The 72,089-nt window shown below is 39.3% G+C and overlaps 1 long non-coding RNA gene across 1 annotated transcript; it reads right to left on the bottom strand.

Annotated features, from left to right (window-relative positions):
* Nucleotides 1–47,132: 47,132 nt before the first annotated feature.
* LOC117805178 lies at nucleotides 47,133–63,121 on the bottom strand. The gene is made up of 2 exons (XR_004629358.1): nucleotides 62,325–63,121; nucleotides 47,133–47,495 (listed from the first exon to the last, which is right to left on the bottom strand). It is a non-coding gene; the product is annotated as an uncharacterized LOC117805178 (long non-coding RNA).
* Between the last annotated feature and the right edge of the window lie 8,968 nt (nucleotides 63,122–72,089).

The following is a 72,089-nucleotide window of genomic DNA, read 5'->3' as shown; positions in this document are numbered from 1 at the left end:
CCGTCTCTGTACGAGATCGACGGATATAAACCTCCTCATTTAGGACGACCCTGTGGGATGTTTAGGACAGAATCTCTTTCAGTACGGTCGGCTGCTCTGGACTTGTTAGAGGTTAACACATTAAGAGAAAAACAAGAGCCTTTCTGCTGGCAAAGTTATGTTTTCTCAAATTTATAAGGCTTTATGATTGCTTCAGTGCTGTGCATCATGAAACTTAAACAGGGAGTGTATTTCAAAATGAAATGTTTGTGTGGACAGATATGCAAACCTTTTCTCAAGCTGCTGGGTGAGTTTTTCTTTATTTGCATTGCCGCATAGATAAATCACTTGACACCTTTATAGTTTGTGCTACAGACTACAGAGAATTGCTTTTCCTGGCGGGCGACAGTACCTTTGTGTACATAACCCTGTGTTAGCCGATTTATCATCAGGCAGTAATTTAAGTAATTAGGACGGGTATTAATCTTTTTCCTTTAAAGAGATTCAGGGAAATCTGTGCTGTTTAACAGTAGTTTAAAAGTGGTGCAGCAAAATATGCAGGGCTTATCTTTAAAAAAATCATATAATGAGGAACTTCTACTCGGCGTTGACCTTGGGGACCCCTCTTCACAGGGCAGTATGTTTATCTCTTTGCTGACCTTGTCCCGTGCATTTGTAAGAAGTATGTTGTAACAAAACAAATTCTCCTTCTGTCTTTTGACCTTTAAACCTATCACTCACTTGAGACTTTTCCAAGAAAAAAAATTGCATAAAGGTGCCTACAGTCTGCCGTCTGCCAAATAGCTTTGTCTGACACAGACCTGGTGATGGTGGTAACAGATATCAAAAGTGTAAAAATCTAAAGATGTAACAGTAACTCCTGGGAACCTTGAATATCGGTATATCTGCATAGGATGCACTTTTTATATCGATAAAATGAAAAGTGAATAGTGATCCTTTTTTTAGACTGCAGAGGACGCTGTCTACTCTTCAATATCAGTAAGTCTCTAGCTGAATAAAGGCTTACAGGCATGGTGGCAACTGATGAAAAATTGACACCTGAGGACACGTTGGGGGAACTGATTGCAGGGGGAACTTTCAGATGCCTGTAGAGAATAAAGTGCTGCCTCTACAGGCAGATATAACGAGACCATTTCACAAAATGTGTCAATTCACACTGCGGCTGAATATCCTGGCCGATACCAGAGTTCTTTGGTCTCTTCTCGAACAGAGAGTTGACTACCTTTTTGACCTCATGTATCCTGGTCACAGAAGGGGCAATTTCATGAATCATATAATATATTGAGTTAAGTGAATAGTTACATCACTACAGAATTTATGGACTGGAAGGTCAGGGGTTCGTTTCCCAGCCCTGTTGTCCACATGCCGAAGTGTCCGTGGGCAAGACATTTTATCATGAACTGTCTCCTGTCGCTGTGTTATAGGTGTGTGAATGGGATTAGTCTATACTAATGGGCTCTTTGCTAGCAGCCCTTGCCATGAGTGTATGAATGGGGTGTGAATGGGTGAATGTGACATGTATGTAAAAGCACTTTGAGTGCTCAGAAGACTAGAGGAAGCGCTGTATAAACACAGTCCATTTACCACTTATGATTTTCTTATGTAGGTCATATAGAAGCATCAGTATTGATATTATCAGCTAGTTTTATAACCAGGAGTTTAAGCTGTGGTTATGCCATTAATAGAACAAAAAATTAAATTCACACAGCTACAAGCTTTATTTACACTCACAGATTCTTGAGTAAATATCTTGAGTAAATATTTTGTTTTGTAACTGAAGCAGGATAACACATCAGCCAAAGTGTTGTATCAAATGTGCCTTTTTTCCAAGCCCATATTCTGGAGGCAATTCCTCGAAACAACAGTCCCGCTCTCCTCTGAGGCGTGCCCCAGATGAAACAAAGCATACACCTCAATAGGTCTCTGTGGGACTGGCGGCTATCTGACTGGCTGTTGGAAGATTGACAAGTGAGCATTATTTTTCACAGGAAAGTGGCAGGCAGTCCCTTATGTGATATGGAGGCATATGAAGGGCTGCTCTCTATCTTCCTCTCCGTGTGTCTTTCTTTTTTTAACACCTCTGCTAGTCAAGAAGGCCTCTGAGCATTTAAATGATCAGAATTCTGCAACATGGCTGTCTGCCCCCGCACTGTCAAATTTGGACGGATATGTTTCAGCAAGTGAGAGAGGTAGACACGGGCAGTACACATACACTACACAGGCCGGTACGCACACACGTACACACATACGCATTTGCCCACAAGTCCAGCGTCGCTTCTCCAGACAGGCAAACGCCTCTCGGCATCTCTGGCAGTTGAGCGGGGGAAGAAAAGTGGAAAAATGTGCTTCTCAGTGGAGATGCAGTCAGTCATACAGCTGTCCAAAACCAGCAGCTATCTGTTCAGTTCGACACCAGAGGGCAAAAGGCCAGAGTCTTTTTATTCGACTTTCACTCATTCGTCAACTGTATATCTGGACTGGAAACCCTTTTATCAGCCAGTGTTTTACAGGGAGCAACTGTGTTTAAAATTAAATCTCTCTCCATAATTCTATTTAACAAGTCCCACTTATACATTCATGCATGCTTAAAACCCACTCCACGTAGCTCTGCCTCTTTAAGAACATATGCAACCATAACTAAAATTAGACGGTCAATTCTATCTTAAAACACAAATGTCAAAACACTGGAGCCGTATGACACAAAACAACACAAATATGTACATGGATCAGCAGCATTTGGATATGGCTGAGCACAGATGTCACTGTCAACACAGTCTGATTAAGGCTGATAAGAAAATAAATAAGCCACAGGCAGCCATTGTTATTGACAACACCATAGAGTGCCTCTAGTGAGCCAGAGCGTGCCAATTTTCTTTGAGAAAAAAAAAATCTCAATTTAGTGAGCGAGGCCAGATCTGTCTACATGTCTACATGTCTACTGGCTCTATGAAGGGAATAAGGCTTTCTCCTGAGCTCTTATCACCTATTTGAATTAAACATGTTTATGCTGCTATGTTATTTGTTGCTGAGGAAAAAGAGAGATGATCAGTCTGGCTTAAGAGCATAAGAGACATTTCAAATTCAACACTTGTTAAAGCTCCTCTGAGGATTTCGTTAGCAGGTTATAACAGACCAAAAAACTGGTACATGTCTATGACCGAAAAGCAAACAAGGTCATCAGCATAGAAGGATTATTTCGAAAACTGTTATTTTTAATGCCTCAAAACACTGCCATGGGGTAGGTGTCAAACAGATTTATTAACTATAAGCTGCCAAAACAGCTTTTTACATTTCCACAACATAGATTTTAGTTTTTGTTTTAAGAAAGCAGAGGAGAAGAACACTACTTACAATTAGAGGTATTAAGGCTCACCACTCCAAATTGGTAACCAATTTTACTACACAGGATCCTAGTACACCGGTCCGCTGGTTTCAAAATTGTGATCTGGTTGACAGGGGTTTCGCTGTTTTTACTGCAAACTGTGCTCAGCGTCTTCAATCTTACAAGACTCGGACATTGACCTTTTAACTTTCTTTAATGAACATTGGGGAAATAAAAACTTTGTTTGAAGTGCTAGAAGGGCATTGAAAAGTTCATGAAGGTAGATGTACAGAACAGCCAAGATTTCTATCTTAGTCAAAATATCTTATTTCTCCACCGAACTACCTTTCATAGTGAGACACCTGGGCAAGAGAGGGCGTCCTTTGCCAGCACAGCAGCACGGTGCACACGTTCTCTGCACTGGGAAACAAAATCAGACACATTAAGTTTAGGAGAGGCACAAATTGCTCCTTCAACACTTTCAAGGGGCCATGCATGTTGTGGCCGAACACAAGCTGAGCTGGGCTGAACCCCAAAGACTCCTCTCTGGCACCTCAAATGTTAAACAGGACAAAACGTACACCATCATCCCAGTCCTTACCCGTCTCATGACAGAACTTGCTGAGCATGGACTTAAGTGTCTGATGCCACCGCTCAAGTGCAACTTGCGACTGTGGGTGATATGCACTAGACACAGAGTGAGAGATACCCAAAGACTGCAATGTCTGCTTAAAAGTTCTGGACAGGAAGTTAGTACCTTAATCTGATTGGACCACTTTGGGGAGACCAAAAGTGGGGAAAAACTTCAGCAAAGTCTTACTAACTGCTGGCGCAGTAATCTTGTGCAAAGAATTAGCTGTGTGAGTTTATTTTTTATTATTTCAGTTTGTACAGCAAGTCCAGTCTTTTGTCTTATGGGAAAGTAATAAACTCAAGGACAAATTATTTTAATAGTCGCATTGTATTTTATTTGCTCTTGGTTGTATTTTGAAAATAACTAGGGATTAAATCAGCAATTTGCTTCAAATACCCGAATTGTGTAAACGTGTATCAAATAATGTATTTCAATAAACCAATCCAGAATTCGACTGATTGTCTTAAAAAAGCCGTGATTCATTCCGCTAATTACACATGTACAGGATTAAATTAGCAAGGACATAGGGGGTACGTCTTTATCAATAAGGGGCGCCAACACCAACAGCAGCTTCAAGTTCAGCTTTGATTTCTTAAAGCTGCAGTAGCAGGTGTCTGCTTTCCACATCTACCCATTATAAGTGACAGGACTACTCAGGGAACGCAGCAAGTAGCCCTTCATTTTTAAGTGAATGTAATCAAACTTGGCAAAATAAACATATTCTGGGTGGCACACTTGTTTCACGAGTTACTAAATTCATTTGCAGGGCAGATAAGTCCTGTTTTCTCAAGTCAGACAGAGACAGAGAGAATGACACTTGGGGAGCAGAGAACAGTCTGTGCCTGCCAGCCTGCTATTATACACATCAGTCTGAACAGAAATGCCTTGTGAAAAGTAGATCCGCTCACCGAGCACTGGGCTGCTGCCAGCACTGATCGATCTGGAAATGTTATCGTTAGGGTGATTTATCTGGAGGCGGCTATTTGTGTCTGCATTTTTAAATTATTGGACTAAAACCCTAATGAAATCTTGCTCATCTTTCTTATCTCTCCTGGCTGAATTGGATTCTGGCAAATGTAACACTAACCCAAGATAAGGGAGTTCATTTCAGTTCATTAGAAAGTATTTTTAATTTGTATCTTACGCATATTAATCATAATTTGCATGATATCTAAAACACCGAGTTGGACTTATGCTGCAAATCTGATGCCAGGGAGCAGTGTCAGGCTTACATTTTTTTCTCCAAATGCAAGCCAGGTCTTGAGCTGACCCTGTCAGCTGTACGGGGTGTTAATAAATCGCCCCAGCGATATCTGTCCACATCTAGACGCTAAGCTTCTGCTGGTCAGCAGAACATGTGTCTGCTTAGGTGGTGGGATGTCAGCACCTGCATTTCTCACCACTTGCAAACAGACTGAAAAAATTGACATATTGGTCACAAATAGTCTCATCTGCCGGGGAAATCCAATATCCCTGGGTATCTCTGGGAATTATCCGTTTCATCTGTGTGCACCAGATTCTGAGGAGACCTCCGAGTCTTGCAGCAGGATATGTAAGCATTACGATGGCGGTGATACACAACATTGACATTCTGAAAACGGTCTGTTCTTTGGATTTTCACAGGGGTGAAATTGAACAAATCAAATATACTGTATCTAGACAGTGATCTAAATCCTCAGAGCCCTTTTCAAACTATTTGGATATGTGATGCATCACTAACCTCCTGCAGAAGTGCCTCCACATGTCATGCTGTTGACTCTGACCCTGCTGAATCTGTCTGAAGGGATAGGTTGAGTTTCATTTGCCGGAAAAGTTCAGTTCTGTGGGTGAATAGCATTTTCTTCTGAAGTGTGGAAGTCGAAATCACACTGTGTTAATGTACAGTGTATTTGTAAGACTTGCATAAACAAGGAGTACATTTTCTCACATAAGCCTAATGCACCCAAGTGTTAAGTTTCAGATCCATGGTAATGATTGTTGGCAGGGTTGAGGGCAGAGAGCAGCTGTAGGCTCCCGAAGTGTGTCCAAACAGCATAAAAAAGTATGTGTGTGGGAAATATATGCAAACAATGAAGGATCCTTTCACTGCTGGCTGGAGAAAACGTCCTTCACAGAGCATAATTCACAGATAGCCCACAAAGGAAGCAAGGTCTGACATGACTAATCTCCTAATTCTCTTACAAATAGATAATGTGTTGCACATAGAGGGAGACGAAGGAGAGAGTACAAAGGCACTCCAGTAGCTTTAGTGTTGCAAAGATGAGAACTATAATTGTCTTTTTTTTTTTCTGTAGTGAAAGGCTTAATGCCATCCAAGGCCAAATTGTTCTTTGCAAGATGCAGCAAAACATCTTTGGACAAGGTTACCCCAAGAATAGAAGCGTCCACAGATGGAACTCCACAGAGAGAAGCAGCCGCCACAATCAGACGGCTAAATTTGGGGAAAATAGGAAGACCTCAATCCATAAAAAGTTTTTTTAAAGACTTCCTGCACTGTATACTACCTTGTTAGTAGAAGATCAAAGACTTGGTGCTAATTAATTTTGTGTTCAGGGGTGCACTTCACCTGGATAAAAGGCTTGATTAATAAGAATTATCCTTGTTTTGTGTGGTGGAGGGTTGAAGGTACATTCAAAACATATCGTGCATGTTTACTTGTGGAAAATAACCATGCATGTTTTCTGGGTTGAGAGTAAAAAAATAACTACTAATCGGCTTGATTAATTGGGCCGCTGGTTAATTGGTCTTTCTTTAATATATACTCAATATGTCACAATCCAGAAGAGTGTCTGGTGGTGTATGTATATGCCCAGTAACAAGTGTGCCCTCTTATTCTAAAATAACCTCACAAAGCATCAGTATTCGCCAGCCTATGTTAACGGTTAGCGGTGTAGAGAAGACGTAGTGTAGAGACACACAGCAGACAGGGAAAAGGATCTGTGCACCTTCACACATATTTGCGCAGAAATGTGGAAGTGTTTATAATTTATTTAGAGTGTAACCACTACAAAGCAATCATTCCTTTTTTAGTTTAGCTCTTTACTTTATTGCTGCTTCCTTTCTTTACATTATCTCTGGGTCTCGATGGGCCACCCCTGGTCACTTTCTTTGTTTTATTCCCTTGCAGGCTTCAGTGATGTTTTCACACACAAAAAATATGGATACTGTGTGGTTTTAAAGTATGTATGTGTGTGTGTGTGTGTGTGTGTGTGTGTGTGTGTGTGTGTGTGTGTGTGTGTGTGTGTGTGTGTGTGTGTCTGCCTCTAATGATAGTCAAATGCAAACACGTTCATAAAGTTTTACAGCACTGTGCAAATTCCTCTTGATTTAGTCTAATTGTGGATAGATATGAAGTATTTATTTTGTAGCTAGAGGGAATTTTACAATGTTCAGATCGGTATTTGTCAATAAAACTTTTCAATGATACTGCAAATTAAATTTTGCAAACTAACAGATGAGTGGCAAAACATGCATATCTAAAAGTATTCTAGTTGTCTTGCAGCTACTAGAATTTTCTCTTTTCAACTGTAACAACGTTTCCTAGTAAAACTTGCTTAGAGTAGTATGTAGTATGGAGTTGGGACACAGCAGACGTCTTGTCTTGCGTTGCTGATGCTTTTATTCTGAAGGATTCCAAGCCTGAGAAAAGACACGTTAGGGAGTATGATGTTATGGAAAGGACGTGTGGAAGCTGAAAGACATACTGATGATTATAGGGGGGCTCTCATGTAAAGAGGATTTCTCTAATCATCAGCCCACCCTGTTACACAAGGAGCTACTGTATGTACACTGTCAACAAGCTATCAGACAGAAAAAAACAACACTAAAGACTGCACAGGCTGTGCAGCAGGTGATTTTTCCACACGTCATTAGGCCATATGGAAAATGTCTCTATACAAAATATGCTGTAAGGAGACGCACATTCATCACCCTGACTGTATTATCTTCTGAGTCATGTGCTCATATGCTGTAAGACTCCACTGCACAGAAGCAGCAGGGAGAAAAAACATCTTCATTTTACAGCTGTGCGTCTCCCCCTGCTAGGTCTGCATACAGCATCAATCCATTCACAGTAGGAAAACATTACACAGTCAACACACGAAGAAACAAACATGCTTGATATACAAATCAGAGATTTCAAACAGCCGCTAATAGAGCTCTCTCTCCCTCCTTTCTCTCCGTGTCTCTCTCCTGGTATGCGATATGTCACAGTCTTATTTCCATGTCCTGGCGCCACTTATACTCAAGGCAAACGCAGGGCGGTATGTGTTGATGATTGTCAGCAGTGGCCATTTATCATCTGTCAAGCCTCTGTCCTCTGAGGAGGTAAATACAGCCAGTGAATTATGGTTGTTTTAGTCTGCAGGCGGAATCCCACATGACAGCCAGCAGAAGGCCGTGACAAAATCGTTTATGAGGAAATAGTTTATCATGGCCATAGTAAACATTGTCCATCACACACCAGAAGAGCAACGGATCTACAACTTTGACGGGGTGAAACTTCAATTGGAGACATGTGGGAGCCAAAGTGGCGGCATGAAAGATGTGATTCAACGTGATGGCAAAAAAAATCCACAACATAATCATGATTTTTTTTGTCGCGACTCATTTGCTCAATGTTGGATCCAACCGTGTGTGAATACTGTTGTATGCGTCTTGAAAATAGTGACGGTGTACGGCAGGGTTTATAATTCAAATCAAACTCAAAGCTGTGTTTTCCTCGTCAAAGGGAACACTGTTTGTGCAGCTTCAGTGTGCCTGAAGTTTCCACTTTACACGGATCACAGATTTGAGAGACTTTTGTTGTTTTGGATTTTCTTTGTTTCTGCTTTCGGTTTCCTTGAATTTTGAAGTGAATTCTTGAAGTGGTCTAAAAGGTATCCAAAGCCTTGAAACAAAGACAAAAAGTAACATTTAAAGGGCCTTTATTTTGTGAAATGACATGTTTCTGAAAGTCATAGTACTTAAAGAAATAACTGTTCTGTACCAGTAACATGTTTTCTAACACACAAGCAATATAATGTCATAGTTGGTCAAATGGAAATTCAAGCAGGAAGAATTTCCTTATTAATTCATCATTCATATCACTCGGCACTTTTATTGCCCCCTGTCTGTATCCTCCTGCTTTTTGCATCACCTGATCATTCACCAACCAGGCTTACCAATCATCTTGCTGCTGACAAACTTTAAGTCTCTTCTCCTCTCTGCTCCTTCAGTTTGTTGTTTCAGTGTGGTTCTTTGCAACCCTGTTCCATCCCAGTCACCTCCAAACTTAACATCAGTGTCAGGGTTTAATTCTTCAGATGTCCAACCCCTCAACTCACCCTGCAACCTTCCTTCAACAACACCACCACCACCACCACCACCACCACCAGTAACTAGGCTCCATTGGTAGGTTTAATCCCTTCCTGCTGAGATGTCTCAGTTGGGCCTAGTCGCCAAAGACATTATATTTTTGGCCTTTTGCCTTTATTTGAGAGGACAGCTGAAGAGAGACAGGAAATGTGGGGAGTAGAGAGCAGGGGAAGACATGCATGAAATGATCGTCCGGCCAGGAATGGAACCGGCGACCCCTGCTATGAGGACTGTAGCCTCTGTATGTGGGGTGCTTAAACCGCTAGGCCACCAGCGCCCTTTGACACCCTTTTCTGAATCTTGTAAAGTAGGTTATTGTTAACTTGGTGTCAAAGTTGCGATAAGCATGACTTAAGTCCTTTTGCAAGTCCTTCTTTGTGAAGCACATGAAAGACTACAAAAAATAGTAGTGTGTGCACCAGTGAGTGGCCTGAAAGCACTGAAATGAATGCGTTTGTTGAATGAATGTCCATATTTCAGCTGAAGAGTGCTGCGCAGTCTGCAGAGAGATACAAACCCCAGATGAACAACTCTTTCAACTCTTATAGTAAAGTGTGTGGGTCTATAGTCATGAGTTCCTTCTTCAGATGATAAGGCTGAGTCAAATTGGCTCAAAGTGTTCAACAGTTAGGTCTAGAAAGCACTATTGTGGGATGCATTTTTATCAAATGGAACAGCGGACATAGTAGTATGTCTTGTTGGGTAGTTGTTTATCTCTAACTACTGGTTACATTGGAAATACAGAGAAATTGGTCATTGTTCCCAAAGGCATTTATCAGTCAGATGATAGCGAATGGGTTCAAAAATTGGTGAACCAGAGCTCTGGACAATGATCCCTTTTGTTTCGAGTAGAACTATAAGTCACAATCCATGTGGAAAGTCTTTGAGCGGTTCAGCCAGATGGACGGCATTCAAAAACAGGGGACCATTGGGGCAGCAGGGTCAGTTCCACACCACATCCAGCAAAGTGAGCCAATCATTAACAGATCTGACCCCTCTTTTCCCGACTGTGAGGGAACGTTCTGGCTGCTGCCTCATGTCTCCAAGAGCCCTCAGGCAATCACAGCAAACGGCCCCCAACATATGGAGGGATGTATGCCACTAAAGAGTTTTAAAGGGACTAAAAGGAGATCAAAATGCAATGAGATGTGGGTAATGATAACACACTTGCCGTCCAGGACACAGCTTTAGGAGTTTGTAGAAGTCAAACTAGATAATCTGCTTAATCCAAATAAGAGCTGACATTGAACTCCTCAACTACTGCCAGCAACATCTGTATGCTGGCAGGTGCTTGTCATGCTAAGACACAATCTAGTCCTGTCTGACATCCAGTCAGCCCACAGTGAAATTTGCTCATCACTCACCATGGAGTATGGAAACTTTGAAAAAGTGTTTTAAATGACAAGACCTTGATAGGTTTGTCCTGATTTCCTGTTCGGCACAATTTCCAAATATCTGGGCACGTTTCCAGCAGCTTTAAAATAATAACTCTCTCCTGTAGTCACTTCCTGCACTCATCCCGTCATGTGGGCCTTGGAAGTCGAACACGACTCACAATGCCATTTCATTGATAGAAGCGTGAAAGTCGCCCGTTTGCTTTCCGACAGCCTTCTAAATAACGAAAATTGGTGCACACACTGTCAAAGACTCAAAATGATATTTCAGATGAAGGGATCATTAGTGACGATGGAAGTTAATCAGGAAGTGACCCATAAATGTCCAGGTATTGGGGGGAGTGTCTGCTTTGGCTAACGGCAAATGGTGTGTTCAGGCATTTGAGCCACTTTATATTCCATTTGGAGAACGCGGGCACTCATGCATTAAAGGATATCTTGTTACTGTTGCTATTGAAGTGTCTCCACTGAAGACTGCAACTCTCTAAGTTGAAAATTAAACATAATTTCACAATCTATTTCACTCAATTTAAGACATCTTCATAATTGTTTGGTCAGATGTATTATTTATGATAAATGGAATATCTAGAGAGATAATGTTTTATGTCTTAAGTCATGGTTTAAAAAAACAAACAATATAATCTCACATGAAGGGTCACTTTGTACGCATATTACCCTGAGTTTTTTTTTTTTTTATGGACCTCAATGTTAAGTAAGTGCTCAGTAATGATACCATAAACACAGTTAGAGTCTTAAGTTTGTAAGTAAAAACTTGTTTTGGGGGGGATTGCAACTCTTATTCTCTCAACTACAAACAAAAGTGCTTGTGCTGCGGTGCCATTAAAGTTGCTTGTAATAGAAGTGCATCTGCACATATAAGAAGTAATGCAAAAGCAGATGCAGCAATACTTTGACTTTGTATTGAAATGGGAAATACATGTCTGCAAAAGAGGATGCTTTGCATTTTGGCCTTTTTTTCTTGTTGAAAGATAACAAGCTATTTGAAACATTATTAAATCTCTTACTTTAAGTATTACAATGTTACAATGTCATTTAGCAGACGCTTTTATCCAAAGCGACGTACATACAAGAACAAGAACAACACAAGCAAAGATCTAGACAAGAGGATACAAGATCAGTAAGAGTAACAAAGTGCTTCAAGTCCATTTGGATGCAGGTACTGCCAAGCAGTGTAAAGGCAATGCACAAAAGTAAATAAGGATTTATTTATTTTTTGTAAAATAAGGAACAACTTGATGTAAATGATGTAAAACTTATGTAATAGTCTTTAATCTGCAAAATTGCCCACACCCTGGATAAAGAAAAACAGATATTATCTATTGTAAACGCATATGGGGTGTCTTTTTTCTGCACGCTAGGACTCTACACCTTCCAGAGACAGCTCTCTCAGAGGAGAAGCTGGTCTGCAGTCCTGGACGTTTTGCAGGCTCCATTAGGAAAGCTGTCTGCTGCTTTTGAAGGTAAAGAGGAAACTCCACCTGCTGAGACTTTACTTCACCACCTATATTAGCACCGTCTCCAGTTTTCTTCCTCCCCTGGCGATCAAAGTGGGAAAATAAACAAAAAACTCAAACATCCACGTCTGCTTGTGCCCGGCTACACTTATAGGTTTATTACCGTGCCTTGTTTCAGGAAAACAGAGCCATAGAAGTCAGTCCAATATCAGCTTGTATCCCCCTAAGCTTTTATCAAACACAGTAGATGTTGTAAGTTGTTGATTTCTGATGCAACAGGTTTTTTTTGTAATATAAATTAAAGACTTTTCAAAGATGAATGAAAGAGATAGCAGAATAAATTTGGTATGATGTTTTAAATTCAACTCGATCTGTTCTAAAAAAGATAATCTGCTGTTGATAAAGCTCCGCAATCACTGACTTCATAAATGTAGTCATTTTCTTGTTACAACTGTTTTTCCCCTCATGAGACAGGAGGACTTAGTGAATTAAATTTCATTTACTTTCTTGTTTGTTTTCTTTGCTGCTGGCAGGTCACTTGGGGAATAGATTGTGAGCTAGTTATCACCATTATATGAGGTGTTTTAACCCTCAGGTCTGCTTCTCTCATGAGAAGGCTTATTGTTAAGCCTTTGTTAATGGGCTTTTTAGCTGTATATTTCAATTGTTTATTTGCACACTTGTTCTGTGTAATGTACACAGCTAAGAGGGCAGAGAGTAGAGGATAAATGCAGTAGAAACCCATTGCTGTCTTTAAGTGTTGTTTCTTTCTCTTCTTTCTACATTTTTCTAATCTTAAATCTAATCTAATCTTAAAGCTCATGTGACAAACTCTTGGTGTGTGTCTATTTCGGCACCCCCTGTGGACATAGTGGTAACTCGTTTTGACTTGCTTATTGTGTCTAGCATGTTTAAGTAGTGTTTCCTGACAAGAAAAAAAAATGTATTGTTTTTTTCAACAGTAAAAAGTATCTTTCTTCAAGATAAATGCTGTAGAAGTTGTAAAATAAGGCTGTTGCCTCATTGACACCTACCCCACAGCAAACATTTCAGACATTCAAAATTACGTACAGAAAAGTCAGTCTTGTCCCTGATATACAAAATCCCCTCTGTTTCAGGGGAACAAACTAAAAAACTCCTCACAGGAGCTTTAATCTCTTTATCTGACACCTACCCTCTGTCAGCATTTGCAGTCTTTAAAAAGAGTTATAAAGAAATACTTCATTGTCTCACCATTGATCTTGTATAGTTTTGTAAGTCATATAGAGGCTTCAGGGTTAATTTAAGTCTGTTGAATGAGCAGCAAAAAACTCCTCTTTCCTTTAAAGGAAACATTTCCCCAACCAAACACATGGAGATTGAAATGTAGTGTATTTTTATAGACAATCTTGTAAAATACTATAACAAAATAAAAACAAAACTAAAAGGGTAAGGTTCATATTTGTGAGTTCGGAAGAAGTAAAAAAGAAGAACAAAAAGTGGAAGTCTTAAAATAATTGTGCTGTTTCAGTTCTTTCTTACCTTCAATTGTAATTCCAATGTTGTGCAGAGGTCAAGCTAAACTTCTACCACCAACAACAACTTTATGTAGTTTTTATGACTCAGAACTGTAGCTCGACACTGGCTCACTTTGCACCTGGCTCTTCTTTTCACACTCCCTAAGGTGCTGCAACTTTTGAAGATGTGTGGCTGCTTTTGCAGACTTTCTTCTTCGACTGTGCATTCCTCTTTTATATATCTGCATTGAAACTGTAAACAAGCAATTTACAGTGAATGTACCACATAACACTTGAAGTATGAACTCACCTGAAAGAAACAGATTGTGTTATTTTCAAGCAAAGTGGGATGCGTAGTCTTGTGGTAATTACTTATTTAGAAAGAGCCTCCCCTCAAATCAGCTTAAAGATATAGGTTTTCCTATGAACATTGGTTTGTTACGGTCTCTTCCAGTGATGTAATGACACAAATGGAAAAAGCAGATAAACAACTTGCCATCTCGGCTCAGTATGATTTTCATAACACAAAAGGTGCTGTTTGGTTTGAGCTGTTGGGTTTGTCGACCACTAATCAGGACAGTTAGAGAGGAATCCCTCATGATTTCAGTTTATTTTTGGGCTTTCATTTGATGATATGAATTTGGAGTTAGCGTGTGGATGCTCATCATGCAATCAAAGGTTTTTCATCAGACTCCTCTCTGTAAACATTGGCATCTCTGAGCAAACCGCATAGTGATTAAGAGGAGTCCGCAGTTTTTCACTAAGACTTTTAACTTCTGCCAAAAGTTTGAGAATGATCAAAAGAGGCATGTTGTTTTCTTTCTCTATCGCGAAAGAAAGTCTTCAGTCTATGTCTGAAATTAGCCTGTAACCCCCAATGATCAACTCTTTACTTGCTTTGTAATCTTTGGTTAATTATGCTGTAGCCCTGGAGTGACAACTCCAAAATCTCACTGATTTTGCAGCTCCTTTGTCTGCTTAAAAAGGTCGTGGTATGGGATTGTAAGGTCTTTGGTTTTTTTTTTTATTTCTTGGCTACAAACCAACCTTGATGTTATTTCACAGAGCGGGGATGCTATATCTAAGGCCCTGGCACGTCCTCCAAATAAAGACTGAGCTGAATGATAATTCATATCAGAGTGCAGGTCAGAAAACTTCAGAGATCACTGAACATGACCACGGAACTGCACTTTCATTTACGGGTAGATAAAATACTGTCCCTCCTCATTCCTCCCACAGAAATCAACGACTAATGTAACCCCTGACCTGATGTCGTTGGCCTTATTCCTCCAGCAGACATTCATCAAGATTAATGTGGAGGTTCACTGTAATCTGTTTTGTTTAGATGAGTGGGCTCAATTGAATTACAGGAGCCACAAAGAGATAGAGAAGAAGTTGGCTTTTTAACATCTTCATATAATTCTATAGTGCTTTTGATTAAAAAAACAATGTCAGCTGGGAAGAGGAGGAATCAAAGTGAAAACATTCATGTCTTAATGTGGTCACAGAATGATAATGCTGCAAATTCAGGTTGAATTGTTCTATTCAATTCCTTTGTTGCCAGCTCACTAAAAAATACATATTGAATACAAAATGCTAAATATGTCAATGATTAGTGGGTTACGTGAGTGGGCATAACATTGTTTTTTTCAGAGTGCAGTTGCTGAGGAGTGAGGCATCTTGCATCCTTATTCTCTCTGCTAAGAGTTTGCAGTTTAACTGCAAAGAGACATGGAAACAAAGCACAGTCAATTTAACATTGTGTCCTAATCAAGTCCAGAAGCATGTCATTCTGCACAATGAAAATGACATACTAGTCAATTTCCTTTCTTGATTACCAACCAATCAAAATCAAGAGGAGGTGGGACTTCTGATTTCAACTTTTACAACAATTGCAGACATCCATATGGACGAGAAACTAACTACACTTTTTTTAAAAGGTGTAATTTCAAGATCCAGAGCTTCTGTAAAACCAACATCTAGATCTCTTTCAACTGTTATTAAATTCTCTTTGTAAAATGCCATTGAATGATAGCAAATATGAAGCATACAGAGCAATTTAAAACAGACAAAATGGTCTACTGGGGGAAGCTGTGGGACAACTTTGGCAACCCAGTAAAAGTAAGCACCAGATAGAAGTACTCAAAAAATAGGCATTTAAAGAGACAGGCCCCAATTAGTTAATTAATTATCTGATAAGTTGATTAGTCATTTCAATGACAAAGACAATTTGAATATCAAAACAATCGTTAGTTGCAGCCCAGCATTACATTTGGATCATTACTGCACCTTAAGAATGTAGAAAAATGTGTTTGCATCAGCTGCTTCAGCTTGAGCATGGATTATTTTCTATGAGGAAGTGCTTTAAGTGTAAAACATAAGGTTATGATGTAACTTTTCATAAATAGTGTGCATGCTTTGGCTGCATCCTCCTGGAAAGGATGATCTTACCTGCAAGATTATTTGCCCTTGCCAAGAACACTGAATTTTCTGAGTATGAAAACCGAAGACATCACTCTTAAGAGCGCAGGCATTTACAGGATAAGATAAATGTCATGATCCTTGACTAATGGCCGCTAACCTGGAATGATGAGTGTCTTCATCAGTCAAGGCCTTGTTGATGAAAGCTTAAGGCTCTGCTAAGAATCTGTCCCATCCCATCTGTCTGGGCTATCGAACCCACAGGACTGGGGCCCCTGCCAGCGCTGCTCCAGGGAGGTCTGTGAACAAATGGGTGCAGAAAAGCCGGGCAGGATTTATGGTGGGGAATGTCAGGAGCCTGGTCAACTGTAAAAGGAAGGGGGAAAAAAAGGGAGACAGATTTTTTCCCCCATTTAAGAAGAGAGGCTGCTGCTGAAGTTGTCCTGTCAGCAGAAGGAGGTGAAAGCGCTGGCAAGCTGCCGTCGTTCATGGCAGAAAAATGTTCCCACAAAGTGATCAATAGATGTTTGATAAGAGGAACACGCCCTCACATGTGGGGTGTCTTTCAAGCTGTGAACTGGATGCTCGTTTGTGTCATTGAGGGCACTCACAGTGACCCTTGAGTATTGATGACAAAGGAATTATATGCATTTAGAGAAGAAGAACCTTTAAACAATGAAGATCAGGAAATATTTGAATTCCCTCTCAAGTATAGCTCTTACTCTGACTGACAGGGTCTGATATCAACACGTCCTGTCAAAGTGAGTCCATGCTTGCTTATATTACATGACAGATATTCCGTTGTTTTTTTCCTGTTTGCTTCTCACTTGTTTAAAGGTATATAATTGTATTTCTTTTTCAGCTATTTTCAACTTGCACTAGTTGTCTTTCCAGCAAGCTTTTAAATTCAGGGACAAAAAACATAATAAATTCATCCTCCTCTTGACTCCCAGTTTCTAACCTCATAATGAAGTGATCTGAGAGTGCAGGGATGCTATCATATGGAGAAACTGCTTTAATCCAGTGCTTGACTGTTGTCTGACAGGAGAGGGTACAGACTAATGCAGACAGATGCAGAGGCGGAAAAACACCAAAACAAACATGGTGAGCACTCCAGAAGAACTTGCATCAGTACACTACACATATAATCCAGAATCTGACCTTGAACAGAAAGACGAAACTGCTGACACTGCTGTCAAGTTGACAGCAGACAAGTTGGGCTGCTGAGGAAGTTCAGACTATTGTATTTTTTTCCCCAGTTGACCAGTCATAACAGCAGACATTAGGCCTATTTCTATTTAGCTGTGATGAAGCAGGAGACGTTTATAGTAATATCTACACAGAAGTTATTATTTTGGTTATCACAGAAACTTTTCAACCAAATGTATTTACACTTCTGCAGTGACTGTTTGTCGTCAGCTGTTGAGTATAACTTAACGCGATCATCCATGTTTCTCATTTTAGTGTAGGCAGCTAGCTTCTTGCTCCAAAACAGGTCACAGGATACAGGATTAACCATTGCCTGTAATTACGCCTTCTTTCTCATTAGGTGACTACTTAATTTTTTGTAATTTCTTCTAAGTATAAAACTTCAATGTGGCTAATCCACAACTTCATTCACATAAATTAAGGTCTTCTTACATTATTTCTTGTAAATGTATGACTTTTCTCTCTTACGACTCTATTCTCAAAAATCTTAATTGTTTTTTTATCCCCAAACGTGGCCCTTATCCTCTTTTGTAGCTTATCACTTGTCCATGATCACAATTTAAAGTCTGCATCGTTCAACATACTGTTCAAACAAAAGTATTTCAGAATAAAGACATCCTATTTAAGGCCATAATTCTTTATTTTGTTGTATAAGGATCAAATAATTGTTTCTGATACCAGTCCCAGAGCCGGTTTTTCATAATTGCATTGCAATAGTAAAATTATTCACTACACTACTATTAGAACGAATTAGTAGGCTCAGTGTAAAGCGAGTTAAAAGGCCAGTGCTTTTATGAAACCCATATTTTACTGTGTTTCAGTCATGTTACCCATGTATTTGTAGCTTTTTGTAATCAGGACATAATACTTTCATCTTTTCACGGCAGAACAAATGCAGGGACCAGACATGAGTACACTCCTGTCGTACATGAATAGCACATGTTATAAGGTACCGTAAGCCTCTGCCGTGAACCGTTTCAGATATATAAGTCTCTGTGGAGTATTTAAATCCAGCAGAGATGACTGATGACTGTAGCTGCCACAGAAGCTGGAGCGACATGTCCTTCTTTGTTAAACCAAGTGTTGCAGGCCTTCTACAAGAGCAAAGATTTAGTAAACAAGTGCAGTGAAGCAGTGAAGATAAATTGTTCCTATCACACAAATTCATTTATCTCTTCAGCCACTCATTCATTCAATTATATATCTACAAAAAGGGGTCATTCAACGATTCGAAGCAGACAGTTGTTTTTTTTTACATTGATGATGCTCACCAAGAATGTGCCCTCAATTTCACTCATCATCTTATGAGCATGGAAGGAAGACAAAGTATTTTCAAATATGCCAAGGCTGTATTGTACCATCTGCAGGGAAATCTCTTGGAAAAAAGCAGTTATATACACAGGGATCTTTAGTTTCCTCTAGGCAAAATATAAAAATCACATGTCCATTCACAGAATTCAGATTTTCTCTTAAGTGGCTGCAGTTTAAACAGCCCTCCTACACATGTAGTCTAAGTCAAATAAACATATCACAACTCCATTTGGCCTCAGTCGGCTGCTTTCTCCAAATGATTACTAAACTCCCTCCAGTTAGGTCTGACTGAACTTAAACACTCCTCCAAATGCCTCTCAGAGCTCAATATTGTGACTGATGTCCCCGAGACACTTATTTAAATTCATTCAGGACTCATTTATATAACTCTCTGGATAAAACTGGCGACACAGCAGCAGGTTTTTCCCACCAAATCTTGGAAAGCTGAAGTTTTGGAGCTCTATTTGCACAGCCACAGAGAGATTGAATTAGTCCTCCTGGTCAAACATGTCCAGTGCTTGTTAGCCAATCAATTAATTCTGTAACAAATGGAAATGTCAGAAAAAACAAACAATGAAGATTGCTTCAGAGTGATCTATTAGAATGTGTTTCAAAAATACTTTCTAATGTCTAATGTTTCTAATGAGACAGGATGGGGATTTAACCAGGGCTGGGCATACAATACATTATATGTGTTATTTATTCTTTTTTTTTAACTAAATTTTAACATTGGTTTCTTTATTAAAACTTTACACAGCATCGTAACATTTTTTGGAGATAGAGTTGTAAATTTAAGTGATCTTTTTGTTACTTGAAAAAGCAATGTATATGTTTTCTTTATCAAAGTAACACTGCTAATATCTTAAGAGCCTTTTAAAAAATATATAAATTTTAGATATACTTAGGATTTTAATATTAAGACCAAAATCAAATAAATACATAAAAGAAGGGATGCTGAAGATAAATAACAATGTAATAGGGATGGGTACCTTTCACATTTGAACCGATACGGTACCGATACCCGGTACCTGGGAATCGGTACCGGTACTCAACGGTACCAATTTTTGGTACTTTTGTGTGTTTATGTGGTAATAAATGTTAATTTGTTTAATAATAAAATCTAAAAAAATTTAAATGTAACATATTTATTTCATTTAACATGAAATGAGCAGAAACGGTATTGTATAGGTCATTAGATACATTAGCTGAAACTTTGCTCTTCTGGGAGTTTATCAATGAACACACGTGAACGCCTGCGGACTGGAAAAAGTCAGTTCTCCGTCTCTTTATAATAACAGGACACACAACTTACTTGTTGGGCATTCACGCACACAGAAACAGTTATAAACAGCGCAGGTATTCGGAGCAAGAGAGTTCTCCACTTAATCCTCCTGCAGCTCTGTCTCGCGGTGAATGCACGCGTCCGGCTGTGTTTGGGACGCTAACACGCAGAGTGCAGAGATCAGAGAGCAGAGAGCAGAGAGCAGAGAGCAGAGACGTCCACTCAATCAGTCTCAAACTTTATTACAGGGCAAAAGTATGGAAAATCGCCTACTCTTCCACTCCCTCACAGTCACAAGGATGCGTTCAGGTATCGAAACATGGTACCGTTTGGTTTTACGTTAATCGGTACTCGGTAGTACCAACATAATTCGGTCGGTACCTATAAAAGTACCGAATTCGGTTCCCATCCCTAAATGTAAATGATACTTTCTTTTATAGTTTGTTTCTCTTTTTTGTTATGCTTGATTGTTTTGGATCCAGCACCCATTGGGGGTTATGTGTTTCTGAAGCCACAGGATTGAGGTTGCAAAAACATTAAGGATCAAAATTAAAAAGAAAAAAAATATATTATGTAACAATTTTGATACCTTTTTGGTTGATTTGTTTTAAACTGTCAATTTTGAAACTGTTGGTCTCATGGAAGTATTAATTGATGGGATACTTTTTTAAGTTCAAAGAGTCCTCAAAGTTAGTCAATAAAGTACGTCAAATGCAATAACCTCACCTAGGCAGGAAATAATTACAACATGGGATGATGCTCCCCTTGAGACTTGAAAAGACATGCACCCATTTATCTAAATGGTATGATATTTACACCAGATATTCTTAACACACAGTTCCTATAAAAAAAAGAAGAAAACAAAAAGGAAACTCTGATATTATATAAGTTCAAACATTTTGGGTCATTGTATTTAAGCTGTAATTCAAACAAAAATGATCCTGAGTCTTGTCTTTGAACAGATACATCAGGTGAGACGTTGTAGAGTCAGAACACTGTAACTGAAACATAAAGCATTGCATTTCCCAATGAGATCCCTTGTAAGTTATAGTTTGACAGAAAACTATTCCTCAGACAGTATCCTTATGAATACAAAATGATCTTTTCCTTATTGCCGTTTTAACTTTGCAGAATGAGAAGGTGTAATCCTCAAAAAAAATTAAGCTTAGTACTATTTCAGGGGATTATACTTATTTTAACACAGGATTTAAATTTTGCCTACAGAGGATTATTGCACCACATTTGTGTGATACTCTTTGATCCACCTTTTTCCTTCCTGTTAATAAAGCCAATTTTCTTTGACTGCATCATCTGGTTTATCTGTTTAATGTAATAAGGTCATCACATAGTTTCACAGAGTCCTTTTTATGTGATAACCATGCATGTTAGCTGCATTTAAGGCCACCTTGGTAGACTACTAGACCTGGAGTCTTAAAGGAAAACCTGACTGCTGTTTCTACGATCAGTACCAGCAAATCTGAATATCAGACAGACTCCAGCTTTACAGCTTCCAGGCTCGATTGGAACACTTAAAATAGATAATGGTCTGTGGTGAAATGGGCCAGGAAGTTCTGCAGGTTTTGTTTGGTCTAACAGAGCAATGTCTGTTTGCATGGAAATGTCTTACAGATGTTTGGTTTATTGTTCACATCTGTATGATGTGATATCAGGCATCTTGTGTACTGATGTTGAAGATGTTTCAGTCCACCACCTCCCATGCAACATATGCTCCCTAACTAGCCTGGGATCAGATTGCAGCAGTTTGAGCCCATGTGTCTTGTCTGCTTTCCATAAACTGTAGCAGATACGAAATGAAGACATGCCTCCAAAGAATAAAACATGACATAAAAAAGTCTATATTGAAAACTTTTCACAGTTGACAATTTTGACTAATAATGTCTCAAGATGTACTTACATATCCAATATACATGTACAATAAATACAGTTATTACGGTTTTCCTATTCATTCATCTCCTTTTCTTTTCTATTCTCAAATCATTTCTCACTTACTGATGTTTTCAGAACACTTTTTCTCTCTGCAGGTCACTGTTGACCTGTACCATACACAGTATAAAACATAGATGTAGACTATGTGACATCACCTATTGGTTCATAAAGAGGTGTTTTGTCGCCCAATCTAACTGTTGTTCACCAAGATCCAGGCAATGAGGTGGAGCTCAGTAAGAATTTTTAAATCCTTACTACAAAGTGTCCACGTCAGTCATTTTATCCTTACCCTTAATTATGCGTAACCTGTACCCAATATCCCTAAGACACAGTAGTGATGAAAACATGCATTTAACTCATGTAAAATACTGATTGCTGTATTTCCACTGGCATCCGGCTCTCTGCTAGTGCTGCTTATGGGGAATGATTGATCAGTGCATTGATTCCCAAAGTTTTTGGTTTAATGCAGTAAAGTTGGTACATACGTATTGTAGTATTAGAAAAGGTCTAGCCCCACTATATAAGACATTAATTCTTTTGTTCTCAATTTGTGAATAAAAACACTTTTTCAAAAATGAAACTATCAAATTCAAATCCAAATTAAGTCCTGGCATTTGAAACTCAAACAGAACTTCCTTTAAATAAACCAAAAAAATCCTTAACAATAACTTTCTTTATCCGCTGACAATGTTTCATCACAATGACAATAAATCTACAATAATGATGATCTTGGAAAGATTTGTCAAGTCTATTTTATTTAGATTTTCATAAAGTGGAACACATATTCTGTATTAAAATGTACCTGTCCTTAAAGAAACATGACAAGTCCCATTCCCTCCGATTTAACAGCTCAGTACAAGTATATATACCGGGCACAGAAGTGGAGTAAAACCACTTCATTACTCTGTACCTGACTGAATGTGACGCCATTACACAGTCCAGCACTCTGCATCAGGTACACTTCATAAAAAATTCAAAACACTTTCCCCGGCGGTTGTAGCCTGAGGCTCTCAAGGTTTGTCTTTGTAACAATTTGATAATACTGGTCACACTGCATTGTGTGTCCTTGAGCTGCAACAAGGGCAAGAGATTTGTTTCCCAAGTCTGTACAGGCGCAAAGCAGAAAAAAAAATTATCCTGTTAGCAGAAAGTCACTGCGATTGTTGGGAAAAACAAGGTTGACAATTCTCAGAGTGCATTATTAAATATTACCTTTGAAAGACGTGATAGAGCAATGGAGCGGGACATTTGTCAAAGCAGAGGGTAGAAAGTATATGAAGGTAACAACAGGCACATTTAATACAATTGTCTGCCATCCAGGGAGCAGGAGAAGTGATTCATATCACCATTACACAATGCAATGAAATGTTATTGGCTGTATGGAATTCTAATACACATGCATAATATTTAACAGTCTCTGCATTGTGGCCTACTTATTGTGTTTGTGTGTACATAATAATACCTCAGTTAACCCTTTCACTCTTGGCTACCAGACCTGCTATCATGGTAACTGATGACTACCTGAATCCTCAGGTAAGCAGCTTAGAGAGAGGCTTGTGTGTGTGTGTGTGTGTGTGTGTGTGTGTGTGTGTGTGTGTGTGTGTGTGTGTGTGTGTGTGTGTGTGTGTGTGTGTGTGTGTGTTTGTTTTCTGTAATCTACTTATACATCAGAAATTGGATAAATCTTACACAACAAATCCAAAATGCATAGTGAACGTTGGTGATATGTCAAAACAAGACTGTTCATGTATCTATTCAGGTTAGGAAAGTGGAACATTTGCCTCTTCCATATTCACCCTTCCACGCATTTTTATCATGTTGCTCATCTTTGCTCCGTAGGTTTTTCCCTTTGTTGTATTTTCTTTATTGAACAATGTCTAATTTTACACAGGACTTAACCCCTATATTTATACGTAGCATATTTATTATCCTTGTATTTAACAGAATGACAGAGACAAAACAACAATTATGATGAGGTTCAGGGTTAGTTTAACAACAGTTTAACAACTTTTAATTATTGAGGAAGACAACCAGAAGTTCTAACTTAAAACTTTATTTTAAGCTGTCACATTCAATGGAATATCTAATCTACATATCCACAAGCTCAAAAAGGTGCTATTTACTTCCCTTAGGCAGCAGATATGCTCAGAACACAGTGTGATTTACTCTTTGCTTCCAAGCTAAAACTGGATTGAAATTGTGAAATGTATGCGATGTCCTTCTCTGCATGCTTTTTGAGATGTATTATCTTTCATCCCTGAGTGAAGCCTACAATATGTTAGTCAAGCCAAACCCTCTGGCTGCACATTTTGATGTAAACCCAGATAACGCTATCCAGTCAGGAAACTTTTAGGTCAGAGAAACACTTGCTGTTAGCTAAACGTACATGTACGCAAACTTCGAAAGCATGATCACTGCCACGCGTCCCTAGCATTGGTTTGGTGTGTCGACTATGCATGTCCTCAAAGTGTTGTCACTCTCAGCCAGTCACCTTATAATAGACTACCTAACTTTACAATGTCAAGTTCCTCCAGAACTAGAAGAAATTAAATGTAACATTTGGGGAAAAAGGCTGACTGCAGTAGAATGTAGTTTCCATTCATATCCTATCTCTACTACTGCTGGGATAATATACTGGACCAACTCTTGTCACTCTTATGAATGTGTGATTTATACACACCTTGACTATTTTTCTTTAGTTAATGTTTGTAACAATCATAATTACTATTACCTTTTTTGTCATTACTGCCATTATTATTATGCCTTCTTGTGAGTTGAGGACAGTAGCAGCCTCCTGTTGGGGAGGAACTGAGGGTAGGAACAGGTGTTGGGATAGATTGGGAGGATGAGTGGGAAACTCCAGAGGCTTCCAAAAACAGGAAGGGCAGCTTTTTTTCTTGTTTTGAGAAAACCATACCGTGATTGTTATTGCTTAAGTTGAAAATGGAATAACATAGATGGGGAAAAAGGAAGAATGTAAATCAACAAGTTCACAAACTGGAGAAACAGAAAAAAATAGCACAAATCTCTGATTAAATCCCCAAACAGATAATTGAATTATGCGGCTCAGAGTATTAAAAGAGAACAGTTACTGAATGTAACATCACTGTGCTTAACAATTAAAGCAATCCCATTTAGACATAGTAGTTGTCAAAATGAACAGCGCTGTTTTGCACCCCTCTCTCGTTATTTTCAACAACAAAAACATTTAGATGGAAACATTACACCACCTGAAATTTTCTACCAAGAGAAAATGTCACTAACTAAAATATTTACTTGTTTGTGAATGTTGAAACTGAAATGTTAACTGACAGTGAGTTACAGTTGTTATTATGTAGTTTTCTTTACAATTAATGAACAATCACCACTCAATTCAGGACATATAAAGATGAAAATGTATAATATATAAAGTAATACTGTAATAACCTCACCTGGAAAAAGTTTCCCGACTGTATGCCAACTTAGTTTCTCTCCAAAGCAACTTCTCTAAAGTCAGTTCTAAACTGTGTGAAGTTCCAGTTAACTGTAGGTGTAATCTACTGTACTTTATCTAACTATATCTATTTATCTGCCCAGAGTGCAGAGCCAAAAAAAATCAATGTGGCTGAGAGCAGTTGTGAGGGGTTGATCACCTTACGTCGACCGGAGCCTTGTTCTCAATCAATGAGTTTGATGTTGCTTCAGTTGCTGGGAACGATTGATTGGTGGGAGACGTAATTGGTCTCATTTGACACTGTACCCAGTTAGATTTAGAGAGCAGGACTGGGGGAAGTAGAGTGCAGGAGGAGGAGTGGATCGTGTTTGCACTTGTCCCAGAGAAAAGAACACAATCTTCCACTTAAGAAAAAGACAGATTTTAGAAACTTAGCCTGATAGCTGTAAATCAATGTTCCTCTTTCTGTTTTTCAAGTTTAAATTGACTGCAAGAATTATTTTCTAAAGTATCAACATGTTTATATATAGTTATCTGGATGATTCAATAAATAATGATGGAAAATGTAACTTACTTTTTTTTCTAATATAAATGCAGTCCAAAGAGCCATGTGATGTATTTAGGAACAGTCATACATATCAGACACTATGTTACCCTTTAATTTAGGTAATGCTATTACAGTAAAGCACAAAATATAGTTACCTTTTTATTATCTAAATACAAATGTTTTGGCTTGAATTAAAAGAAAGTGGATTTTTCAAATGGTGAATACAGTTTTTAGAATGAATAGACTTTTAAAGTTTAATTTCAGCAGTGTCAATCATGTTTTATATGCTTGAATATACACAGAACCTGTGGAACAAGGAACAAGTTAGAGTATACGGAGAGGGTTTTCTGTGTTGCTCAATAGTCTTTTTGAATCTGTTCTTTGTTTCAATCACTTCTACCGAAGGCTCAGTGGTTTTATTAGCAGAGGTCAGGGAGTTAAATATTGGATTCTAAGAGGACAGAGTAATTATGATAGTGACTAATGATGGACTAATGCGAATATGGATCTTTTTCACACAATTGTATCTGACTTCAAAAGAGCTCATGACTTTGCCTTTTATTTTTTTTTATTCAAACACACCAAAAAGAGGGGAGAGTCAAGGTGGATTACACACGGAAAAGTTGAGATGTAATTAACCTCTGAGAGAGACATTAGCTTAACTTTCTGAAATTATAAACATTGCAGTTTATTCAATGTTAAACAACCAGGTTTAGAGGACAACTAAACACATACTGTCAGTGGGAAAGATACATGGACATTCATATATATGAGTTAAAGCTTAACCATTTTTATAAGGGAGTTTTGGTAAATTATATCACCGTCTTAAGTAAGTTTGTGGTTGATTAATTGTGTCATGGTGTTAACTGTTTGGTGTTTACACTAGTTTCCTTGTTGCTAAGCAGATTTTGTTGCACCTTGAATTGGTCTTTGCAGGAGTTTTGGGGAAATGTCTCTTAATTTTTGTGCTTTGAGTGCAAATTCTACAATGGCTTGCTAATTTTCTTTCTAATTCCCTCTGTCCTCAGGCAAAGAAAGCTTGTACGTGCATAGCCATCTCTCTCTCTCTTACTCCCTCAGTGTCTCTCTCTCTCTTCCAAAAACTCTGCCTGTCCTCTCTCTCTCTGTGCACATAACCAGCTAATTAAACAAAGCACACAACTTGATTAAACGAGTAAATTGTGCTAGTCTGTGTTTGCGATAATTAGGATAACCCAGAGCTTCCTTAAGAACATTAACTGTGATAGATGTTTCATACTCCAAGAATGGCTGTGCTTCAATGGCACTAGAGGATAAAAGCCCCCATTGTGACAAAAACAGAGACCAAGAAGGAGTCTGTAAAATAACTTGGACATAGACGGCCCGCTGAAGCCATTTGGCTTAGTTCAGATTTTTAACTTTCAAAAGGTATAGAAGTATTAGCAACAAAAGTAAGAATAAAAGCGAGTATAGATGTTATATGTTGATAATGCAGTCAAATTTATATCATTATTAACATATTTTAACAATGTATAAATGATAGTGAAGGAAGGTGGCACTAGTTAAGCTATTTAAACTGTCATACTGTTTGTATGCAATATGTTCAAACTAAAAATCTTAAAGTTTAAAATGTCAGATATATTAAGTAGTGGGGAAAAGATTAATTAGTTTATTCTTTACTGTAAAAGCTAATGTTAAAGTAAAGTCAAACAGATATCAATCAAGCTAAGGCATTTAAATAGTTTTTGATAACTTAAGTTCTGTAAACGTACTTTGCAGGAATGCAAGTCAAGACACCGAGGCCTGGATTTCTTCTTCACATTTTTTAAAACATATTTGAACCTCTTTCAGTTTTACTTTTATGAGTGAAGTTTCAAGAGTTAGATGGAGCACCTTTGTCACTAAAACCTTGAACGGAAACCTGCCTCAAGGATAATGGATGAACAGATTGAATGAAAATCTCATTATAAGAAGCTTCTTTTTGCATTTTTTAAAATCAGTTAAACAGTCAAGGACTTTTCCATCAACTTTACTAACTTTATTTAACCATTCATTTTTTTTACTTGCAATTAAAAGGTACAGGGTGAAGTGATTTGTGGCATTCCGCAAAAAAGACTCGGTAAAAATGGAACAAAACATTAGTGTATAATCACCTGAATCTAAAATCACTTTGTATTTTAGTTTAGAAAAAGCCTTTTATATCAACATAGGAGTGGGTCCTTCCACTAGAGGAGAACAGAATGGAGAAACTAGTAACAAACAGGATTTTGTATTTAGTGAGAAGCTGTGTGGAATACAGAGGCTGGAAGACGATGAAGAAGAAAAGATTGGTTGTTGTGTGCAAAATAAATCATAAAGGTAAAACTTGACAGATGTAGGATCATACTTATCATACATCACAGGAGATAATTGTCCTTAAAGGCCACCGTCCTTTCATTAACAGGAGGGGTGAGCAGGGGAGTGTTTTGAAACTGACTGTAGAATCTTATTGAAATATATTGCAAAATATTCCCATTTCTATGCTCTGTAACAATGAGGGACGATATGTTCTGTGGACACCGGTCATTATTAAGAAAACAATCTATCTCTGTTAAGATCTGTCTGATTTGAATGACGGAATATGAAAAAAAAAAATCTGAATGGCATGGCTTAAGGCAGAAACACAACCAGACATGATTTACATTTTTGACTATTTATTTACTTCTTAACTTATTTATTCAGTGTTTACTTTTGCATCTATTTTTGGCCTTACAGAGACTACTCCTGTGTCTTTAGAAGTAATATTAATCATTGCAATATTTATTTAATACACCAGTGCTTTTTGACTTCATTGGAACAGACAAAAGCATGTAGTTTCTTGCAGCTAGCAGAAGAAGTACTTAATATGAAGAGGAATACACACATTTATGTGAATAAAACATTAATATTGCGTGAAATAAAGAAATTAGTTCTATAAGGCTGCAAAATAAAACTTCAAAATCCCACATAGTGATTTCAGACTACTTTTTCCTACTGTTTTTCAAATCAATTTGTTGTTAGCTAACCCTTGCTCAACATGAAGAAGAGAAACCCCTGGCCACTTATATATATTTTTTTGCCCTCAATTTTCAGCTTAGCATGAAACTGCAAAAGGATGAGCAGGCAAGATAGAGAACAGAAGAGGAGGACGAAGGAAGCTGTCAGGGAGTTGGAGAGGGGTGGGGGTGCAGGATAGGGGGGACAGGCAAGACCTGATTAAAGACCGTCTTTGTTATGTAATTAGCTGGAAGAGAAGAAGAGGAAGGCCCCGCCGCTGCTGATGCCACTACTGCCGCTGCCGCTGCTGCAGGGATGGAGAGCAGCTGGCCTGAGGTAGTCTAATTGCCTGCTCGGATTCTTTCCAGGCCTCATCCTTTCGGAGCTCACACACCCGTAATGGCACAGATGTTTACTGCTGGGTACCACGGCGATGTCTGCACGGTAACCGTCGTCTATATTTCTACTGTTATGATCCAGTGACACCTCTCTCCTCCTCTCCTGGGACCCCCCATATATGCATAATGTCTGAACGGGCTCAGCTGCTACGGCAAGAAAAAGTGTCTATTTATAGGGCTGACAAGGAGTGCGTGTTCATCCTTGAATAAGTGTGTTCTCATTTGAAATTGATAAATTATTCATCCGCTATCATTCCGCCATTTCTGGAGACTCTTAAACTCGTGACTCAGTTTTTGATTTTAATTTTGACCTGAAGTGTTATTGAGTCTTGATCTTGTTTGAAGCTGCTCTGTAGACTGAGGAGCGTTATTGATGTTCTCATGTTGGGAAAAGGTGTTCACTGTTTTCACTGAGCAGGGGACAAACCTGGGCAGCCTCTATCTTTATTGAAGGATATTAAACTACATTACCTCAGGACTTCTAAATATTTTCAATGCTGCATTTCACAGCCTATTTTTTTCCTGTCTGAGCAAAAAATAAGCTGGTGAGAAATTGTTGGAGGCTTGTATTGTTTGCAATTATTTGACAGTGGGTGAAAATCTTAAAAGCTGAATTTGCATACTCCTACTTGCATATTGCATGGTTTGCATGTAATAACTAATTTAAATTATTATAGTTTAAACTGCAGATTAAGAAAGTATTTCCTCTTATACTAATGAACAAACAATCCCAAACTGTGCAGAAAAAAAGATAGTGATTAAGCAGAGATTAACTTTCATTTCAGCTCTTCCAAAACTCTGCACCTGCATTCTGTGTGCATCATTCCTTAAGAGCTTTGGCCTTTTACATTCAGATTTCAGTTCCATAAAAGGAACAAATGAGCTCTACTTTTTTTGCATAAAGGAGGGTAACAAAAGTAAAAATATAAAAAACTAAAGTTACTTCAAGGATCCTTTTAATATATTAGCAACCCTGCCTCTGCCTTCTCCATCCTGCAGGCCACCTGCACCGAAGTGTGAGTGTGTGCGGCTGTGTCTTTGTGCATCTGTGAGTGCGATAAGAGAAAGCAAGAAGACGAAGAGAGGGAGCAGGGGCCTCCACATCCATCTCCTCTGTGTGCGATGCAGCTCGCCAAGCCGGAGGTGTGCAGGTGTTGTTTTTTTGAGCAAAGGACCCTAATGCGGTAATCATTTGCAGTCCCTCGTCAAAATTATTCTTCCCAATCTGAGCGGTGTCAGTGCTTATTTCAATATTTTGCTGGCTAGCATTCCACTTACTCCAGAGTGTGCACACACAGAGAAGCACGCACACACACAGCACAGCACACCTGCTCAACAGAAAGCAGCCAAACACCTGCATCTTGTCGTCTCCCCAGGTCTGCCCACTCTTCCCTGATGGCCGGAGCACCTCCTCTTCTTCCCCTCTTTTCTCATTTCTATCTGACTCACAGCTTGTGGGACTCAGACACATTTTGATGACCAAAATCCACCTCCAACCCACACACACACAGGCACACGTACAGTATACACACATACACACACATCGCTCATTCTTTGTAGCTTTTGCTGATATTAAAAAGAAGAAAGCAGCTGGGTCTATGCAGAATAATGAGGTCAAAGCCATTCTAATAAGTCTGGGGGATGAGCCCAACGCCAGCATGGCAAGAGGAATGAGAAATGAGGAGGAAAAAGAATAAAAGGAAAGCAGCTCTCCAGGACAAATAAAGCCGTGGCTGGAAGCGTCATGGCTGGATGGCTGGTGAGACTCTCCAGGTCTGGCACTGAAACTTCATCTGTAGCTCTGATTGAACTGGAAGTGCAGGAATCCTCGCATTTAATGGAATTTCAATTTTGACTGAGACAGAAACCAGGAATAATTGCACATGTGTAAAGCTAATGCAGAGTTGTATGGAACGAAAAAAAAAAAACAGCTTTTGAATCTAATAAGTGAAAAAATGTCATGCATTAATTTCGTAAAATGCAATCCGTAAATCGTCTCAATCTTTTTCCATAAACATCCCATTCCACCTGCCACACTATATTCAACTAAAACATTCTGGGTGCTACAATATTTCCTCTTCTTCACAGCAGGCTTGCCGAGATAGTCCCAGCTGATCTGGATATTTTCATGTCTACTGACTGCTCTGATTCTGATGTAAGAATGGCTTATTTGTTACTTCGTAAGTAAATGGATGTGTGTTGACTTTCTGCACATGGTTCGTTTCCTGGCAAACAATTAATTAGCACATTATTTACAGCAAATTATTTATTTTACGCCATTTCAGTCATTAGTTTTGCATAATTGTGCCATCAAATTAAGACTGCTGCACCTAACTCCAAATCTTAACATTAACACACACATCTGGATTATTGCATGCTGTCTTTGTGTTAAATACAGTAAACTTTTGCACTCTCCCTGGGTAGCATCCCCCACCTTTCTGTACTGACTGTACAGCTGTTGTCATTAACACTTAAAAATGAAGAATATTTTCTGTGATACATACATTTCCTCTCATTCTACTCCTATTTAAGTTTGAAATCTCACTTGGTAATGAATCTAGAAATTCATTCAGAATCAGGTTTATCTTTTTAACAGATGACATTGCCCTGCACACGATTGCAGAGCACTAATTGTGGTTTTCAGCTTCTTCAGCCTGTTGCCATCAGGAAGGAGATTACACAGTCTCCGGACCAGAACCAGCAGACTGAGGGACAGTTTTATCCACCAAGCAGTCAGGATGCTGAACTCTATCCCTGTTTTGACCCCTCTTCCACAGACTTAACCCGGTCATTGCCCCCCACTCTGAGGTCTGTCATCCTCAGGACTGAACACGCACACACTCACTTTGATCTTAAACTGCACTAGAGAAACGTTTTTACACTGTTTTAAACTGTATTTTATTATTTTTATTAGCTTAGTCTTTTTATTTTAGCTTATCTTTTTCTAGCTTTTTCCTATGTTTATCTGTTGTTGTTGTTGCTAGGGTCTGAGAGAGAAGCGTAATATCAAATCCTCTGTATGTCTGGTGCATACTGCAGGTTTTGACAATAAAGAAGACTTTGAACTTTGAACTTTTTTAGTATTCATCTTGTTTTTATACAGATGAATGTTATAATGAATAATAAACAGAGAGATGTATTATTTAATTGTTTGTACGTGAAAAAAAAATTAAAGAAAAAATATTTTGCTAATAATCAGTCAAGTAAAATGATGGTTATTGTGGAGTGTGAAGAATCAACGGTTCAGGGTCAGCTGTACAACAACAGTCCTTGAGGAGTTCATTGCTCGTCAGTTTAAAAGCCACTCAGCCATCTTTGTGAGGCTCATAGATGTATAGCATAGTCTAGAAGCATCCACCCACTGTTGTCAACATGCCTCGGCTGAAATACCAGTCAACTGTCGGAGATTGAGCCAACAGCCCTCCACTTGTTAGACAGCCCTGCTACCTATAGGCCAACCTACCAGCCAAAAAGTTGTCCCCTCATAAGGTTGATTCCCTGTGAATGGAGGGCGTAATTTACCCTGTGCAGTGTCTGAGAGGTGGGTAGGGGCTGTCAAATCCATCCCTGCCATGATAAATAGCCATTTACTGTGGGATGGCAGCAGGATAGGGCAGATACACACGCTGAGACGCTCACAGTGTCTTCCTGGAAGTGTTTTCTCAGACAGCCTGCGTGGTGAAACCCAGCCTCAGACACACATGTCTCCTCTGCACACTTGGCAATTGCCATAGAGCCTGACAGACTCTCCTGGTCTTGGCAGGCGTGTCTGTAAATCACAATACCACAGTGACATCTGCAGAACTTTAGGCTGTATACAGTGTCAATTATACAGAGCATCCAAAGAAGTTTGCTCTGTTGTTGTTGAAACATCATACATATGTGGAAATGAACCTGCTTTAGGTGTTGCAGAGGATTTTACATGTGTTTACGAGTTGAGAGGCACAGACAGGTGAGGCAGCACTTTTGAACACATGAGGAGGATTGGAGAAGTAAATTAGCTTATGAGACAGAGGGAGGAAGAGAAATGGAGAGAAAGAGGAGCAGTCGGAAAACTGGCACTAAAAGCTATCGTCTTAGATTAAAGTTTACGCAGTTAAAATTCTGACCTCAATGTATGTTAACTTTTGTTAATTCAATTTGCAACATTTTTTAATTTGTAGAGGTTAAAGTCCACAACAAAATATCAGTTTTTATTCAATTAAAGTCAGAACCTGCTCTGGTTAAAGCAACGAGTCATTCTTAAAAATAAGCCACTCACAGCTGCTTATGAGATGTATAAGGTGCATTGAATAAATACCTGAGGCCATCACACTACAGCTGCAAGAAGGAAATGTTGGTTCCATCTGCACTTTTTAATTTGAGTAATGTGCTGTACTTAATTATGCATGGGTCAAACACCATGTATGCCTTTGTTAATTAGCTAAATCTCATAGCGCTGCATGGGGATCTCACTACATAAGTGCACAACCTCCTGTTCTTTTTGCAAACAATCCAAGAAATGTATTTCAAACTGATTTTACAGCTACTGTTAGGAACTTAAACTTAGTATGGACCTTACACACATACACAAATTCATAGGCATACACACTGACTGCATACCCCTCTTTATAAGCACTGCAGCATGTTCTGCCCCCCCTCCAATAGTTTCTTTATTCTTTATAAGTCCAATCGTTTGATTGTATTCTTCAGCAGCTTATGACATAAAGACACCCAAAGACTTGGTCGAGCTACCTTGTTTTGGAATATTTGGCTCAATGTTATGTTATCGCAACAGTTGATCCATATGTGGATGAGATTTGTTAATAATGTAGCATTTCACAACAATCCAAAACTAAGGCAGTGCAGAATGACAGAGGCAGAAACCAGCTGCACATAGCTTTTAACAAGCTATATGAGAAGTTTCATATTTAAGGAGACGTCACACTTGGATCATTGCATTAAAGAAGAAGGACTTCTCTCTGATCACCTGCAGAGCACGTCATGCACTGCAGATGATCAGACGTAAGGGGGAGAGAACAATGGGAGATTGTCTAGTTCACTGACCGGGGATGTGGATCTTATATGAAAAAGAAAAAGAGATGTAAAGTGGTCAGAGAGTATACTGGGTAGCCAGCCCAGGTTGTGCGTATGTACGGGAAACACTGAATTTAACCTTCTCTCTGATTGTCCAGTTTGCTTGTTGTGGGTAAGAGGCATCAGTTTTAATTTAAGTTTGTTTCAGAATGATACACTATGGTTGGATTTAAGTGTAATAGACCTCAAGCAGCAATCATTAGTTCACTTTATTTGTTCAAAGATAATAAAACCATGAGACTCAACAAAACTTTGGGGGTATGATTCATGCATCTAGACTAAATATCCTATTTACAATACTTACATCTAATACTAAAATAACTCCCTGAACATCACACTTTCTAATATTAAGAAACAACACACTATTGTAATTTTCACATTAAGTTGGTATATCCCCTTGTAGTGGATTTTTTCAGTCTTGGTCTCGAGACCCTTTTTTAAGGTATCGTTCTCGTCTCGGACTCGAAAGCATTTTTACTCGGCCTTGTCTCGGTCCCGGACTGGGCGAACTCAGTATTTTATATCAAGACCAGTCGAGACCACCACTGATGCACTCTGTGTCCCTGTCATTACTCTGATAAGAAAGAACCCCTCCCCCAAACAGAACAGTTTTATTTTGTTAACTCTCGGAATTATTTTTTATTGATCTATATGGTCTTGGTCCTGTCTCGGTCTTGCCCTGCCTTGGTCTTGTTCTTGACTCGGTCTCAATCCCTAAATGTCTCAGACATGTCTTGGTCTCAGTGAATGTGGTCTTGAATACAACACTAGATTCCACCCCCTCCCCTGAGAGTGCTAACTTAAGCCTGCCAGCCATATTGGCTACACCTGCTTTGATATAGTATGTTTCTGCTAAATGAACTCACTTATACAACATGAATGTACTGTCCTGTATTCATTCAAAGTAAAACAGATACAGATAAATATGAACCTAGTGCGTCAGTAAAGCCAAACATGAATGACAAATTCCTGCACATATAATGGAGTCTTCAGCTAATTTGAAACAGAATCTGTGTGCTTTAGTTGTTGCTTGAAACTTGAATAAAAATATCAAAAGCTTCATTCATAAAGTCAATGAATATTACATTTTTGTTCCAACATAATCATTATGTTAAATCAGACCACAGTAGGCTGGATGTAATAAAGAAACCATGTGGTGCTGCTTATGACCAGTACAAATATCTCCCTTTAGGTTCCACAGACATGAAATTGTCAGTGTTCCCTGCTCATATGAAATAATTCACCTCGGGATGTAGAAACTTATCAAATGGAATATCAAAACACATGTGCTTCGGATTGCTGGGCCTGTTTCCTGGTACCTATCTTTAACTGGTGTCCCCTGTGGTCCTGTTTTTTAATGGCGAATATGCCTACCAAATGTCTGCCGAGTCTCCTGAGGAGAGAGCAAAACATTCAGCAGACAAATAGACAGGGAGACACACAGCACTGCACAGTGTAAAACTCACTCTCGTGTTAGACACCTTTTTAAGACAGCTGCTTTATGCACTATTGGAGCACATACTGGAGAGACAGAATTTTTGGGAAGATGTGTGGGGAGAAATGTTTGCTGAATCTGTCTGTGTGGATAAGTACTTTTTCACTCTGCTTTATTACTTGTATACTGCGGACTTAACGACCTACACTGCTTATCTCTAAATGGGATTTATATAAAACCCCAAAATGAACGTATTGACACAGTGATCGAGGCGTTTTTAATTAGATAAAATTGAGTTCATAATTTGACATGTTTGATATTTTTAATGTAATATACAGATAAATATCAAAAGAGGAAAAGTGCTTCCTACTCCTATACGTCTAAACTTTTGTACATAAAATAAGAGTCTGTCAATTTAACTCTGAAGAACATGATGTGCTAATTGAGGCTTTTATGAAGCTGTGCCTCTCTGTAAGTTAAAGTGTGTCTACCCGTGCACTTTTCAGTTTCCAAAGTTGTGTTATACAATTTCATTTCATCACTGTCGGGCAGAAACCTTGAATCTCCAAAACTACTACTTTCCAGAAAGTAAAAAAATCTATATTTTTTCAGATAACATAACACTCCATTAAATCCAACCACATACTTTTTCTTAATACTTTCATCTATTATATATTTTAGGAAGCCTATGGACAGCTATAAAGTAATAGCATTGATGAATGAAAAAAAATGGATACAAGGTTTCTGACTGACAGGGACAGTTTTTGAATTTCACCAAGCTCAATTGTTTTCAATCTGCTTTTTTGTAGAAAAGTGTTAGTGTATGAAATTGTCAAATTTTAGGTTTTAATGTTTTAATGTGACAAACAAAAAGAGGAACTGACACACTCTTCAATGTAGTTCTGCTTGGACGAGAACTCAAGTGATAAATTAATTTCAAAAAAGAGAGAGCTCATGTGTCAATAATTGTATCCATAAATGGACTGATTGTTCATGCTCCTGTAGAACACCAATACTGACATATTCAACACACACACACAAACACACACACACACACACACACACACACACACACACACACACACACACACACACACACACACACACACACACACACACACACACACACACACACACACACACACTCCTGCACCAGATGGATGGGCTGTACGTGTCAAACTCTGCTCTCCTCTTGAACAAAGCATTTTAAGGAGGGGGGGGGGTCAGAAGTCCAGCACACGGCGGGATGTAAAACTGGAACTAGCAGCAAACATATGGGAAAGTGTAATGTCAAATGGCAGCTCTGGATATACAGCCACTCTATGGCTGGAGCTCCCGTATAAAGTTTACCATGAATTTCCATTCCCCTCTCTGTCCATGAGGGACATGAGGAGATTCATGGACACTTCATTGGGCTGTTAGTCTGTCTCACTAAATGCCCTTTAGAATGGTGGACATTTGAGTGTAAATCAAGTGGATATTTATGGCACTCCTTAAAAGAGGAAATACGTTTTCTCATCGGAGGGAATGTCGGTTATCTTCCAGCCTGGTGCAGACGGAGAGCCTGGTCGTAATATATCCAACTGCTGCACGGCAAAGGAGGTGGGAGAGGGATTTTCCACAGCTGCACACATTATTTTGCAGACATCCTCGAATTGCAAAACAGTCTTCCAGGAATCCTTCCACATCGCAATCAATCTAAATTGTAATTTCAGCCACGCAGAACAAAAATGCCGAAGTCCAATGGCGAGTTTGGACGGAGGGGAGTGTAAAATCCAATGCTCACTTGTGACACATTTGAGTTTGATATTCACAACTCCATCCTGGTCAGCTCCAGGCCACCTGTTATGTCAATGACGGATGCCAGTGTAAGCACCCGGCTAGTAACTGAAGTGTACAGTCTACGACTGCTACTCAGATTGTAAATGGTTGTGAGTGTGTGTTTGTCATGGTTCCTTATCGTCACCTGCTGTGCGCCCAAGAGGGAGACACACACATGCAATTGTTCTCCCTTACACACTCACCCACACATATTCAGAGCCAGTTTAGTTCTTCACCAACTACTCATTTATGACTACTTGTTTCCCTGATTTTAAGAGATTTTAAACTCAAAACTGGTGCATCTTTTTCATGAAATGAAGCTAAAAAAACAAGAAAAATAAGTTTCAATAACTGTTTCGCATACACACCCACTCTGACTCCTACAAACACATTCATACACACTTATCTTTTATTCTTCCTTGTTATCCATGGACAGACTGACCATCTTACTTGCTTACTAATCACATTACACCTTCCATCTCTGCGATAACTTTCTATCAAACAAAGAGTATTTAATCTTTTTGTGCACCTGTCTGCTGTCTGCACAAGGGACTATCGTTTTGGGGGTGTTAAGTCTGAAATACTTCCAGAGAGTGCAGCATGATTTTTCATCTTCTGCATGCAGGTTCTGGCACACAGAGCCCTGAGTCATTGCATTGCACTTTATTCATTGGCCACCATTTGAGTTCCTTTTTAATGTCAGCAAAATTGTGCTGAGCAGGAACTATGGGAAATCTTTCTTAATAGCTGCTGATACTGAAGCTGCTGTTGCTACCGCCTCACTTATTGTGGAAGGATGAATACACACATTCACCAACATAAGAAAATGTGAGTACTTGGAGCATTCACTATATAAAACAAGATGGATGACAGGCAGCTCCCCAAAAGTAAGACCTAAAGATTTTTAAGAATTTGGGAAAATTTAGTTTTTACAAGGTATTTGGTTCTGAAAAGAGGAAATGTGACGTTTTAAGATTGACAGCCCAGTTGACAAATGCAGATCCTGCATCCTGAAGGATCTTTGCTGAGAAGTCAAATGAGTGTTTAAATTAGCAGAAGGAGGCGTGACGTCAGAACTGCGTCTCCACCAGCAAGGTCGTTTCTGTCCATGTCTCAGCTCCAGAATCTGTCCCCAGCACATCATGCCAGTGCTATTTGGCATCGCATTTTGCCTTCACTTTTTTTTTTCAATGAGAAGAGATAGAGGGGTGTCTTTGTCGTTATGCACAGTCAATGATTCAGAGGCACACCGGGAACCACAAGAGAGACCTACAGGTTTATTGAGGAACCTGATTACTAGTTCTGCTTGCATTTGCTTCTCCAACATTCTGTCAAAACAGACAGAGATTCTCACCAGACATGCTGTGTGCTTCCTCTTTGGATGAGAAAGTGTTTGATGATAGTATTAACCAGACAGCTGAGTGAGGCTGGCGCTGAAAAATCCACATAATTTGACTTCAAGTGCAGTCAAAGTTTACCTCATAATGCTCTCTAACTCAGAAACATCATCATATAGGAAACAAGGCTGCTAAATTTATTTTTAACCTCACCCTGTATTTCAGAGACAAACCAGCCAAGCTTTGAATCATGTTGTTTTTCTGCAGACCCTGAATGAGATATTGATTTTCAAGAGGGCTCCTTTCATTACAGCATTCCTGCGACATTAAATCTAGACAATAGTATGTTTTGAAAATCACAAAAGCACTGTAAAAAGCACACACTCGAGAGTCCTTGGCTGTAGGGAGGATGATTTTACTTCTGCTTCAGTCAGATACTTTCAGTTAAGCAGAAACAGTCTGATGGAGAGTGTTTAGAGGCCTTTTATTGCTTAAAGATATTTTGCATACGTCCTGGTTCCACCTCTTCAAGTTCTGCATTCACCTTACTGACCCCACACTACCTCATAGCTATGTCAAGGTTCAGTGGCACTCAGCGACAGAGATGGACTGAGCTGTTAATCTCCCTCACCGATCTCTTCAGACACACTCACTCTGTCACCAGTACCCTGCAGCAGCAGCAGCAGCGGCAGCCGCCTCTTCCCCCCCCTATCCCTCGTGAACACTGACGGGTGAGAGGACTGGATGAGTCTTATATCTGGCTATCTCTGCAGATCAGTCACCTGGAGGGTATGCTACTGTATCTGAGGTTGGCAAGGTCACTTTTAGCATTGTTCAGTATGAAAACTTATTGTATTGTGAGCTTGACAAAGAGCCCGACTACTCCTCCCAGAGACTTTGTAACATTTATCTATTCATAATTAATTCAATGATGCAAATACTGCAGATTTGGAGATGTAGGGGTGTTAAAAAATAGCTCAGTGAAACTTGGAGTGAAGCCAAAAGTAAATATTCAGTAACACAACCTTACTTGGAAATTATTTACTTTAATTTTACTTCATTTAACTTGTATACAAAAGTAGAGGAATGGGGGGGAATCCAATCCAAAACCTTAACACATTAAAAAAACATCCAAAGTGAAGTAAAATTAAGTTAAATAAAAATAAATTTATTGAAATTAAAAGTTGAGGTTAATCTTAAAACTGTTTATGAGGGAATAAATACTTCCTTTGATTTCAGAGAGTGAGATCTCTTTAAACATACATCAGACATCCATTAAGACACAGAGATGGAGTGATGAAGGAGAAGGAATAACAGCTGAACACTGATTGGATTCACTACCTTTTTCAGTCCATTAATGATGCACTTTCATTTAGCTGCCAGAAAAACTTTGTCTGTGACCTTCTCGGGCGACCTCGTCCAATATATCGAGCAGCGTTTGAGGAGAGAGGGCAAGAACACCTCTTCAAGGGAAATTAATATTCACTGAGGATGCTGTCCACCGCTGCACTAATCTGCATGAGATCTGACTTCCTTTCATTAATCAAGACGAGTATGCCCCGGTGCATCAGCGTTGTTTACCTTCCCAGTTTGTTGTTTTCCCAGCCTGTTGACTCGAGGCAAACAGCATAAATCACACAACAATACATGACTTAACTACACCAGCCACAACGGCTGCTGAGGTGTCATGTGATGTTCTTTAGGTGTTAGGGAGGAGGCACAATGGCTGGGGCTGTGACGAATACATTTTCAGTACATAATTATATATCAATTTATTTTGATTGGGTTTAACAGTGACTGATTAGGAACCACTATGATCCACAAAATTACCTGTAATTACAGAGACTTTATGCAATAGATGAAAGTGCAGTTGTACATTTTTCCCCCTGTAGTCATATGGACCAAAACAGAGAATAAATATGAAAAATAATCAAATATATTTAGTGCGTTCCAATATGCATGCTAATACCAAAGTTGTCAGGCTATATGGAAGTTCATCTATAAGTCTTTATGTATAGTATCAGAAAGGTTAGAAGAAATGTTGCACAGGTCCTAAGACAGGTTCCAGGTCCAGATGTGATTTTGAGCCAATCATTCCCGCTCCCTCTCCCCACATTTCCCTTATCTTTCAATCTATCCTATCAAAATAAAAGACAGAAAAGCCAGATAAAAATATTTAAAAACTGATAAATAAATGTACTTGCTGATGTGTTTGTTAATTTGTTTATCTACTAGCATGTTTAAGAGCATTTCAGTTTACACATCAATAGAAATGTAATGTGGTTTGCAATTGAAAACACTTTTGTGCGCAGTCCTTCAGCCACTTTACTTTTTTTGTGCATTTCATTATTTTAGTTTAAGTAAGCAGATGTGGGAATGATGGAATGCATGACCTCATACAACACACCACATTTGTTTTCTAGTAATTTAATTTAAATGTAAATTATCATTGTAACAAACATCTGCTATATTATTTTGAACATTTCAGTTCTTTCAGGGTTAAATAATTTTATTGGGATAGTCAATATTATTTTCTGGTGGAGGATTGGTGAAGGTGTTCTGTTTTTTAACCTATTTATTCATTCAGTTTGTTTGAACTATGATGTTAATAATTCTCAAGTAAATATTATGTGTTGAACTGTTGCAGAGGTGTAACATTGTAGGTTCTTCAGAGACTTGTTCTGTTCTTTTAGGAAAAAATGAAACCTCAAAATTAATATTGAAAACAATAGGTACTGTTTTTTTTTCAGCACATTTTTAAAGCTCATCTTTGGCTTTGCCTTGACACTCATTTGTGACTTTTAAATCATACGCACACACACACACACACACACACACACACACACACACACACACACACACACACACACACACACACACACACACACACACACACACACACACACACACACACACACACACACACACACACACAGAAAAACAAAATAAGTACTCCTTTTTTTAAGGAATATATATCATCTTTGGTTTACAAAGCCTTCAGTAATGTCTAATACAGAACACACAATTTGACAGTATTAGTGATACAAGTAATATACACATATATGTGTCAGGGTGACATATTTCAGCTCTGCAGAGTCAAACCTGACCTGCCCTTTAAAAGCTTGAGTGGTTTCCATGTAATTTGTTTTAAGAAATATGAATTTCTTCTTTATCAGTGGGATGTGTGGGGTCAATGAAATCCACTTGAAACATGTTCATCACAGATGCAGTGTTATTCTCATAATCGCACTGGTGCCAAGGTACAAGGTTTCCATGTGACAGAGGGAGACAGTGTCATTTGTCACTTAGCACACTTAGCAGAGTGAAGCAGTTTTTCTTCCCTCTCTGATGTAAACCTGCTCCGCACTTCACTTCGTTTTGTAGCGAGCGAGGTCAACTGCTCTAAATTGCCAGATTGAGATGGTAGAATAAGAAACTGTGAGAGTGTATCAGCAGAGAGAACGTGACCCCTGCAATAAGCCCTCCTACACACAGTTCCACTCTGAAAAATGTAAGAAGAATAATAAAGAAAAATTACAGATGAGAGACAAATCTACAGTGACGCTTTTTGACATTTTCACAGCACTAGCATAATTAATTTTATATGAAGCTCTGGAGTAATGTTCTGAAGGTCACATGTTTCAGAGTGTGATTTATGTCAAATTTCAATAAGATCAGACTTTTTCATGTAATATTTATTGTCATTTAAATATATTTTCTAGGCAAGCTTTTTATATTGAAAGTGCCATCTGAAACTTTTTCACTTTTTTTTTCACAAGTCTTATTTTCTCATGTTTGGTTAGTAGGTGGGTATTCCTACTGCTTTTAATAATAAACTGATTATTAAAGTTATTTTCTGTGGAGTGGCAAAATGAACACAGTTTAGTATTTTTGCATGAGTTCAGAGAGTCAAATGGCCAGTAATGAACCACTTTAGATGAAGATGTCTGTGGTTACAAAGCCATGTGACACGTGAACTTTTATAGAGGTTCCCAGGACTGGTTCCATTTTATGCGAAAAGTGTGTCCCTGAGACTGAGAATATACAGCACATTATAGTCGCCTTATTAATCCATTACATCACTCAGGCCCTGTGGGAAGTCCGCTTTGAGGTTAATAATTTCAGAAATATGGGCAAAACAGACTCGGATGGAAGGATCACTGAAACACAATACGGAAAGGAAAGAAATCGTCTTAGGTTGAGTTTCACCTCTAATAAACTAATAAATTAAAGGCCCCCTCGTTTTATTACTTCAGAAATGGAATTAAAGTATAAATTCCTCCCTTTTACCTTTTGATATGTTCTCTCATTAAGAAGGGGCTGAAATTGCACCTCCTGCTGCTCGGTGCTCTCCGAGCAATTGTTCTTTTACAGTGTTGTGCTTTCAAGGCAAGAGTGTAATCAAAATCCTGAGCATTGCAATTAGATACAATGGCTTTCCCTATCCCTGTGTGGGCATCTGCCGAACAGAGCGCAGAGGGGAAAAAAAGGCGGAGTGAATATATTGTGTCTGCATTGAAGGAGGCTGAGTTAATCTGCTATGTATTGTGAGAGCACAGCACTGGCTGTGAGTCGCCTTTGTTTTGTGAACTGGCTATAAAGTTTGATGAGTAATTTGAAGTAATGCTCCAACATGATTATAATGCTGGATTTCTAGCCCTCAAAGATGGAGAGGGAGAGAGAGAAAGGAGTGGGGGAAAAGTGTTTTGATTGACGTGTGAAGTCAATGAATGTGAGATAGAGACAAAACAATAACATCAGCCTCGATTTGAAAGATCATATCTAGGCTGTGGAAAATATCTCACATGGTTCAAATCTATGCCCAGATTCACTGACAGACACTCATTGCATTATCTTACACAGCAATGTACAGTGCATTAGGTGTCCTTTTTAGCTTGTGTGTTTACTGAATTTTCAGCTTTCATTACATTGTGCATGAGGGTGGGCTCAAGCTTCACCCTCTGCAATAAGAAACCTTTTATCATCATGTAACCAGACTCTGAAAATCATGGACAGAAAAGAAGAAAGGCATCACTGCCACATACTAAAATACCTTCCTTAGTTTAATACATTTATGTAATCTCGAAGTCAACTCTCACCAAACAGTTTGCCAACTGAGTTAAAATTAACTTACACAGCAAAAAGTGAATGCTGGCTTAAAGCAAACTAAAGCTATATTCATTTTAGTTTTGTGCATTTATTACATTTTTTGTTATTATATTGGTGCACATAATTTGTGTATTGAGTATTGTGAAATATGCTTTAATTGTTGTCTTAATATGTGTGGTTACATGTGCACTTATGATATTGGATGCTGTACATTTTAATTATACAGTGTATGTAAAAGCCCAACTGGGGACGACAGCAAAATTACTAAAGCTGTAAAGTCTCTGTGTAATACGTCATTTTTATGCTTTGTATTGTAACTATGTTAAATTGCATTGTGCCTATCCAGAAAAATTAATTAAATTAAAATCATTTCAACTGAAAAAACACAAACAAAATACCATAAAATCAAGCGGAAAAAATACACACAAACAAAATGTGTCATGAACAATTTGTCAAATTATTCTGCTGTCAAAAGTCCTGCCTTAGTAGTCTTTTCCTTTTTTCTGCTCTAACCTGTGACCCCTCCTTATTTCCTGTGGTGGGGGTCTGTTATGAGATGAAGTATTTTTGGGGATGCGACAAGTTCAAGTTCAACCTTTTCTTTCCCTTTGTCTCACCAGGCATAATCAAACACACGTGTGCACATTTTGGAGGGTGAAAGAGGGCCAAGGTGAGGGTCCGGTTTCGATAAAGTAGACCCCACTTACAGGAAAATATTCAGCAGTCAAGGAAAATATTTGAAACAGAAATAATTAACCCAGGGAGCAGATGGGAAACTGAGGCAGTGTGTGAGCAAAACAACCTGAGGTTTGGTCTGCCACTGCTGGGTCATGAACGATCTTTTAAGGCACGGTGGTGCGCAGTTATGGCTAGCAATATAGATAACAGCATGGCTTTTTGGATATTATTTGAAATGCTTAAATGCATTTTTAAAGCAATGATGCCTTTTATTAATTTAAAGAGAACACTTAAACTTAAAAATGTTCAGCTATAAACACAAAATGTTAACATTAGCACATGCAAAGGAGGTTATTAATTTGGATAATTAATAATGTATTCATTTAAAAATATTTAATTTCAGGAGTTGTACAACCGTTAGGGAAATCAGGTGCTTTCATTAATATGCATGTTCAGTGTTCCAAACTCTAACAATAGGTGTGTATGCTGTGTAGTTTGTGTCAGTACTTCTTCCTAACTTTCTGCGTTTACACAAATGTGGCTGCACATTGAGTTAAAAAAGACTTAATGTGCACACTGCTGCTTCTGATGCGTGAAGTCATGCAGAGCAAAGCTAACTGAGTCTATGTTATGTTACCAATTATTGTCAGAGGAGGACTGATGTAGTAAATAAATGGTGCTATAAAGTCAGGAAGTCACTAATGAACCAATAATGAACATTCAAATTAACACAAGTAGTGCACACAGGAGACTGGCTTTGCACAAATTCAGATCAAATTGCTCTGGCTGGCCTGGCTGATACCCTGGAAACAATTTAAAATCAATTCAGCAGTATTTAAGCTAATGCCTAAGCTTTCACGCTGGTCTCTCTTTCTCTTTAATCTATATTTTTTACAGTTTGATGTGATCCTTTCCTGCAGCAAAAAGCTTGAGGATAAAAGAAACCCACAAAAGAGGCTGTTTCAGATTCTAGGGACTTATAAGGTGCCTGTTAAAAAATTCTTATTTGTTTCAACAACAGGAGATGGTGACAGAAAATATTTTTGATTGAATGCTGGAAAGGGAGCTCAGCAGTGAATGAATGTGCTGCACGTTCTCGTCATTTCTCACATTCTCACACCGGGAATTCAGCATCTGGAATTGGCAGTGGGGAGGCTAACACCTTGGCGAGGGCTCTCTCTGTCAGCTTATTACACAGCGAGTAAATTTTGTGGTTTTTCCTCATATTGCAACAGCGGGCCCCAAATGCTCAGTGAGATACACCATGGTAACAGAGACACAGAGCAATGCCTTTTGGTCTATTTTTCTAGTCTTATACAAGAAGCATGCTTTCAGCTTATTTTGCTCCAATATTCAAGGCCCCGGCATATTATGTGTCAGACCCTGGGAGTGCATTTTATCTTGGAGAAAAACGCCTCTTTGAATCTCACTTTAGAAGATGTATCTTTTTCTCTGCAGCTTTCTTGTTTCTTGGGCTGCCACACATTTCAGTTTCAACAAATGCTTGCCAAATTTAAAATGCACAGATCAAGCATCTCCATCATGTACAGAGGTAAAACTCTGCTCACACCTGTAGAGTGATTGGCTTTTTATGGGCATGATTTAATGAAGGCAGACACTGAGTTGAATGATTTGAATTTGTTTTCCACAAAAAGAATGACTGTGTTGTGTTTCATTGAGCAGCAAAACCCTAAAAAAAAATTAAAAATGTATTTGGACTCATTTATAAGGACATTATTTTAAGCAAAAATGATTTATTATCAATGGATGTAATTTGGCTATGTTATTTTAGATTGTTGTGGATTAATACGTTTGATGAAAGAACATTAGATTTGGACATACTGCAGTCAACCTGATTTGCCATCTGCATCCCTACATAAACACCATGTACAGGATTTCCAAGATTTGTAATATAGGAGGGGTGTGGAACCAATCCCAGCAGACCTTGCCAGTTACTGTGAACGGGGAACACACCGAGGTGGTCAGATCAGCCCGATGAGAATCAGAAAGAATTAAGCTACGATGAGGTGAACCAAGATTGAGTGTTGATCTAAAGCAGCTGGGCGCCTTGGCCTGCGTCCACACTTAACCATGAGGGACAGATTGTGGAACAGTCGCAGACACACACAGACGCAATCTGCACCCGGCCACACACGCTGTATCACACATATACACACCTCACTCGCCACACAAGTCAAGAAATACATAAACACAGATGCAAATTTGATTATATGCATTCACCTCTGCACATATAATTACACTTAAAGCTCATTTGAGGAACCTGCTGTTTGTTCCATTTGGGCGCCCCCTGTGGTTGAAGTGATACCTCTTCTGTCCATTACATGTGTTAATCACGTCTTCAGACAAATATCATCATATATAAAAGTTGTCAATATTTTTGCTTCAGCCTGTTTCATAACCAGTCAAGTTGAAGTATCGCACATATCAACAAACAAAATAACTGATACTCTACAGAATTTATTTTCAGATCTAACATTGCAGACATGAGCTGGTTGCAGATGCCATTTCTCTCTCTCTCATGAACTCTGTGTGTTACATTCTTCTGGCCTCCCACAGAATGTTTTCATCCCATTCATGCCCTCTTCAACACTGCCTCTCTTTAGGACACAGAGCCTAATAGGAGGACATCATGTGCTGAAATGTTCCCCACATGCTTTTCGCATCTTCCCTCAGATGCCTGAACAGGGTCAGAAAAAGCACTGAGCAATGTAACCTTCTTTGCATTTCATCAACTCGCAGCACCCGAAAGGCATCTCGGCTCATCGAGACGGGAACACATGGCGACAGCTCCTCATCCAACCTGGAAAATGTAAACCGACAAGGCAAACAAATGACAATTACAAACCCTGATAATGTTAATTAAACATTGTTTCTAGAACCAGTGCAATGCCACGGCTAATGAAGACCTTCCAGTTAATGAGGAGTACAACATGATTACGGACAGAGACAAGGACTCTTCTGATCACTCTTCATTGACGATGGTTTCTGCACACGCATACACACATACACGCATCAGCAGTTTATATCCCCTCGGTGGTTGTTAACACTGATGCCAGAATTGAGATTTATGGTAGCCAAGAGTGTCTACTGTTTCCCCTTAGCTTATCAACATGATCAGATTATCATTAGGGGAATGATGCAACTGCTGCAGTTTCACACAGTGGCCCCCTTTGCAGAACAGAAAACTCATTCTTTAGGCTTTTATGAGGACTATAAATTTCTGTGACTTTTTATATCATAGCAGGACAGACACATAGAATGTAGTCAGCTGTGTCTGTTTTCCTACAGGGCAAAATATTGTTTTGTAGGATTTATTTATGGGGTGTTATGAAGGTCAAGTGTGTGGAAAAGATCAGATTTTATTGACAATTGTGGAGACTCATGTGACCAATAATCTTCCCTAAATAATGAAGACAAATTGTAATTCTGAGTCAGTAATGACAAACAGAGAAAAATGAATAAGAGGGGATTAAATCACTTTACTTTCACATTTCAAAGGCCATGGTATTTGAAGACAGAACTTGTCCTGAGCTCATCGCCGGGTCCTGAAAATGTTACATTAACAAATGATAGCAATTTTTTATGGTTCCGTAATGAGCGTATGTTTCAGCCGACTACTTCAAGCTGAGGAGGGGAAGTCAGCTGTCATCCTTTGTGGACTCTAACTATGGAGGTAAGCAATACAAATGGGCTCTCTCTTATAATGAGATGTTAGCCCAAGTATCACATAGAGCTTTTAATCGTCCGTAACATGCTCTGTGGGAAGATAAAGTGAGATAACAAGCTAAGTGTTGGAGTTCAAAGGAAGTCTTGCCGAGAGAATCACACTATGATGTCGGGTGTATATGCCTTGGCCCTTGTAGAATTAATCTTCTATGTTTAAGATGTAAACAGGCAGTGACTGAGCTGTTTAAAATGTCATCTTGATGGATTTATTTTCTCCTAGTCCTTTTCATATGTGAAATATAGCTTTCTTTTAGAAAGCAAATGTGAAATCCATATTTTAATGGAGTCAAGTAAGTCCTTAATATTTGTTTTTTCAACAAATATCAGTTATGTGTTAGTAAAGTTGTATCTTATACAATAGATAATAGATAAAATATCTTAGACACCTTTCCTCATGTCAATAAAAAAATCTTCAGTTTTTCCACTACAACATTGACACACAGGCTTCATAGATGTACAAATTTGCTTCTCTGGGTCCAAATCAAATATTGATATTCGTGCTCTGGTATCAAAGTTAGAAAGGCCCGTATCGTGACAACACTATTTCGAGTCCACCTTAAGGGGAGTTCCACTTCCTCCACTGTTTCCGCCCCATGTATCGACAATAAATTAATGGACCTCTGCAGCACTCAGCACTCAGCCAGTGAGTGGCACCCCATTGATTTCAAGGTGTACTCTTGCCCATATATGGCTTTCTGAATAACCCTTTAAGGTGCAGGAAGAGTGCTCAGACAGTCCACCGCAAGGATGAAGCTCTGTCTGGATAAATATTTCAACACTTGGACTTTGCTTATTGATTGGGGCAGTAATTTCCACACATGCCACCCAGGGGAGACAGGCACTAATGATGCTGGTTCCACCGTGTCCAGCCAAGGCTTTCCCACAAAGACATACTTCCAAGTCCCGGGCCTGTGAATTATGAGATAAAACATTAACAGCTTTAGAAAGTGTTGCACATGCCCACATACCCAACCCCCCCTCCATGAACAAAGTCTGATGTCTCATCAGCAGGGCCCAAAGAAGGTAATGGCAACCTTGGTTTGAAGCCAAACTGCCTGAAAAAAGTTTTCAATACTTTCTGACTCTGAAAATTATTTCTCATCACTTCTGGAAGATATACGTTCTAATATGTTGCAATGGAAAATGAGAGAAACTGCTAAATCTAAGTTATGTTGAGCATTAAAGCTCTAAAACATTGTTCCTGTTGTCTGTTAAAGCACTCCTGAAATTGCAGCAGGACTTCGACCATGCACCGCCTCATATTAGGTAGATTCCTTCATTTTCTATTGTGTCGGAGCCCATGGCAGTGCCAGTGCAGATGCATTTGCCCAAAGCACCCCAATGGCTTGTCACTTTTCTTGCCCCTGGCAGAGGAACCACACTAAATCCCAGTTGTTTGTATGCATGTCTTTGCCTGTGCCCCTCTAAAAGGGAGCTCTATTGGATTTGTGTGTCCCCCATGGGCTCCATAAAGAGTAAAATATCTCATGAAGACTCTGGCTGCATGCTGCGAGGATAGCGGTTTAATATATGTTGCTGTGTCTCGCATCCTCTGGGGTGATGAGGTGATGAGAGCTAGTTTCCCACCTGTGGGGCGACACTAACAATTTGCACTAACGCTAAGGCAAGTGAGCGCAGCCTCAGCAGCAGGAGAGCAGAGAGAGGGAGTGTTTCTGTTGCTCCAACGTGCTAATTACCTCTCCGGTAAAGTGTACAGTGACTCCCCCCTCTCTCCTCTTGGCCTGGCGCCTCCCGCCATCAACATAATGAGAACATAACTTTTTATTCTGAATACCTAAATATCTCCTTAAGTGATCGATAATGTGCATCATCATAAATCACGTCTGGGATTGCCTGAAATTATTCCACTAGTCAATACTGTGTGCCGCAGAAGACTTTTGAGAGGGACTAATGGTGAGATATAGCTGCCTTTGGGGAGATATGAGGGATATTCATGCATATGTATAGCGCAAAGTTTCTCACCCCTGAGCAGGAGTGAGACCAGGGTTGACGCTCGACAGGCACTTCTGGGCCCGCTGTGTGGCATCGGGCCCAGCAGGAAGAGCAGAGTAACCGGTGTCTGGTGGTGAGCTTGGCCGTGAAAATGCTCCATTAATTCTTAACGCAATTAAGCCAGCGTCAAGAAGAGAAATTAAGGGAGCTCCTTATTTAGCAGACAGAAAAGTCTTTTTTAAAAGGGCGCTAATACAGTGATTACTCAGATTTGGGGGAAATCATTTACAAAAAGGGCCACATGGGAAGAAAAGGGACTGTGCTTTGCTGACATTTCAGTAAAAGTTGTTTTGTTTTTATCTCACTGTAATATGTTTTGGTCAGTGGAGGTGGAACACACAAGTCATTTCCCAGCAATTTTTCCTTGTATCCTAAGTTTCTGCATAAAGAGTTTTGTACGGCTAAAGAAGAAAAAGTAGTCCTGCACTGTGATGGTTTTTAAATGCTCTGGAGCACAGAGCTGAAGCTCTCTAGTGGCACTGCATCCGATCAGCTGCAATCTTGACCGTTCCTGGAGTTGGAGAGGGATTACCCCACAGCCGTGCCTGGGCAGTTGGTTTGGTTATTAAAAGAAAATAATGATTATGCACTGCAAGGACTTGCTGTGCATAACAAGCTACATTTATGTAAATGTCAACAAAAAAAAGTGAGCAATTTTAACACACGGAAGGATATTAGGTGTTTACTCAAACACAGTTATTGAAATGACAGTAAATATATTCAGAGAGCCTTCATTTAATAAGATTACATCTCTTACATTTTTCCCTTTTACAGCAAATGATAAAGTGATGAATCATTGTCATTTCTTTGTACTGCTATTTAAATAGTCACTGCATCAATGTCAAGAGAATATGAAACTTACAGGTTCTAAATGGACCTACAAAAACAAAAATTTCAAACTGCCAAAAAGTACAAATCCTTTAAAATATCATTCAACATTTGTGGTTGCAACTGTGATATTTATTAGAATGAAAAGAACAGCAATTGTGTTTTTATCAAACATTTGAAACAATCCCTTTTATTATTGATCCGGTTCATCAGAACAGCTGCTCTTCTTTCACAAAATTTAAGTGGAAATAATAATCATTTGGACCTTTACTATATACAATTTTATTTATATATTACTTTTTCTTTTTTTTTTTTGGTGGGGTGGGGGCTTTGTCTTTGTTTTTCTTCATGCTCACATTGGTACCCATTCCATATCTTTGCTGCTCAAATCATAAAAAATCCCCCAAATTGTCAGGACAAGACAGCGAGCTGAGCAATGAGCAATTTCTGCTCCTTAGTATGCACATAGTATTGTGATGGACCCCGGGAATACAGCTGCAGAGGCACCTGCAGGTTCATTTGCAAGCAAGCATTCAAAATCTCTAAGGAATCATTTCAAACTCCTGATTGGACACCTGTCAGCTCTTGCGATTCACCAGGCATTATTAAATTGTAGCTAATGATTGGTAAATTTCAGCCAATCACATGGATTGACAAGAGGACTCCATAAAGAGAGGAATTTGTGTCAGCGCCGCTCTGGAAAGGGCGAAAGCTCAGTAAATTAGTGTCTGCATGGATAATACATTTGATCCTGATTAGTGCATGCAAAATGTCAGCAGATTTTTGAGAAACGCTGACAACAAGCAGAACATCCGCTAAGAGCAGTCAAAAGTTTTTGTATGTGCAAGGATTTCGGGGGCAGAGGAAAAATATTTGTGTGTGTGTGTGTGTGTGTGTGTGTGTGTGTGTGTGTGTGGGTGTGGGTGTGGGTGTGGGTGTCTGGTGTGTACAATGCCATTGTGAGAGCATGGTCTGTGAGTGTGTGTGTATATCTGGGTGAGTTTTTGTCCATATGTGTGTGTGTGTGTGTGTGTGTGTGTGTGTGTGTGTGTGTGTGTGTGTGTGTGTGTGTGTGTGTGTGTGTGTGTGTGTGTGTGTGTGTGTGTGTGTTTTTCCCCTGTCCCAGAGGGAGGGTGCCGAATAACAGGCCCTTTTTGACAGGCTGGGACGCTGAGAGCTGTCAGCCCCCTCGCCAGGACCAGGATGAGAAGGGAGAGAGAGAGAGAGAGAGAGCGAGGGAGAGGGAGACAGGGGATTGGGGGGCTCCGTGTGTTTAGACTAATAGGAGGCCAGCGTTCAGCTTCTCCTCCAGCAAGAACAGACAGTTGAAATCTCTGGGCAGTTAGCACAGCGCTGCCTCTCAAAGATTTCCTGTCAGATCATGTCTATAAGAGGGGAAGAGGTTCTCAATAGCAAAGGGAGGAGAAAAAAAGATATGGAGGAGGAGGAAAAAGCAGCACCTGGAAAAATCGTCTGCCTTCATGAGAATTGAGAAGCCTGAATGGAGTTCTAAAGTTTGCTTGACAAGGCCCATGCCGTGCACACCATGGATGTTTGACAATTCAACTCTAAAAAGGTTGGCAGTGAGTGTGAAAGCAATTAATAACACAATACTATTTGGGATTAAGGAGATAAAATGCAATTGTAACTGTGTTTAACCTTCTGGCCATTGGCATTATGTTGAATTAAACTCATCTGAATGCATAATTTCCACAACTCTCACATCTTCATTAGGGAACAAAATCAGATGGAAATTTCAAGCAGAGTTACTGAGAGCAGAAAAGCTGTCACGCAGAGTTAAAGTGTCCTAATTGTCAGCATAACAAACCTATTGAATTGGGAAAGATGTAAAATGTGCTGCCACTATAGAAGGTGCTTAACCTCATTTTGTCAAAAATATTTTCAGCTAATTAGTTTCACAAAAGAGGGCAAGTTGGTGCTAAAAAGTTTAACTGGCAAATATGTTTCATTTTCATTAAGTGCGCATGCAGACGTGGTTGAAATATTATAAGGCTCCCAGCTGGAGCTATTTCTAAAATAGTGCCGAACCCTTTGGAAACAAAAAGAAGCTGTTAATCATTTGAAAAACATGGTGATGGATTCAAAGAGAGACTGTAATGTCTAACATGTGGAGGCTCTCTTAGCTGATTCACACACAGGAAGCAACAATTCAGGCTGACTGTTCTGTAGACCAGGGAAGCATCTACCCTCTGTGTATAAGTCAGTTCCACCTCTCAGTATACAGTGTTTGTTTATTTGCATATATCCACAAATATTATCACTAGCTTGTTTATTTTTTCAGATATTCTCAGAAAAGACACATTTGTAAAATGCTCTCATTTGGCTGCCAGACACGCTGACAACACTGACCTTACGCCCATTATTAGGCGCTTCTCTGATATCTAAATATTTAATTGCATCCTGGTGTGAGAGTCAAATATCTATTACAGCACACATTATGTATAACAGTGTTGATGTTCTGCAGTAGCTCTTGGTTTTAATCTAAAGATAATTGATGTGTTATGAAGACATGGAGCCAAGATAGAGTGTAGCACACCACCAAGTCACAGCCTTGCAGAAAACATCACTTAATGCAAGAGTAAAATGTCAACATTACCATACATTGCTAATTAGACGCTTTGTCACCAGTTTTAAAATCTGGGGTTTTCACATAATGAACGGTTTGCTGGGAAATGTCGTCCCGAGGCATGATATTAAATGCAAATATCGACAAAGTGTTTCCTTTTCTGTGTCAGAATGAGGAAAGCAGTGTGGCGGTGAGATCAGGCTGAATTAATTTTGAAAGGATGCAGGCGGCTTCATTTGTAGTCATCTCTCCACCATGGCTACACGGACAAGTGCATTTCATCTAATTAGCAATGCCTGCTACAGAACATGTGTCGCCGGGTAAGTGAATAGACAGGAGCATAATGTGTACACCGCATCAGATAACTTTAACATACTGTCGGTGGGGCGACGTGACTTGCAAATCACTTCATATTTGGGATTAATTTGATCTGAAGTTAATCTGATGTGGAGATTATAGTTAGACAAAATAAAGGCATGAGCTTCCTGACTGTGTCCTTCACCCCTGACCTATCAGATTTCTCCCTCAAGTTTGAGTCATACATTAAGACCTTGCTTTGGCTTAAGGCAGGAAACACTTAACATTGTATGGACTGTGATTTTGAAGGTTAAAGTTGGTTTGGGGGAACTTTCTGGAATGATGGCTGATGCTACAAGTTGGATTTTATTGGAATTTTGATCAGGGATTTTAATACATTTATAAAAAGAAATACTTTTGAGTTCATTGTAATACATAAGTAGTACCAGCACTGTGGGCTTAATATCCGGCAGTGACTCTTGATACAGATGCAAAACCATACTTCAAGGTTCATCATTATTCCAGCAGGAAGGACTGCTCTATCTGCACACATTCAAAAACACTGTGACTTGCATTACCCAATAACAATCATCAACCTCGATTCTTTTCCCTTTGCAGAAACACTTCATGACGACTGCTGCAGGAGAAACTGTAAAAGATAAACGTCCTGAAACAGAAAACAATTAACACACTGACCCATAACATTGACAGCCTTCGCAGTTTGGCATTGGCGCACTCTGTGTGCTGTCACATCCCCTAGCTTTCTGTTAAAATGTGTAGGAATGCATCTCTGCTTATTGAATTGTTGAGGGGGGACCCTTGCCTGGGGGTTAATACAACAATTTACTCTGGACTGCCTGTGGATGTGTTGCCGTGATTTGTTTGGTGAACATTGTCAGCCTGCAGGCTTTGGCGTGCTCTTCGCCTCCCTGTTAAGTGGGAAGATGTAGTGAGTTCCAGGGGAGCTCCATCATTTGCCTCCAACAGTAACGCTGTTTAATAAGTCATAGGAAATGAAAGATGGCTCCGTGCATCATGGATTTCACATCACCCTTATTTGGCTTTCATATCATGGTTTTTCACATGCGCCTCACGGACAAGTTCCATTTATGTGGCTTCTGAAAGATCAGCTGTCAAGTGCACTTAGTCTTAATGCAAAGTTACAGATTGCATCACATAATTCATTTTTTGACTCTGTAAAAACAGTTTTTGCCCAATTAAATACATTTACACATGCCTTATGCTGGTATGTATTTCATATCTACTAAAATTAACCATTACATCCCTAACCTGGCCCATAAAAACGATGATATTGCCATGCAAAGTAACACACTTTCACTGCTCATAATCAAATTCAAAATTTCAGTAAATACACCGCTCTGTGTTCAGCAAGATGGAAAAAAAATTGGCCCGATGTGGCTTTTATCTTGTGCGAATACAGCATGCAGTTTGATTTTCAACGTGCTGTTGATAACATCACATCCATTCATGACACATTTTTGTTCTGTTGCAACCTCCGTCTCTGCACCTCTGCCATTTCTTTATGCCTCAAGTGTCAATGAAACCACAATGCCATAGAGTATAATGAGGTTTATATTTAGCTGCACTCCGTGCACTGCCTTGCCTAAAGTTTGAGTGTGAGCTCCAATCTGTCAAAACAAAGTCCTATTTTTTTCAAACACACCTGCTCAATATAAATTATCCTCTGCTGTGGGATTTTTTTTTCTTTTTTGGCCATGTCAGGCAGATCATCAACATTCAGCAGTTTCTGGCCTGCCTTTCCAGGTGCACTGCCAATGATGACCAATCACAGAGCCAGGGGACTTCTATTGTGGATTGTGTTTTGCTGACATTTTCTATGTGGCTTGAATTTAGAATAGATCAAATCAGTGAAGCCTCCTTTCATTTTGGAATTCAAAATGATGTTGGGATAAATATTGGCAACATCTGCTGGAGTTGTATCAAGTACTCTTGTTCTCAGTGATGGCATCAGAAAAAGATCAGATTGGAGCAGAACAATGTGCTGCAGATCTTGGTAAGCCATGAAGCAGCTTTTATGCCAAATGGAGGTGGAATCATCTGTCAGGTGGGTAGCTTCCTCCTCAATTTAAGCTTCCCCTTTCATCGGGATAACCACTGTTTCACCGTTGTCCCCTTCAACAGTAGCAGAAAAAGACTGAGGGGAGGAATGTCTACTGGCAGGTATGATTGTAGTCCAACACAATGTTATCATCCGCACACAGTTTTGTCGAACATTTGGAGAAAATCATTTTGCTCGATCTTTGACTGTCTGCTGGGCTGTGAGGCAGCTGTTGGGAGACTCGCCACCTGGTGAGCAGCTTTGAAGTACACTTTGAGGATTAAATTATTCATTCAGGATGGCGACATGTATCCAGCTTGCCTGAGACTGGGGAGAAGATTTTTTTGCCTCCTGCAGCTCAGCTTCACTGGACAGTATTTCAGCACACCAGGCTTCATCCCATTTTATGAAAATACAGACTTTTCAAAAAGAGTCCCAATTCTTTGCAGACAAGACTGGGTTATAATACAGAACACAGTCTCCCGCAGTCAAAATTGAGATTATTAGCATGATAAAGTTATATTGTACATGAAATATTTCATGATCTGTGCCCTTCTTAGCATGTCTGCAGGATGTCCCTGATTTGAAAATGATTGTGTCCACCACAAGGCTTTGACTTGAAATGAAATTCTGCTTAAATGAAAATTAGGATGGATATCCAGCTCTGAAAAATTCAACCCTTATTTTGACTTTTAATTTGGTTACAGCACTTTGAAGATAAGTCCTTGTGTGTTCACAAAGGTTTGAGGCTACAAATGGAAAAAGCAATTTAGATTTGATTAATAATGTGGGTGATTGACAGGAAATTAAAATGGGCCTGGACCGTGACAAGGACGCCCAAAAAACTCAGCTGTGAAATTGATGGGCTACCCATCACTGTTTGTTCTTTGTCAGAAATACCCTGTATTGCCTGGTTTGCTTGTAACTGTCATCAAACACATTAAAAACTATAATGTCTGGACATCAATGCTATTTAATCAAATATATGTTTAGACACTATCATTACAAATAGCTTATATAAAATGGCTATAGGTTGTTGCTTTTCAGAAAGGTCAAACAATGTTTTGTAAGTACAAAATGCCTATGCACCTAAGTTGGGGGGAGCTGACAATACTAGTGTCAGATTTCAAACATTACTATACATGGTCGATTAATAAGGGCAGGCAGTAATATGAGGAAGCACCGCCTTCTTTTTATCTGTGGTGTGTTAAATGGTAAGCAAAATAAATGTATATATTGAGGATGGGACATGATTTTCGGATATTCAAATATTCGTTCACTTGGTAAAATTTGAAGAGTTACTGCGAATATTTTCTCGTTTAAGAAGTACAATTTTTCATCATTTTTACCTTTGCCTGGTTGTAATACAGTATTCTCACCAGACGTTGGCTACAGAGCGTCTTAAAGCTGTTTACTAACCTCATTAAGTAACAGAAGAAAAATAATGCTTACTGCATTAAATAGCAAAAGAAGAAGAAAACATTAGGGACAGTCGCTTCAATTTTCTCCGTTTCTGAATCTCATGCTACTACACATGTATTTCCAGAGACTGAGCATGGCTGTAAAATGTAAACAAACACGCCATGCCTCGTCACAGAAACACTGACATAGAGTTTGAGATGCTTCCAGTGCACGCTACTAGCAGCACCTCATTCTGCTGCTGGTTTATGCAACTGCAACACAAGCAGGCCGTTAACTGGACTGGTCTCTGTGTATGTGTATGTGTGTGTGTGTGTGTGTGTGTGTGTGGGGGGGGGGGGGGGGGGGGGGTTATTTGAATAACCGCCGAATAGATGTCATTGATTATCGAATAGTATCTTGGCTTGAGATGCCCATCCATAATATATATTTATTTGCAAACCTTGTTTTCCATATTTTGCATACTTAAATGAAATATTTCTAACATGACTGCACATCTGTGGCACCATCCAGTGATATCACTATCTGGAAGCAGGATCACCAACCAGGTAAAAGCATCATCAAAAAAGCAACAGTCCCTTGCTGACGCCTTCCATCATACATACCCAGCCAAGTTCTATCAAACAACACACAAAGGTATTGAAAACGAATTGGCTCAAGCACAGAGACCTGTTCTCACTTCAGATAGTTGGACCTTGCAGGGCAACAGAAAATACCCTACTGTGACTGTTCACTATATGTCTGATTGGGAAATGAAGAGCACAGTACTCAAAACCCTTCCACGGTATGAAAGTCATACAAGAGCTGATTCAGTAACCACAGATACTATTTTGTTTGTATGAATATTCACTTATTTTAAATCATGAAATACACATAGAAGGTTTTGGAACGGAAATGTCATTTTACCTAATAGTAAACTAAAGAAATAATTGTCACCATATTGAATTATCGGTCCCAGGAAACAAAATCACTTTGAAAATTATCCCATAAAAAATCTTGATACCTAATGGATAATTTTCCCACCCTTATTAACTTACAATGATAGCAGACTGTGGACTACTCTGTTGGAGTAAATCAAGAAACGAAGACAGAAGGCACAGAGTTTAATGTAAATAAGGACTAATTGTTTTTCAGTGGAGCAGCTCCACATCCAACAGGAGGAAGAGAGAGTCGTTTCAGATAGATATGCATAGTTTCACAAGGCTGCAAACACACACACAGACACACAGAAATGAGTAGCCTTCCCACATTCTGTCACAATACACAATCTAACCTGTCAGTGAATTTGCTGCAGTTGAGTACAGTATGATTTACACCATGTTTTATGTGAGAATTTTCTGTACTGCAGAGCCGGTTTTCTTCTGTAATAGTAAGCGTTAGCCACTGCAGAGAGACTGCAATGAGCAAGCAGTGAGATACTGTAGGATTTTATCTCTACTGACACAGGGGATCAAATTATGAGAAGGCCCTCAAGGCCTGCATGCCACAGAAAAGTGTGAACCCTGTGGTTATGTAATAATTGTCTTGGCTGACTCAATTCACCACAAATTTGACTATTCTGAGATCAAGCTGGAGCAGGAAATTGGGTGGTTTTACTTGACCAGCCGAACAAAGAATCACCACCTTGTTAGCCAGGGTCGTTTCTGTACATGGGTTTAGTGCCTGCTGACTGGTTTCTTCCTCATGGGATAAATTAGGGGTATAGGGTTATGTCTATTATGTCATATTCACTTTTCCCTGTTGTCTAACTTCTGAAACTCTAAATGAAACAAAGACGCAAGACTTGAAATAATGTTTTAAGCTAGACTGAGATGGTGTCAACTTCCTCTCTTATGTGGCTTGTCACATTAATGATCAGCCTGGGCAGTGCATTGCAGATGTAGGCCCAGTTAAACACAGCGCTTCACTGCTTTAAAATTGACCACATCGTATTCATAATGCCCCAGATCTATACTCTCTCAGGTATACGTAGCTTGAGGGTACTTCCAAGTGGCAGGATTTAATTATATGCCATATTTAGACATACTTTAAACTGATTTAAAAGGACAGAAAGAGATGATGGAGTCCCAGTATTCCAAGATAAAGCCCAGGTGACATCAGAAAAGCACATAATCTGGCTGTGTAAGCCCCTGTTCCTATCTCTGTGCCCCTTCTCAGCCCCAGATAGGTCTGGACTTTTTAAATCAGACAGTCATTGTATCTGCTAACTTTTCTTGATAATTGCAGATAAATGGGAGGACTTGGATGGCTGGTATTCTTAGTTTCAGAGTCTCTTGGGAATGTCCATCCTCCAATAACATTGTCTGAGATAGAGGCATAAGGCGCCATATGTTTCATGATTCCTGCAAAGCTTCCAGGAAAGAGGGAAATAATTCAACATGTCACATCTGCTCACAGACCCGTCCAGAAGGATTTATCACTAATTCAAGTGGTTTCTAAACTGTTTGAATTACAACCACGACGGCTGTACTTTTCACCATAATCTTCTTACATGTTGCCATCTGCACCGCTAAGGACTTAATGTTCCACAGAGGAAGTGGCCAGCACGACCTATGATCGATTCAAATGCCAAGTGGGGGCCATTTGAGTGATCTTGGCAAAGGTCAAACAGGAAGTGATGTTTGATGCTGAACACAGAGATAATACATTATGTTATGAGAAGTGTTGAACATAAAATAAAAGACCAACAGTGTGTGTGGAAAAGTCATGAGGCCTTCTTCAACTCTTTTCAAGAAGCTCATTTTACTTTTTCTTTGGTGAAGTAAAACTGTCAAACAATCAACAAACAATCAAACTGTGAGCGAACAGCAGAAATGCCTTAGTTTTCCTCAAGCATTAAGTGTGTTCACCTCTTAAAAAAAGATGGTAGCAGTAGTTGTCAAAAACAACTTCTCTCTATACTATGCATGCTCTGCAATTATAACAAACACTGGTGATATTTGCAGACAGTTTTCTGCGTACTAATAAAGACTGCTCTAAAATGAAACTTTGTAGTCTGACAAGCAAAGACAACTTAATCAAATAAAAAACTTCGCCTGATCACGCATTAACAATTGTACCTTTATTTTATTGCTTTCTGAACAACATTTGTGAAGAAGAATTGTTTGTACAATGCCAAACTCTATGAGTAATTTGTTGTTTTATAAAGAGAGGAGGGATGATGAAATATTGCCTGTATGTAGGCAAACACAAGGTCAGCGCCATGGCAGTGAGGTAAAAATGAGTCCAAATCACATTGAACAGAACAAATATCCATTAAAATGAAAACTTGGCATAGAAATATCAAATCATAAATGACTAATAAAATGTTCTTCGGCTCAAAATGAAGTTTGTTTAATGTAGATCCAACAGCTAAAACACAGCAGCCACATTTATGGCAATGACTGCATCAGAGTATTGAAAGCACAAAGCAACAAAACATTACAATTTCTTCAACAGCACATAAAATGTTACGACAAGCATCCACAGTGTTTACAAAAACTCCATTAGAATATGTAAAGAGCACTGCAGTCACAGTGCACATATCAACAATATCAACAGAATGTACAGACAGCGCAGACATTCTACAGCTCAGTTACATCGTCAGCATATGAAACAAGCACTGCACAGCCACAGTGCGTGTTTAAATGACTCACCTCGTAATGTAACAGCACTGAACATACCCATCGTGCATATTACAATTACTTCATCCCAATATTAAAAGAGCACTGCACAGCCACAGTGGATAACAAGGTAACTTACCTATATATGAAACACAGCATCATAATGAATTAATCAGAATATGTGTGAAGAGCAACGCACATAGCCACATTGTCAACAGAATATTTGAAAAGTACTGCACCACGTTAACATTGCATCATATAATGCATTTATCAGAATACGAAAACAGCACTGCTTATGCCACATTGCAAATTGCACTAACATCATCAGAATATCAAAAGAGCAGTGCACACAGCTGTAGTGTGCACGTAACACAACATTTATCAGGATATATTTAGAACATTGCACACAACCACTAAGCATATTGCATTGATCAGAATACATAAAGAGCACTGTCCACAGCCACAGCACATACCATACTGCACTTATCTGAATAAATAAGGGGGACTTTCTGTAGCATATTAAGATTACTTGCCTGTATATGAAACAGCACTGAACACAGCCATACTGCATAATACAATAACTTCAACAGAATATGAAAAGCACTGCACAGGGTCTGATTGCAAACTGTAATATCATCGTATCATAAAGAGATCACTGCAAACAGCAGCAGCAATTATAACAGGAGTTTTTCTCAAGTATGAAAAAGCTGCAAACAACCACAGATCATGTTACTTCACCAAAATAAGGAATGAGTGCTGCATAAAGCAAAAATGCATATTATAATACAATAATTTTCATTATATAGCAGAATAAGGAATAAGTAGTCACAGCTGTTGAGTACACCACAATAAATGCACCATATTTAAGAAAGCAGGACTGCACAAAGCCACAGTATCGAACTACAACAACTTAACCAGATTAAGACAGAGCACTGCACACAGTCACACTGTATATTATAATAAAGTCATGTGATCATTAAAAGAACACTGCAAAGCCACAGTTCATATCACAATAACTTGACCAGACCATGAAACAGCCCTGCACAGCCAGAATGATCAAATATATATTTTTCTTACCTTTATGAAGTTAACTCGCTGAGAAAAATTTCCTTTCTCCTTAAACTCCTCGATTACATCATCACAGCAAAGGTCAGGAGGATCTCGTTCTCTGTTGTTGTCAGCATAAGGGCCTCCATTGTATCCTGTGACACATCTGCTCCTGGGGTTTGATACTGCCAATCTTCAAAGTGGAGAAACTTATTCCACATGCAACTGGTGTGCAGGTGAGCGTCAAGCAAGTGTATTGACCTTCCTTGAAATAGATATACGTGAACAAGCTCGACTGCTGTGGGAGTGAATAGCAGCAAAGTGCATAGACTTTGGATTTTGCAAGTCTTTTGCGCATCAGGTACATTTTGTCTTGCGCAGTCTCCATGTCCTCTCCAGGCAGATTGGCTAACAGCAAGATGACTGGCCTGTTTACATCGTGATATATTTGCATTGAATTGCCACCACCTGATGTGCTTCACACAAAAATTTGTAATTTCAAATCTTTAAGTTTCAGATACGACCCGCTCCCCAGTCTGCTTTAGGCGCGTCTGGCCTCAGTAATCCGCTTTCATAGTCTTCTTTTGTTTTTCTTTGGCATTGTTTACTGTCAACATCTGGTTGCAACGTCGGTGAATTCAACACATCGTCTTCTTATAAGGTTGGTACATTTCCGCTGAAGCACGCTCTCCTTTTCTTCCTCTTCTCCTTCATTGTGTACACGGTGCCCCAAACTTGAAGTCAACAGTCTCAATTTCCGCCCTCACTTATCCTTCCTCTTGCTACTTCTAGACATATCTACTTCGGTGAACCACTTTCTTAACCACTTCTTATTTGACCTCTAATGCTTTCAGCTGCATTAAATATTATGGATATGTTTTTTAAATAAGACCGTAAAAAAAATAAAAAATTTAATTTAACCAACAACTGTAATGATTTCTTTCTACGGTGGCCCTGAAGTGCAGATCCCAATGGCAATTTAGAAAAAACTACGACATTAACCATACTGGAAGAAGTAGGAACCCTCAGGGTACATGACTCGTCGCTGATTGGACTGCTCTATCCTTTGATCTGGAAGGACATGGTTTATTTTCAATTGCAATTGTTTTTTCTCGAATTGCCGTAGTTTTTTCTGAATGCTGTAGTGTTTTTTCTGAATTGCCATAGAGTTTTCTGAATTGCCGTAGCGTCTTCTGAATTGCCGTAGAGTTTTCTGAATTGCTGTAGTTTTTTCTGAATTGCTGTAGTGTTTTCTGAATTGCCATAGAGTTTTCTGAATTGCCGTAGCGTCTTCTGAATTGCCGTAGAGTTTTCTGAATTGCTGTAGTTTTTTCTGAATTGCTGTAGTTTTTTCTGAATTGCCGTAGAGTTTTCTGAATTGCTGTAGTTTTTTCTGAATTGCTGTACTGTTATCTGAATTGCCGTAGCGTCTTCTGAATTGCCGTAGAGTTTTCTGAATTGCTGTAGTTTTTTCTGAATTGCCGCTGTTTTCTGAATTGCCGTAGTTTTTTCTGAATTGCTGTAGTGTTATCTGAATTGCCGTAGTGTTTTCTGATTTGCCGTAGCGTTTTCTGAATTGCTGTAGAGTTTTCTGAATTGCCATAGTTTTTTCTGAATTGCCGCTGTGTTTTCTGATTTGCCATAGTTTTTTCTGAATTGCTGTAGTGTTTTTTCTGAATTGCCGCTGTCTTTTCTGATTTGCCGTAGTGATTTGCACTTCAGGGCCACTGTAATTTCCGGTATATTCGACCATGACTCGTACTTAATGTGACAGGCAAGAGGCAACCTCCGGTCTCAAACGATGAAGCCCATGGGGAAGTGTTATAAACTGCAATACATCGAGAATCCACTTGGAGCTGGCTGCAGAAACACCGGAAACCACATAGACATGAATGGGAAAGATACGATCTTTGCAGAATTAATAAACAAGTTTACAACCTGGTTCAAAAAACGGCTTGGCCCTACAAAGCTAATCTCTCTAATGGCACAAATTGTACAGGGGGTGAATTTTTTTGTTACGTGACGGTTCAGAAGATATTAAGATTCCAAGTTTTTGCCCAAATAAGGACATGACTGACGCCCGGTCGGGGACACATAGCTATTGGCTAGGAGGCTCACACTAGGTCACACTCTGCCTGTTTGAGTTCTGCACTTCCAATATGGCTGCCGCTGTCGATTGGCTTCCAAACAGCGCTTAGGAACAGATGGGTGACGTCACGGATACTACGTCCATATTTTATACAGTCTATGGTGACAGGATGGTCAGGACAATATAGCCAGCCACTGAATAGAATGTGAAATTAGAAAGCAGTTAAGTACAACTTTACCTTGGTCAATTCTAGCTCCACCCATGTTTCAATTTAACCAGGTTTTTCAGAATACTTATCAGAGCGCAACTAGAGAGATGAGTAATCTCGAATGACGGTGTACCTGTGCCCAGAAAGCTATCGTCATTCAGGTGCAGCTACTCCACCTCTTCCCCAGCAGCTGCACAGGATCTTCCCAATTGACCAGTATGGATTATATTTTTTTGTGAGAGCAGTATACAGACACTTTATGTGTTTAGTGCATTTTGACACTGGATTTTGTTTTTAACGGATAAAGTGATTGTAAAACATTTTCATTGAACTTTGAAGAGCAGTGCTTCACACACTCAAGGCCTAGAAATTGCAGCTGGCTCTCAGAGACGTTATTTACCTGAAGTGCTATAATGACTGGAACCATACTTGAAGCCTGCAGCTGTTTTAATGATGAGTAAATATCTCTTTTTTTATTTTTTGACCAATGGCAATGTTGCTCTTCTGTTGTGCTGCAGATTATTCCACACATCACACAGTATGCATCTGTTTCCTTTCCTCGCTTAGTCACGATTGTCTTTGCATATTTGATTTATTAATCTGTGCTTTGGAGTGAGACTTGTTTTGAGCCTTGTTTGATGTGTTTATGCTTGACTTCATTGTGTATTCACTTAAGTTGGTTCTGGTTTAGTATCAGTGGTTTTGCCTCCAGCTTCGAAGCCTGTCTAAATGCTATGCTGCTTGTGTGGTTAGTCAATGTCATAGCCAGAGCAAGTCACTGGCAAAGTTTTGTTTTTAAGTGTTGGTGGTCAGACTTCAAAGTCCCAAAAATAGGAGCAATAATAAAGCAGGATCCAATTTGTTGCAGAGAGCAGCAAAATGCAGAGGAAGTTTGATTATATTCCGTCTTTGGTGTTTTAATTGACTAAACTTTTGGTGTTTTTAACAATGCGTTGTCACCAAACTTTAGCAGGACATGGTTTTGTTGTTGAAAGATTCCTAACTTTTCCATGAATTATTTTCTTTATTTCCCTGAATGAGTCAATTAATTCCATTAAAGCAGCACAGAGTCTAGCGAGACTTTCATTTCACCAGACATGCTGCTGAGATGAAAATCCTTATTTACTCCATTTTCTGTGCTGTTATCCCTCGGCTGCTCTTATTATTGTGAGCAGTCTGTAAGCTGGTGCAGATTAGTTGAGTTATTCATTACAGAGGGTGTCTGTTGTCGATTGCAGAGCTTATCCACTGTGATTAATGCTGGGTTTGTGTAACTACCAAAGAAAACAAAGACTGGTATTTTAAAGGGTCTTCTCCACTAAGGGATACATTGGAAAGATACACTTACAATATGTCACATGCTGTGTAATTTTCTGTTAATGTTTTGTCCATGAACAGATGAAGCCACTGATGTTCCAACTTTTATTACATGCCTCTGTTACTGCAGCTGTCAAGAGAAACTCAGTATTTTGAGTTTGTTTTTTCAGCAGTCATGTTGCAAAACATAGTATTATTAAATACTGAAAACCATTAACATAAATCATTTTGGAGTGACCTACACACGAAATGCACTATTAATACATGTGGAGAGGAATTTTATGCTGTCATTCTCTGTATGTAAAGCAATGCAAATGGTCCTTCTCTGTTAGAATTTTTGCAGTGTTTTATTGTTTCCCCTGCCAATGCTGGTTTGGTTTATTCATTGTTGATACCAAATATTATACAGGAGAAGTCTGCTGATTCTCTGGTATGTTTAAATTTGTGGTAAAACAGGGATTTACTGCTGTTAAATTCCTCTTTTCTGTGACATGGGTATATCACAAGTAATTCTCTTCTACATTGTGTGTGTGCTTGTCAACATCGCCACTCTCACTGGTGTGTGCACACTCATGAATACACACATATGTATGCAAGTGAAGCCTCTGCTCTGTTGCAACTCAGTTTTAGTATTGGACATGGGCAATTCCCCGAGGCAAGGATCCGCTCTCCACCCAAACAATGAGGTGCAGCTTTTGCTCTCCCGGTGAACGAGGGGAAGCAAGCCCATTCAGGAGGTCAGCTCCGAGCTGTTGACATTGCTCCCTGGTTGCCTGTAGTCCTGGGCAGAGCCTCATTATCACAGGGTCTGCTTGGAAGAGAGTGGGCTTCGTTAGGAAGCAGCTGTCAGTGCTGAGGGGGCGAAGGCAAAGGGAAACAGCAGAGAAAGTAGAGCCTACACTGCAGTCCATTTGCAGTGGCGCTCAAGGGCCAGTTGGCTTCAGTTTTATAGTCTGCTTTTGTGTGTGTTTGCACAGTGTGCACGTGTGATTCTGACCTCTGTGTCTGTCAGTGTATGCAAGTACTGAGTGAATCTTATTACCTGTAAGCCAGTGTTTTCACTTGTTATACATCCCATTGTCTGTGATTCATTTCTGTCATTGACTTGGTGAATGCTGGTCAGGGCTGTTTTCACTCCAACTTCGATTTCAAAGGACAACATACGAAGTCGCTATAAACTGGCCTCCTTTGGTTCCCGTTTGGCTTATGTCTTAAGTTTCCGTGATGGCAAATTGCATTATTGGAACTTTCTTATCTGTGGGATATTTCAAAAAATGTCTTGCAAAGAATACAAAGTTATTCTGAGCAGCTAGGTTTGCAAGTTGAAACAACAGAAATAGAGTAAGAGGAAATGTCTGTGGCAAGGGTTATTATAGAAAAATAATTTCAAAGAGTTTTTGCAGAGAGCCATTTATCATGAATTATGGGGAACAAGATGAAATGTGTAGTGGAGGTCTGCAGCAGGTGTCAGGTTTCATGTCTGTCATACTCGTTCAGTGACCGGGTCTAATGAGATGCTACATGCTGCCTGGGACTCGAGCTGGAAAACTGCTGTTCTGGTGCACATTAGAATCTGGGGAATTCCAAAAATCCAGCATCTGGTGAAAAACAGAGCAACCCTCTGTGGCACAGCGGTCATTAACTTGTGGGATTTACTGCGATACGATACCCTGTTGAGAAAAAGTTTCCACGCTGATGAGAACAGTTCTCCCAACTTTACCAATTTTCTGCCCAGCGGAAGCAACACGAGTCAGGCAAAGAAGCTCCCAATGCCTTTCTCTTAAGGATTGTAATGGATATTAAATGATGACATACAGATGTAGTCAAAGAAGTGAGGGCTGCAGCTGAGCGGATTAAGGCTGAGATCAGTGAGTTGTTGAAAAGTAAAAGGATTGATATGGTGTTGCTTGGGGAAAGTTTAGGCATGACGTATTAGATTTCCACATTTGAACCGTTAAAGTGATTATATCACATGTATAAAAGATGCACTATGAAAGAACTCATGAGCATTTGAGGAGAGAAAGTTTGACAAGCATTGATTCACTATTTTATTCAGCTCTCTTATAATCCACTTTTCCATTATACAAAACATAAAATATATATTTATATTTAAATCTTTTTCTAAAACATAGTTCTAGGCATTATTCCCCACCGAGCTGAAAACTACCAAAAAAAGAAGCACATTTTTTTGTCTTTGCACAAGTAGTCCCACTGAGAATCACACCCTTATGTCAAGTACTGTCTGCGCACTGATGTATGCAGAGCCACACACACTTAACAATGGTGCCTTGGAGTAATGATTGACAGCCATCCTGAGAGTTATAACTGCTGTAAGGAAGAATCAGACATCATCTCCAGACCATACTTAGATACAGGGACAGCGACTTAAAGTCACTGACATTGTCATCAAAACTAGACATGTGAGGGCTTTTCTTTGTTCATAAGCTAAATTGGGAATTTACTTTTAGTTCATTAATGTTTTAGTATTTTTTCCTGACAAGTGTTCTGATTTTTTACTGCTTCCAATTAGGGCTGAACGATTTTGGAAAATAATCTAATTGCGATTTTTTTCCTTAATATTGTGATTGCGATTTGATATGCGATTATTTTTTCAAGGTCCTCTTCTCATGTATTTTTCAACAAACACAAGCAATAAATCAATCTGTATTATAAAAAATAGCAGATGTATTATACACAAACAGTTCTTTCTCATAGGCTAGACTTCTGTTAAGATAAAGGCAAATGAAGCATGAATTAATATAAATGACGGTTTATTTATCTACTTCAATTACAGTTGTAAACTTACCAAATACTTTGACTTGCAGTCTTGTAAGCGTTCAATACAACTACTTAACAAAATTCTGCCAAACAAGTATTTTGAGTTCAAAGTATGTTTTGATGTGACTCAGCCGACTGAAGGTGTTGCGCACAGCGGAGACGCTCAGCTGGGGGTTGCGGCTGAGTGACAGGTCTCTTTTTTCTCCACTGCCGGACTGATTCTGACCCGGTTGCGCTCCTGGCTGACAACTGACCACGTAAACCTTGTTGCTGACCCAAGATGTCAACAACAAAATAACAAATCAAAACTTAGCGTGGCTGAAGTTATTTTCTTCATCCCCTGCTCGCACGTGTCTCGTTCTTCGTTTTTGGCCGTCGGCAAACCAGCTGAAAGGTGCATTACGGCCACCCACTGCATGCATGTCACGTAAGGTTGCATCTGTGTACATGTAACTTTTTTTTTTTTTTTTTGAATTGCAGCCTTTGAAAATTGCATTCTATTACATTGCAATGTCGGTTTGAATTCGATTAATCATTCAGCCCTACTTCCAATCCAACCACTCAAATGTCAGAACCTCAGGACCTGGATATCAGCATGGGATTGTGGGTATTGGGTACAAAGTATCTATACCACACAGGTCTTGCACTTATTACGTGAGTGATCCACACAGATGTGCAGCAGTGTTGTGGCTATGTCCTACAGCAAGTTGCACAGTTGTGTACAGGACAGACAGGCCCACAGTGCTTCAACAGTTGTGTTAACCTGCAGGCTTTAAGGTGCAAATGTGTAACCATTTGATATGTTTACATGTATTAGAGTTCTCATGATACCAGAGTGCCACTCTCTCTGCTGAGTGCAATTTTACATCTAAATCCAAAAGGCGTCTAAACATCAGCTTCTAATGTTGTAGGCGCTCACCATGGACTGTATAAATGATGTACGTAGTATTCGTGTCATCACCCATCTGTTTCTGAAGCACTGCTTTGAAGCTAAGCGTGGGTGGGAACCTATATTTAAAAATTCACCTCAGTACAGTGTGTGACGATCGAGATATGAACTATCCAGACTACACTCATTTTTGTACCAGGCCGTAATTTCTGCTGTAAAGATCAGCTTGAGCCAGCCTCAAGGGGACACTCAAGAAACTGCAGTTTTTAACACTTTCGCATTGGCTTCTCAGCCATAATTTACACCCAAAATAAAATATCCTATGAATTTTTATTGTTGATCCAAGAAGAACCAGAAGTATGGAGAGAGTGTGCTCTGCCTGTTGTTGTGGAATACAGTTCACTCAGGGCCTCACCAAGAGATCACAAACACAGTTCTGGCTCGGCTATACCAACCAAAGTAATCCCTCAGAAGATAAAAACTGTCTTAGGAAACATTCCCCATTGTTATAAGTCTGAAAGACCAGTCCTTCAGTCACTGAACAACTGCTGCTCAATCAATCGAGATCTTTAATAGCAATTTCCAGGCACCCTGGTGCTATTGATTTCAGTCGACAAACATTTCACTTTGATCATTATGATCCCAGGCCTGCAGCACACTTCCCGGGGCTTCCCCTCATGAGAGGCTCACAATTGGTCTGGAAATGGCAATGTAGTGACGGCTGCCTCATCGACTGTGTCGGTCCACAGCGGAGAGAGAAATTGAATCGTGTTTAAGGATATGGAGTACACAAACAAGTTAACATCCATGAAAAATGATTATTCAGGGGACATTTTATTTTGTTTTAGTGTTTCTCTAAAACTCTTTCTACCTTTTTTTTTTTATTCATGTCAGAACTTGATGCCAGCTTGAGCCAGTTATTCGTCCTCTTCTCTCTCCTGTAAATAGTTCATTAGTTTCCCATGCACCCTTTGGTAAGCCTTATTGTTCAGCAAACCAATATTATCTGATAAGACGAAGCACACAGAAGGAGCTCTGGAGACTAATTAGAAGTCCTCAAACTTGAAAATCTGTTCAAAGTCCTGTTGTTGCCAACACACAGAGGCAGTGACCCGGGGTCTCATTTAATGTTTCTAAGTATCTATTAATGTTCCTTCAGTTATGTTTAGAGCTAGAGGAGGCTCGGGAGCAGGAACTGATGGATGAGAAACATTAGACGCCCGGCAGGCACTGAACTCTAATATAATGCAGTCATATGACTATTTTTTTCTTTGGTGTTCTTCATTACATTTGTCTTTGGTTGAATATGTTTCTGCTTAAATAATTTATTTTTCCCTTTCTGCTAGGTTCCTTCTAAAATAATCAATCAGTGGCTGTCTTCCAGTGATAAGCATGTCTTATTAATGTTAGATCTTTATCGTGCCTGGAGGACCACCAGCACTGCTGTAAAGTCTGCTGATAATTGACATTTTTTCTTGATGAGGGTATTTATCATTTTCCCATTGTCCATGGGAGGCTCCACTGTTGACCATACCCATACAATATTCTGAAAAAGACGCTGGGATTTCTTATTTTACACCCAGTATGTCATGCAGTATTCATTTTCCCTCACAAGAGGAAAAAGTTTGTTTCTTAAGAGAGAAAGGCAGGATTTCCACTGCAAAGCAAAGCTTTGAGGAGAATAATACAGGCTGAGTGTGAGCCTTTGAAAAGGTGATATGCACAAAATGACCTTTAAATCTCACTCTTTATTTGAATGACTTGGGAGGCGCCCACAGAGCAATGCGTCCTGTATCGCTCCTCCAGAGGACACTGGATATTGGTGGCATCCACTGCAGCTGACAGTGATAACAGCACACAATACATTACACTGATAGAGCAACGTCACTTAAACTACTGGAATTTGCATTTATATTGTATATCTGGAAGATGAGGGGCTTGAATTACATTATAGTATGCAGATTTAATGGACAATTTAGATTTATTTTTAAAATAATGTGCCATGTAATCACAGCTTTGTCTATGCAACTCAGTACAAGCTACAAACAGGTACCCTAAGTTGTACAGTTCATTTTAAACAGTCATCATAACTGTGATGCAAATATGTTGCTGTTAATTTCTTAAATGGACAGCTACCTTCCCGGACAAATTGGCTAAATAATAGAGTCCCCATCTTCAGTCCTTGGATAGGAGGAAGTGCAGCATGTGAGAAAAACGGCACTCTAATGTTGCTGCTAATCAAATTCAAGAGGCATGCCAGCCGAGACATTAATTTTACACTGTTTGGCTGCCATTGTCAATGGCACATATTAGATGCATCACAACCAAATGAAAAGCAAAGGAGTACTGTAAGATGTGATACATTACCAAAATAAGTCCTATCAGAGAAAATGCATTTTGAATGAGATCACTGTAACTGCTTTTGACACACTTCATTTCATCCTCATCTGTCAACACCAGCATCAGATGATGGGAGCTGTGCATGGCTTAATGGAGGGGACGCACTCACTAATA

This window comes from Notolabrus celidotus, chromosome 2 (genome assembly GCF_009762535.1).
Source record: "Notolabrus celidotus isolate fNotCel1 chromosome 2, fNotCel1.pri, whole genome shotgun sequence".
Lineage (NCBI taxonomy): Eukaryota > Metazoa > Chordata > Actinopteri > Labriformes > Labridae > Notolabrus > Notolabrus celidotus.
This window is presented reverse-complemented; position numbering and strand designations above follow the sequence as displayed.